The 70051-nt window shown below is 34.8% G+C and overlaps 6 protein-coding genes across 12 annotated transcripts; 4 read left to right on the forward strand and 2 right to left on the reverse strand.

Annotated features, from left to right (window-relative positions):
• Positions 1-5024: 5024 nt before the first annotated feature.
• On the forward strand, positions 5025-15448 carry LOC108196082 (probable ADP-ribosylation factor GTPase-activating protein AGD14). 2 transcript variants are annotated; one of them, XM_017363181.2, is made up of 14 exons: positions 5025-5296; positions 5450-5584; positions 6771-6832; positions 7151-7238; positions 7340-7401; positions 7500-7596; positions 7816-8280; positions 8403-8960; positions 9112-9213; positions 9303-9428; positions 9544-9627; positions 10292-10463; positions 10540-10582; positions 14808-15448. In XM_017363181.2, exons 2-14 carry the CDS (start codon positions 5489-5491, stop codon positions 14944-14946), a joined length of 2094 nt encoding a protein of 697 aa, XP_017218670.1. In that variant the 5' UTR covers positions 5025-5296; positions 5450-5488; the 3' UTR covers positions 14947-15448. The 2 variants fall into 2 exon arrangements, with proteins under 2 accessions (XP_017218670.1, XP_017218669.1); XM_017363180.2 differs by having other exon boundaries at positions 5155-5296; positions 10537-10582.
• An 80-nt stretch (positions 15449-15528) lies between these two features.
• On the reverse strand, positions 15529-20354 carry LOC108194181 (uncharacterized). 2 transcript variants are annotated; one of them, XM_017361097.2, is made up of 13 exons: positions 20210-20354; positions 18206-18499; positions 18051-18124; positions 17778-17937; positions 17661-17685; positions 17488-17577; positions 16861-17032; positions 16706-16779; positions 16540-16609; positions 16386-16457; positions 16163-16296; positions 15982-16055; positions 15529-15892 (listed from the first exon to the last, which is right to left on the reverse strand). In XM_017361097.2, the coding sequence occupies exons 2-13, from the start codon at positions 18393-18395 to the stop codon at positions 15825-15827; spliced, it is 1203 nt and encodes a 400-aa protein (XP_017216586.1). In that variant the 5' UTR covers positions 18396-18499; positions 20210-20354; the 3' UTR covers positions 15529-15824. The 2 variants fall into 2 exon arrangements, with proteins under 2 accessions (XP_017216586.1, XP_017216587.1); XM_017361098.2 differs by having other exon boundaries at positions 18206-18494; positions 20210-20347.
• A 2766-nt stretch (positions 20355-23120) lies between these two features.
• Positions 23121-25998, forward strand: LOC108195324 (nudix hydrolase 8). Of its 2 annotated transcripts, none has more exons than XM_064080931.1 (9): positions 23121-23792; positions 24196-24461; positions 24583-24666; positions 24820-24957; positions 25043-25117; positions 25235-25285; positions 25362-25396; positions 25480-25588; positions 25674-25998. In XM_064080931.1, exons 1-9 carry the CDS (start codon positions 23693-23695, stop codon positions 25845-25847), a joined length of 1032 nt encoding a protein of 343 aa, XP_063937001.1. In that variant the 5' UTR covers positions 23121-23692; the 3' UTR covers positions 25848-25998. The 2 variants fall into 2 exon arrangements, with proteins under 2 accessions (XP_063937001.1, XP_017217774.1); XM_017362285.2 differs by having other exon boundaries at positions 23635-23792; positions 24601-24666.
• Positions 25999-28019: 2021 nt separating this feature from the next.
• LOC108195543 (profilin-2) lies at positions 28020-29154 on the forward strand. The gene is made up of 3 exons (XM_017362515.2): positions 28020-28319; positions 28409-28546; positions 28633-29154. Exons 1-3 carry the CDS (start codon positions 28191-28193, stop codon positions 28765-28767), a joined length of 402 nt encoding a protein of 133 aa, XP_017218004.1. The 5' UTR covers positions 28020-28190; the 3' UTR covers positions 28768-29154.
• A 2792-nt stretch (positions 29155-31946) lies between these two features.
• Positions 31947-33014, reverse strand: LOC135147937 (uncharacterized). The gene is made up of 2 exons (XM_064081995.1): positions 32961-33014; positions 31947-32693 (listed from the first exon to the last, which is right to left on the reverse strand). Exons 1-2 carry the CDS (start codon positions 33012-33014, stop codon positions 31947-31949), a joined length of 801 nt encoding a protein of 266 aa, XP_063938065.1.
• Positions 33015-56336: 23322 nt separating this feature from the next.
• LOC108196401 (arginine--tRNA ligase, chloroplastic/mitochondrial) lies at positions 56337-66204 on the forward strand. Of its 4 annotated transcripts, none has more exons than XM_017363670.1 (18): positions 56337-56450; positions 56835-56896; positions 56987-57123; positions 57281-57356; positions 57723-57824; positions 57956-58171; positions 58662-58742; positions 59706-59789; positions 59942-60046; positions 60655-60833; positions 62106-62190; positions 62303-62489; positions 63223-63292; positions 63698-63767; positions 64119-64208; positions 65220-65288; positions 65404-65502; positions 65916-66204. In XM_017363670.1, the coding sequence occupies exons 2-18, from the start codon at positions 56888-56890 to the stop codon at positions 66024-66026; spliced, it is 1770 nt and encodes a 589-aa protein (XP_017219159.1). In that variant the 5' UTR covers positions 56337-56450; positions 56835-56887; the 3' UTR covers positions 66027-66204. The 4 variants fall into 4 exon arrangements, with proteins under 4 accessions (XP_017219159.1, XP_017219158.1, XP_017219157.1 ...); XM_017363669.2 differs by having other exon boundaries at positions 56342-56450; positions 56831-56896; XM_017363668.2 differs by having other exon boundaries at positions 56420-56605; positions 56831-56896.
• The last annotated feature ends 3847 nt before the right edge of the window (positions 66205-70051 follow it).

A 70051-nucleotide genomic window follows, 5' to 3' on the forward strand; every position in this document is an offset into this window, starting at 1 on the left:
GCTGAAACAAAGTGAAAAACCTCTCTCTTCTTTTCTTTGCTACCATCAGAGATTTCATCATTTTTCACTGATAAAAAACTCTGAACTAGTTAATTTCTTTTGATTTGTTCTTATTTTTTCAATAATACTTCCTATTTAGATCTGTTCCTAGATGTTATATTTACTCGATTTTCAGAATTCTGATTCGGTGATAAATTATGAATCACTAACGAGTCAGGTGACTGCGATTAAGTTTTAGCCAATACCGTACATATATTCATAATCGGTAAAGTAAGGATTGTGTGAATTGACCCACTACAATGGTAGAGTTCAAAATCGTGGTAGAGTTCAAAACCTTTGGTGTTAGTGCTTTTAAATATATTTGTCATATATGTCTTTTGTTATTGGTTATATACTTTGTAATTGAATTTTGTGATTCGTTTATAAACAGATGTATAAGACTTTATATTGCAAATTATGTTTTAGACTTGTTGTATCTTTTGTTTTAATTGTTGCGTTCCTTTCGAGGGAGTGCCATTATTGATGGCTTTTTGATCGCATATTGCAATTTTGTTTGTCGTTAATTAACGATTATGTTGTGTCAAAAAAAATATTAACGATTATGTCATTTTGATGACTTTGTTTCGGTGCCTGGCATAATCTTTTGTGCATGATTCTTTCTTTGTTCCTTTTTTCTCTCCCTCTTTAATTTTTTTACCACGGATCTGTGTCTTTCATCTAGGTTTTCCTTTCAGTCTTTAAAATTTTATTGACTAAATTTTCGGGGCCATCTCTGCATTAGCTTTGGTTAGTCGGTTGACTTTTTTGAATGAAAATTCTCCTTTATTCTTAGTTTCGTGGATTTTGCTCTCTTTTTTGCTGAGTGTTTTTTAAGCTTCAAATTTTTTATCTAGTTTATTATGGGACATTATGACATGTCCTCTGGTCAAAGAATTTCATGTATGAAATAAGCTCTTCCGATACTTTCAGTATTGTATTTGGGTAGAATTCACTAGTGTGAAAGTTTTATGACAAAATAATTTAAAAAGTGTGTATTATATGTTTGGTTTTGATCCGTAAACGGGCGGAAAAATAATATGATTACACATATATCTGATATTTTTTTAAATATTATATAATTTTAAAAAGTTAAATATATTTACGTTTACAAGAATATTTTTTTTTATTTTTATAAATCAATGCATTTTATTATTTAAAAATATTATCATTTTTAAATAACTTGCATTTATAAATTATATCAAAATTATTTTTAACTTATAAAAACTAAATTAAAGTTTACTTTTGATTTAAAAAAAATATTTTACATAATACTGTTATTTTTAATAACTCCTGAAATAAATTGAAAATGAAAATGATAAAAGAATAAGAAAGAGGAAATCAAATATGCGGTGTGGGTGATGAATAAATTATGAAAGAAGCTGGGTACATCTAAAACCAAAAAAAGGGAGTAAATAACAATTTTTATGAAACAAACGCCCACTAAGCAGCTTAGTTATATGATGTTCTTTGCCCCAAAACTTCTTCCCATGTGTCGAAATTTAATTGGTTGCATTCAGTACAGTAATAATAAGATTCCTCTTGCATATACATCAATCATCCGCTCACAATCTTCCACTTGGCTGCCACATAATTTGGTAAAAAAATTTGGGGTCTGTAGCATTACCCGCATGAAATATGACACAAAACACAACTCCAATAGAGTCCTAACAATTCCTTAAAAATTTAGCATGTCAACTTCATTCCTCATATTTAAGGATTGTGGAACCATTCCTCATACTATTTTGAAGAATAAAAAAATTCATTTCTTTCTTTTTTCCCACTCTTTCCCTCCTTTCTCTATCCTTATTACAAGTTGAATATAATGTTATAATCATAATATGGAATATAAATAGGAAATGCTGTTGGAGTTCCCATTTAATAAAATGTAATAATCCCTTAACAAATACATATTTTATTATATATCTAGAGAACCTGTTAAGGCTCTGCTGCAGATGCTCCATTTTGCAATTATGGACTCCATCCAGGAGACTTATCCTCCTCTGAACATCTGCCCTCCAGTTTGTGTCCCAAATCATCCTGAGACCCAGAATCTAATGAATGTGGATCAAGTTCTTGACGTAATGGGTTGTGTGGACTATCCAAACCCAGCTTCGAGTGAAGTCGGAAAAAAGCTATGTCGTTGCTCGAGCATATAGGGGTCGTTTGGGCAAACTTAAAAGAAGTGACTTCTTGTTTAAAGTAAAGAAGTGAAGCAGAAGCTAGCATTCTCAGCTTTTTAAAAGTACTTCTACTTCTTTATACAAACAAGTCAAAAAAGCAGAAGCCAGAAGCAAAAACTGCTTTTGACAAACAAACAGGCACATAATCTTCCAGTACTACCTTCTTTTGCATGCTCTATAATAGTTTAGTATTCTCGGGGCTAATTATGCTCTCTGATAGTTAAGTATTCTCGGGGCTTATTTGAATATTTTGTTTCAGATTATCTTTGCATAGTCATTTTGTTCTGACAGGCTATATAAGCCTTTTTGTAGGGTGTGTTCACCCTATCATAGGTTTCTCCGACATTATAATATGTCCTTTGCTTATTAAAAAATATTTATAATGAATAAAAAATGGATCCTTAATATTTGGGAAATGAGTAGGGACCATACACGAGTAAATTTGTGTGCATATTCCTCAAAATAAACTAGTGACACACATGTGTATATATATGTCATTATTTCACGGTAACCATACTATATAGAGTCACGTAGATAATCATTTCATTCTACTTTAAAATTCTCTAAATTATTTAAAAAATTAATTATAAGTATGCATTAAAGTTAATTCTACTGTAGAATGCTGATCATATATAACATCCACAAACAATTAAACAATTATAATATTAAGTAAAAAAATTGTAAAAAATTTTAGTCATATTATGAACCATTTTGGTCAAATATGGTTATACAACAGAACCAACTGAGATATTATGATTAATTTATTTTGTGGAGAAAAATGATGAAAATTTATTTATTTATTAAATATTTGATGGATAATGCGATTGGTACATGCATTTTGTGCTTATATAGAGTTGTTCTATATCAACTCTATATAAGTTGTTTTTTTTTTACTCATACATATAAACAATTGCTCAAATACAAATAAGGGAAACCACCACAAATGACATCATCCATGTTCAATATGTTATCATACACCCCGTATATGGCATCATCCCGCCACACATGCCATTGTTATATAAAGAATCATTTTATACAGAGGCTCGTAGAGAATCATCTTACACAAAGTCTAGTAAAGAATCATCTAATTCTACCTTACAACCTCATAAATATTTTAAAATAATCATATTTATGAATAAAATTCGATTCTAACACAGAATACTAATCATACATGATATACATAAACAATTTAACACTCGCAGTAACCAATTGGGATATTATAGCTAATTTTCAACCTTTTTTTTTTGAGAAAAATGATAAATATTATTAGTTTTATTTGCTAATTAAATATTTGATAAAACAAAAATATAATGAATTAGAATTAAACAAAAAAGAGGACAAACTCACCGATTGACAGAAAAATCAAATTAGAAACATAGAGATTATGTGGTATCATATGTAGGAAGGTGTATTTTAATCGTCTGTGACGACTTTAGGGAGACATTAGATTAAATTCATCTGAGTGCTGATATTAGTCTGTAATTTTCATCTTCATTTTCATTTTAATTTGTATTTAAATAATTAAATAGATAGATAGATTATAGAGAGAGTTGAGTTCCCCACAGAGTCCAAATATTATTAGAGTTTTGGAGTATACAACTATTACTATTAGATTATATTATGATCATGGTTACTGATTAAAGCATGACAATTTCATTTTTTAGAAAAATTTATTAGTTTTAGTTATAAAACATTCAAAAAATAATTAAAATTAAAAAACATCAAAGTTATTCAATTATAATTTTATCGATTATGAAAAATTATACGTAAAAACATAATTATGTATGATATATAATTTTTAATTAGATTACATCATGTAATTATGCAAAATACTTTAAAAATATATATTTTTGTACGTGCTAATATATATGCATGTGTGTGTTTTTTATTTGTGGTACATCTATATTTATTATTTTAATTATATAAAATTATAAATCTATAATATCTATACTATACTATAATAAGCCAACATGGGTATAATTTGCAGGCCTAAATTTTGTTTATGTTTTTTGGTTTGGTCATGTTTTTTAGTCATTCTTATATTATTATCTTGGTAAAAACAAAAAAATCACACTAGAAATCTATCTCTTAATAGGTACAAGTCTTAAACAATTATAAGACTAAAAATCTATCTCTTATAAGTACAAGTTTTAAATAAACTACAACACTAAAAATCTATCTCATAATAAAAATAAGTCTTAAACCGATCCAAAACACCACAGGCATATAACTTTCGAGCCTTCGGCTTACTTTATTATTTCATTAAAAAAATTATAATGACGATAAAATAAAATTATAAATATATAATTTTGAATATTTTTTTCAATACAAGCACGAATAATTACATAATTTATTCTAACTCTAATCTATTACACGACAAATATCTTTTTCTCATACATATGAAGATATATGAAATATGAAAAATATGATTTAAAATTAATTAAATAATAAATTATCCCATATTAATAACAAAAAATTATTTTTAAATAGATAATAAATTGTAAAAACTAAATTTTTGAGAGAAAATATAATCCGTTGGTTAATATAATTTAATTAAAGTTCAATTCATTAATATTAAAATACTAATAAAATGATGTTACAATTTAAATTATAAAAATTAAATTACGAATTATATAACTGCCCGTGTTTCGCACAAGTTAAGAGCTAATATATATAATTAAAAAAATAATATTTAATTGATATAAAATAATTCCTGATTATTCGATTAATTCCAGGACGGTGTTTCCACCGATTAACTTCGATTACCGATTTTTAAAACATCGACCCAAACATACCTTGTCTCTTGATATTGTAGTGGAGTTAGCAAAGAGGTGGCAGGGAGGCGATGGGCTTAAGAAAATACTACTCCAGTAGATTGAGGACGGACAGTAAATGAATAGTCTAGGACAGTAAATGACTAGTCTTCCCGGACCACCCACAAATATACACTACACATTTTTTCTTTAATATACGCATCATATATATAGACGCCTTTCCTTTGTGAATCTAGCTGTACATAGCCGACGTTTCCAGAAAGAATCACATTTTCTAAATCCCATCATCAACTCCGCCTTGAGGTAACTTTTTCTGTGTAGATTTATTTGTCTTTCTGTTACTTTCTACTTCAATTGTGCTTTAGATCTGATTCATTTGTTTTCAAGTTTCCATTTTTATTTGTTCTCTGTTAGGTTTTTCTTTTGAATTTGATCTGATTCGTGCTCTTTTTCTAGTCAAACTTAGGGTTTTGATTGGGGTTTTTTGAGTTTACAATGTCTAATCGAAAGGAGGATGAGAAAAACGAGAGAATTATTCGGTCGCTTCTCAAGTTGCCAGATAATCGCAGATGTATTAACTGCAAGAGTTTGGTATGAATTCGTATTTTTTCATTCCTTTGCTTTACTGTTTACTCGACTGTTGTTTCATTTGTTTGTTGTCTGTGGTTTTAAATCTCTTCTGGTTGTGTATGTTTACAGTATAGTCTTATCAAGACAGCATTTTTACATTTGATTAAGTTTTTAATGTATGAAAGTCAGTTGTGTTTAGGGCCAGATCTAGGATGTTCTTTTTTCACAAGGCACCAAGCAAATTCTTGGATAACACTATTATATTCTCAAATTTTAAGGGGGCACTTCTATAATTTCGCAAAATTTATGTGAAAAAATGTCAAAACAATTTTAGGCCCTTAATAGACCCCCCCTCCCTCCGTCTGCGGTGGCAATGTGGTTGATCATGCCCGGAGGTGGTAAAAAAGATACTCAATTACATTTTCGTTGTTTTCTTTGTCACAGGCCTTTAAAATTATAATTTTAGATAGATTTTGTTTTGAGAGTACAAAGTTGGTCTTGCTTTTTTAATATACAAGTTTAAGTGTAACTGCAGTCCCTTCTATATACACTTATGGTGTGTGTTTGTGCTGGCTGATTAGTGCAATTTTACGCATATATAGAAACTCAAATTTGAGGAGTGTGTAGATATATTGAGTGATTATTCTTGTAGGTTTAATATCCAGGAAAGTGGCAAGAATTGAAACTTAAATTACTCTGGAGGGAAACCTTGTTTAGTCAAATGATTACATGGTTATCATTTCTTGGCAGAATTCTTCCTGGCACCACCATCAGCCTTTCTAGCAGATTATTGGAGTCTACATTTATTTTGTTTAAATTTATATCTTTTGAAGTTAATTTTGTTTCAAAATTGAGAAAGATTGTGTCCATCCCAAATATTATTTTGGTAGGGAAACTTTCTGTATCACGAATCCAGACAAGTACTTGATTTAGTATTTTACTAAGAAATATAAAAACTCCTTTCACTCTTTTTCAGTCAGAAAATGCTGGAAATAATGGCAAATACAAAAAGTAACTACTGGAAGTGGAAAACTCTTTAAAAATGTGTTTAACCAAAAAGTATCAAGAAAGTAATAACATGGGCCTATTAAATAAATGAGTTTGAATCACAATAGTTAATATATTTTAATATTTCAACTTCGTTTGCTACCAGACTTAGTAACTTGTTATATGAATTGTGATGAATTTTTCTCTTTTTGCTAAGCAGGGACCACAGTATGTGTGTACAAATTTTTGGACATTCATTTGTACCACTTGTAGCGGAATACAGTAAGTTTTCATTTGTTTGCAAAAAATTAAGCCGAATTTACAAGTAAATAACAGAAGAACAGTTTTATGAATTTTTTAGTCTGTAGTGTATACTGAAGACCTATATAGGCCCTGTTTGGCTTACCTTATTTCACAGAAATAAGTCACTTATTTTCTGAAAAAGTATGTAAATGTGTACTTTTTTAATACTTAATACTAAAAAAATTATGTAAAAAGTACTTATTTTCATCCAAAAAAAAGTACTTATTTTCATCCAAAATGATTGGCCACACATGCCCATAGTTTTCTGACATTAATTTTGGACTGGAATGCAAACAGTCGGGAGTTTACTCATCGAGTGAAGTCAGTGTCAATGGCCAAGTTCACTTCACAGGAAGTTAGTGCCCTTCAAGGAGGCGGCAATGCGGTATGTATGGAATCTTTTTATCAGGACCTGCATAATGTATTTTACAGTATTCAATATCCATAAGCAGTTCATCATATCATTTTTCTGTTCAATATTTACAGAGTGCGAAGGAAATATATCTCAAGGAATGGGACCCAGAGCGTAACTCTCTGCCTGATAGCAGGTTACTATAATGTATCTATGACAAACCCCCCACCCCCTTCCCCGGGCACTACCTTTTCATTGAATACTGTAATTAATTTTTTTATCTCTTGCTGTTAGTAACGTTGAGAGACTCCGGACTTTTATCAAACATGTGTATGTGGAAAGAAAATTTACTGGTGAGAGAAGCTTGAACAAGCCTCCAAGAGCCAAGTCGGTATGATAATCTTTTTTCTTTTTCAGTGGTTTTTGAAATGTTTCTGTCTTGTAGCCCGTAGGTAAATTCATCAGCTAACATCGCAAGTACTACATATATCGACCAAAATCAGTAAATTCTTCTGATGTGATGGTGGCATATCTTTTTGTTTTGACATGTTCTGACAAGTGAAGTTGCTACTTCGATATTTATCATTTCTGTTAACTTTAACATATACAGGGGGATGCGGATGACTTCAGTGAAAACAAGAAGATGGATTCATATCAAGGTGGGTCTAGAAGCCCACCATTTAATGACACATATGAACGCCGTTACACTGATAGGCCAAGTCCTGGTGGGCGTAGTGATGATCGGAATTACAGAAGTAGTTACGATGAAAGAAGAAGTCCAGGATCTGATGGTGATTATGGAAGAAGTCCTGCCCGTACAGAGATAGTCAATGACTGGAGGCGAGATGATAGATTTGGAAATGGGAAGAAGTCTGAGGATGGCAGAGTAGGCAATGGAGGTCTTAAAGTTGAGGCTACTTCACCTGATTTCCAAAGAGATCTGGATTCATCTAGTCCCCCCATGGTCCGCCCTGTTAGAGATATTTTGGGAGAAAATGTCTCTCCTCTCAGGGTGATTGAACCTCCCCCAAAGGCTAATGGTGGCAAGTCAGCCGATGCATCCTTGCACACTCAGGTATGAATTTTCCTCTTGAGAACACATGTTGTATTAGTAAATTGAAATATTGTCAAAGATGTGGGCCAAATTGGAGTGGATATGTTTATCACATAATTTACACCTCATCACTCTGTTCACAGAGGACTGCTTCATCTAGTAGCTTGGCATCCTCAACTGGGAATCCGGCTGAAGTTAAAGTGGAAAGTTCGTTAATTGATTTTGATGCAGTTCCTGAACCTCCTGCAAATAGTGTAGCGCCAACAGTAACACTGAATGACAATTGGGCTAATTTTGATTCCTTTGCGGAGGTAAAGGTATCTCAAGCCCCATCACATGCCAATGTGCTGGAATCTGCTCTGTCAGACTTGATGGTCCCAGCACCTCCTGGACAGACTAGTGCTACTGCATCAGCGAATGCAACATCGGGGAACATGTCAGTGTTGTCAACGACTAATGCAACAATGCCTGTGGGATATGTGTCAGCAACTGATATTGGTACTATTGGACCTGTTGCACCGGCAAGTAATTCGTTGGCGGTCCCTTCTGGTGGAATTCCTTCAGCTGCAGCAGGGCAGACTGCTGATTTCTTTCTCGGTGTTGCTGGAGGGCAATGGAATCACCAGCCGTTTCCACATCCTACTCCTGGTAGTCAGCCTCCTGCTCAACCATTTGTACCAGGTGGACCCTTAGGCGTGCAGGTGTGCTTTGTAAATTACAAGTTTCTTCCTCCGTCACTTGTCACTACATGATCACATTATTAACTTGGTTCAATCTTTGTGCGAATTATTTTTTATTAAATAAATTCATAACTCTAAAAGCACAAATGTGTGCTGATGTTTCAACTTACAGGTATCTCGAGTTGATTCAGGACCTCTGGAGGCCATTTCTGGATCTCTGGCACAACCTTCCGTTGTGGAAACCAGAAGTGTTGGAAAAAAGGAACTGCCTGAGGTTGTTACTTTATTTGATTGTATTTTAATTAATGTGAACATCTGGCTCTGACGATATCATACCCTTATCTTACTGTATATTATCTACAGGATTTATTCACTGCGAACTATTCGACCTTTCCGGCTCCAGTGCCTGGCTGGCATACAGGTCCCTCTCAAGGGCTTGGTTCTAATATGCAGTATTTTGGTTTGAACATGCAGTATAACGTTCCTGCGGTGGGTGGTTTAAAATACAATTGTATCGAATAGTTTAAGACACATGGACTTTCTTTTGCATTTTATGTTACTGGAGTGTACTGAAGTGACATTGGTTTCTTTTGCTTTTTTGCAGCCTGTTCCTACATATACTCAGCCATCTATATCTTCAAATCCATTTGATTTCAACAGTGAACCTACCCCAGCTCAGGCATCTCCGGTACTACTATAAGCCAGTGGCATAACATTAATTTTAGTACAAGTATCTATACTATCATTGGCAGAGAAATGTTGTAACCAGCCTATGTTGCCAGCTAGCCTGAAATAGAGTCTCACAGTTTTGTTTTGAGAAGTGTGTGACATTACTGTATGTTGAGTAATTTAAGATATCTTTTATATATGAATAAATAATATCTTTTGCTACGTTCTAATATTTGATTCAATTTGTTATTTATATACTTATTGTTATATTTTTTAAATATGTTGTATGCCAATAAGTTTTTAATATACATTTTTGTTAATAAATAATTCTATATGTTGTTTTTATTAGCATTTTTTTTATTTCATTTTCTTATGTTCTTATTAAACCAAGTTTAGTTGTGTATATATCGTTGTTGTATTATTTTGTTCAGGGAATTATATGTTAGTTCCTTTTTCTTTGTTTTTTTCCAAAAAAAATTTTAACTTTGGCAAATTTATTTTGAACTTTTGTTTTGATTATATTGTTATTATTTAGTCATAAATTTTGGCTCTCTCTAACCTTATATTTAGTTAGCGCCACATAGTATCACATCATGGTTTCATTAGCAAATGTCATTGAAAACCCCTTTTCTGATTTAGAGTATTCTGTTAGATGTATTAAAGATTGCTGTGATGTTATGTAGTTCCCTTCGCTGTTACCGTTGCAAGGTGCTCTACCAAGTGTTGCAGCTCCGACAGGTTTACCACATTCTTCCACCTTTGGCACTACTACACCAGCATGGATGCCGGACCAATACTCTAATCAAACGGGGATGAGTTCTCATGCACAAACCTATGGATCATCAGTCGCTCCAAGTAATAGTTATATTTAAATGATTGGTTTCTAATCTTATGCACAATTATTAATTGTATTTTTCTAAATGCGTAGCAGGTCCATACATGGGGCAACCTGTAACATCAAATTTTCCACCCAGGTAACTCTTCTTCCTGAGTTTGATTCACATCTGTTTCATACCACTTTAGCAGGACTCGATTACCATGTTGCTTGCTTTTGAATCAAATTTTCCCAATATACCCACTGTTTAACATTTCTACCATTTTACCCATCTTTTTGTAATTTAAATACCAACATGAATGAGTGTCATTAGTTGCATGAAGACTAGACAGTCAAATGCTAGTATGTTACGCAACGATGATATATATCACTTGAAGTGCCACTATTTTTGTTTGTTTCTATAGAATTGAAGTCTTTTATATAATTTTTTCTTAATTACAAAAATTATTATACGTGGGGGAGGTGAGGCTAGGGTCATGACATATGACATGTTTGGATTAACTTTAACTTAAAAAAACTTGCTTATAGCTTAAAAATAAAATTTACTAGCTTTGAGTTAAATTTGAACAATTTTTTTTAACCATTATGTGAAACATAAAATAATAGTATAAAATACAAATCAAACACGAGGTTGTCTGTCATGGTGACAAATCAAGGCAAATTGATAGAACAAAAAATTAAGATAATATTAAAATTAAATATAGTGTTAGTGTTAGTGTGTGTGTGTGATGTATGATTTACGTCACTCTGAATGTTCTGTTTAGGTAGTCGTATCTGTATTTGAGTTCGACACGTGGACAATCGAACACGACACTTATCCCGTGCCGGATCCTTTGACTGAAATGTGGGCACTTTGACCAACTTAAAGACCACATTTCAGTTGAATATATAATGCCAACAAAAAAAAACAAAAAGTAAAGAATAAAAATAAAAAACAACATAGAAGAACCCTAATCTGCAAAATTCCTTACAAATTTGTTTTGATCATAACTTGATAGTTACTTTTGTTAAGGTATCTACTTACAATTCTTGTTTATTCATGTATTATGCCAGTGTCCCAAAAATAGGACGTTGTCCTAGTGTCCCCAATTTTAAGTTTTCTCGAGTTCGACACTTGGATATGTGTCGTGTCCAACACTTCATACCGGAGTCAGAGTAACATAGTGTATGATAGGTTTCTGACTCCCATCATTATTACAGTGGACAAAAAAGTAGGATATTATATAATATGTGTGTGTGTGTGTGTCTTTGATGTAATATAGGTTTCTGATGACTATCATGATGTTCAGAACCCATGGATGAAGACTTGTAGAAAATGCTTATTAATGTGTAGGAAAATAAGGAAGTAATGTACTTGTAAATTGTGATTATGTTATAACTACGAGCAACAACTATAATGAAATTGTAATTTTTTATAATTTTAATGAAACAAAAGTTTAATGACTATAATTAACAATGCAACTTGCAAATTTATGAAAATAAATTAATGCAGTTTAAAGTAAATATAGCAGTTTTATTGCGAAAAAAAGACCAGAATGCATAGCAGCGAGAGTTGCTAAAAAATGGCGCTGTTTAACTGCAGAAAAACGTAGCAGTTCGACTGTAGGAAACAGAGGGAATGGTACTCTTACTGGACTGCAGAATTTTTTTAAATCATAAAAATGGGCAGAATTCTTAGAACATGAATCTGGGCTGCTCTCTCTTTAGGGTTACATATGTTTTTTTTCCTCATATTAGTAAATATTGACCATAAACTAGTCGACTAAGCGTTTGACTAGTCTACTGCTTAGTCCTCTATCGCCCGACTTTCTAACATTCACCAAATTAATAGAAATAGTCACTGCCCATTTACTGCTCTAATAACTAGTTGACTCAACAACCATGGTTTATATTTGAGTTTGATGTGAGAAAAAGTAAGTTGAGAAAATGCACCTCAACACTCAAAGGTACTTGATGATATGAACTTAATCTAGCTTCAATTAAAATTTGAGTGTACACAAACACGTCACATTACAACTCAAAGCATATTGAGGCAGCTTAAGCTGCCCCAAACACGCTGATAATCTCCTTAATACTGTAAGAATTTATTTTGAAGATTTTTATTTAATTTGTCAAATTTGTTGAAATTTTTCTTTGTTTTCTTTGCATTTTGAATTATGCTCAATGTTGTGTTATATATCAAAACTTTAAGTATTGGGTTACATAATAAACTTGTAAGTATCAAACATCATATTGAGTATATATGTTACAGTGATACTTATACATGCAAATGCGAGTCAACTTGGTAATATAAAGTTACAGTGATTCATTTACGTTAAACGCTATCTACAAAAAGATGGGTAGAATAGGTAAAATTGTAAAATGGTGGGAAAATTAGCAAAGATACGTTAAAAACTGGGGAGAAGTGGAGTCGTTTAGCCTGTTAATTGTTGGAAACACTTTCTAATATTTTATTGGTAAAACTGTCTTTGTTCTAAAATAGTTACTAGTCAAATGTTCAGTCTCTTAGTCGTCTGACTTCCTCACATTCAACTAGTCTATAGAATTAGTTGCTGCCCATTTACCGCTTGGTCAACTAGTTGAGCGACTAGTCTATATTGGAGTTCGATGTGAGAAACAAAATTAATTGAAAAAAGTTACATTGCGCCTCTAAGGTACTTAATGATTATGAACTCATCTTGCTTTAAGCTCAAAAAAAGTGTCACAAGAGTCACATAACAACTTAAAGGCAGCTTAAAGCTCTCCCGAACATGCTTAAAGCTCTCCCGAACATGCTTTTATAGAACTTGTCAAATTTGTTTAATTTAAAATTTCATGTTTTTTTTGAGTCAAAATAATGTTCAAATTTGCATTATATGTTAAACATAAATATTTTGTTACATAATAAAGTTTCAAGTATGAAAACATCGTATTGAGTTCATATGTTACACTGATACTTATCATACATGCAAATGCAAGTCAAGGGAGTCATATAAAATTACATGGACTCATATATGTTGAAAACTTCATTTACAAAATGATGGGTAGAATGGGGGAAAATCTACATGGATGGATAGATTTGGAAAGATGCATTCACAATGCAAAAACGGAGTCGTTAAGAGCCTGTTAATTGTTGGAAAACTTTTTTACTTTAGTACTCCCTCCATACCTGTTTTCTAGTACTCATTTCCTTGTTTCTTTGTTCCAAAAAGGTTGCCCATTTTAAGTTAATATGGTAAATTACATGTTAAATTTGTTAATTTTTTTGAACATCAATATTTTTTTTTTGGGTAACATATAGCTTATTTATTATTATTGAATCAAAGGCGGGTTTTGATTGGGGGACAAGAAAACACAGGACAGAGGGAGTTTTTGATTGGGCAAACATTGTCTTTGTTATAAGTTATAACATAGTTATTGGTCGACTGCCCAGTCGCCTAGTTGCTTGCCTTCCACACATTCAGCTAGTCGATAGAATTAGTTGTCGCTGCCCATTTACCACTCGATTGAGTACTGGCAACTAGATCGTGATTAGTCCACTGACTCGACAATGGTTTATATTTGAGTTTGATTTGAGAAGGAAAATTAAGTTCAAGAAAAGTGCCTCAAGGCCCAAAGGCACTTAACACGTCAAATGGTTATGAACTAAATCTAGCTTTAAGCTCAAAAATGCAAGTGTATAAAACACGTCGCATGACAACTTAGAGCGCTTAAAGCTTAAAGCTGACCGGAACACACTCATAGTCTACCTCAATACCATAGGAAATATTTTTAAGATGTTTATTTAAGTTGTCAAATTTCTCTAAGTTTAAAATTTCAATTTTTTTGGTTTAAAACATTGGTTAATTTCGCATTATATATTGAAACTTCAAGTTTCGTGTCACATAATACACTTTTAAGGATCGATACATCATCTTGATTTTATATCTTGTAGTGATACTTACAATAAATGCAAATGCAAGTAGAGGGAGTGAATACATGGACTCATCTACTTTGAAAATTCTATTTGCAAAAAGATGGACAGAATTGAAAAAATTATACAATGATGGGTAAATCAGGAAAGATACGTTCAAAGTTGGGCAGTACACAGATGGAGTCGTTTTGCTGCCTGTTAATTGTCGGAAAACTTTTTAAAATTAGTGTTTTATTGGTAAAACTTTGGCTTTGTTTTATGATATTTCTATTCTGTTGCAAGGGAGGACCATAATTTGTCAAATTTCCAATTCACTTAGTTTAAAGTTAAAACATGAACTGTATACTCTGGCTGCTGAATTTGTACTTAATAGCTCATCCAGTGCACAAACACATTGTATCTATTAACTGTACTATAAAGTGTTTCCTTTTTCTATTTGTTCTTGCTTTTTGACAGATTTAGGCTTTTGCAGGCACCAAGGAGCAGCAGGTTTTGGCTTTGGGCCAGCTGCTTTTAGCTCTCCTGCTCCAAATCAGCAGCCTGGAGCATTATATGCGAGCCCTGTTCCCCAGAATACTTTCTCGTCTTCGGGAGGAAACCCGTTTGGATAAATAGAAACAAGGCTGCATTTTCACACCCAATCTTAGGAAAAAGCACCATCTTGTTTACTTGGATAACTGGATGGAAATTTTTGGCTGTTTTCTTGTTACAAAGTGATGTAGCAATTCTGTTGCATCTGTGCCCGGTTTGGTGTCAGTTTTCTCTCTGTAAAACTTGTGTGGTACCAATGAAAAAATGTAAAGCAACAGCAGTTAGGATTAGTAGGGCGCACAGAACCACCACAGGGACCTTGCAACCATGCGGTTCATAGTATATATTATTCTGGTCGGTGATTTGTGGTGATGCCGCCACCCAAAAAGTTGTATAATTTTTAGCTTTCACTGAAAACTTTTTAACTCCAGCATTTTGAGTTTGCAGTTTACTTTCCTTTATTGTGTGGTTGGATGTAAGTTCTATTATTGGACAGATTTGTAAAGCATATATGTACAAATAGTACTTTATGTAAGTTATGCTTTGTTTAAATAAAATTCATAGCAGTTGTGATCTTGGACAGTATAGAGTTAGAAAGCTTTTGGAACTAAGCTTATTATGAGCTTCTTGGTCTTTTCCTTGAATATGATTCTGTTCATCAACATCAACATATAATTAATGTGTAGAATAAGATGTAAGAAAATTTCTGAGAATAGTTGTATAATTATCCGTGCTTGCGATTTCAAGAATATCATATAATCAAGTTAGATGTATTGAATGAATGGTTTTAACATGTGCTATTGTTATATTTACATTGCATGGCAGCTGCAGTAGCTATGCTTGTTGACAGTATAAGCAGAGGAATGCCTCTAGATAATCAAAGTGTTAATGGCAATACTTCTCACTTGTCAGGCATGTAGTTGCTTGTTAGTATCTCTTGATGAGTCTTTAAGAAGTGTTAAACTGCGCCCGGTAGTTCAGCTGCTCTTGTGTGCTTGAAGATAACCGGAGCCACAACCATCCAGACTGCAAAAAGCACCGCGGTTAGTCGTGATAACAATCTTGTTTGAGATGTTAAGAATCCGGAACTGTTGTAGTTTGAATAGATATCTTACTGTAAATGCAGGCTGCCAGCCACTCGTTTACAATCCTAACCCAAGTGCTTGTCCACCCAACATCAATTGTCCATCTGTGTGACAACAGATGCTATGTTACTTGTGTTGTAATCCTGTTTCATAGAGTAATGCTAAAGACAGAAATTGCTTTGCTTGTGTGTATACATAATGTGGAACTTACTTTTGGCTGACATGTTTTGTATTCCAGCTGATCAGTAGCATCGCGAAGTACATAGCTCCAGTTGCAAACACAAAATGAAAGAATCCATAGCCGTATGGAACTTCATCTTCTTCCTCGGGTTCATCCTTCTTGAACTGCAACGCGGTTAACCAAATTAATACTTTTCTATCTTGACATGTTGGGTGAAAGGCTTTAATTAATTTGAAAGGCCAAGTGATCTGACCTGAAAGCATTTTGAATCAATGCCTGTTGAAAATGTTGCTATAACCATTGCAATCACTGCGATCACAAAGCTCTGGAAACACATGGACTTCTTTATTTGCCAATAATCATATTAATATCTCAAACACGATGAACTCAGAGAAATTCTTACTCACAATTATGGATAGCCAATCTCCTTTAGGCCCCGCGTTTGTATCTTTTGTACATCTTCCCTCTGGTGGCTCACTGCAGCAGAATAATGTGTTACAAGTTGAGCTTACAAAATATAAATTAAGAAATTAAAAATGAAAAAACAGCTATAAATGATGATGTGTTACATGCCTTCTAACTGCAGACCAGCAAAGGAACACGACGTACAAGCCCATAAGTCCAGGGGTCAAGAAACCAGCATTCACCTGTTTATGCAATCACGAAACAGTGAGCTGCTAGACTCGGGACAAGCTGGTGCAGATGGGCAAACAAACTGTAAAACTTACTTTGGGATGGAGCGACACACTAGTCATGAGTTGCAGAAGTACTAGGGTCCAGGTGATGAAGAAAATGTTGAGGAGACAAGATGGTTGAGGGGCATACCAGATGAACATCAGTATAATCCCACATATGCATATCACATATGCACTAGTAGCAACTAACATCACATGAATGTGGCTGCAATTTAAAGCTTGTCTCAGTTTCCAAGATATATTTGTAGCTAAAAAACATTAATGAAGCTTTACTTTTATTCGTTGCACTGCATCTGAATCAAATTAGCCGCTTTTGCCTGATGCGTGTGCAGATGACAAGTATTCTATAGTCTCTACTGTTGTGTTTGTGGTCAGGGTCAAGGAGAAGGGAATGGAATCAATGAAATAGAAAAGAAACTATACAAGTAGGAGGGAATATTTAGAAAAATACGAGTGAAAGCAAATTCTCTATGAAATGATTGAGTTCTAGTTAAGGTTGCTAGAAATGGAATGGAGGGAGGAATGGAAACCTTGAACAAATACACATTATATACTCAAAACTAATATAAAATTGAGCGAAATTGTCATACATTATTTTTTTTCAGGTATCTGTTTGTGTAGAAAAGCTAGTTGCATTAGTTTTTACAAGAAGAAGCTCACCATCTCTCAGCTAATTTGTCTGACTGAAAACTGTCATTTAGCCATGTAATGAAGCTGATAATACTGACAAGCTGAATCATTAGAAACACCCTGCATAACAATGTAAAAGATCATACATAACACTCCCAGCAAATTTCCAGTATCTGAAAAAAACGAAGATGATTTGTACTCACCCAGCGCCAAAATGTGCAATATCCCCTGTCAAACAAAAGATTTATCAGATCAACTGGCAAATGGAAAGAAATCGCAACCTAATCATTTTTAACAGCTTGAAGGGAAACAAAACTAACCATAGACTTGAATAACTTCTGAAGGAACAAAGAACGGAAGCACCATTAAGGAGATGAGTAAGACAACCTTAACAGGCCACCTCCCAGAATGCCACGAGTCCTGACGCTCATTTAATTTTTTGGCACCAGCAGTACAAAGAAACATCACGAAATAGAAAATCTAATGTACTGTCAAGATCAAACTCATTCAAAAGCTTAGAACAAATTGATGCTTCTGATTTATTAAATGTATTTAAAAAAGTGAAAAATATGAAAATAAATTGGCAAGGATACAAAGCATCCCAGACTCACTCTTAGAACCCCTTCAGCACCTAAACAATCCTCCCCATCTTGACATTCTTTTAATCCTACAATCACAAATCATAAACAAATTAAAGCTCCAATAGAAAAGCATAAACCTTCCAAATTCAAGAATGCAGTATTCATACTCTTCATTTCTGAAAAAGCACTTCTGCCATAATCGCGTATCCCCCAAGCAAGTAAATTCACAATAAGAAACATCAAGCCATAGACATATCTAGCCATCCAAGGGTTGGAACCACGGCGAAATTGAGCCCACCAAGAATCTCCTATGAGCTTCGCATAACGGTCATTCACACTCTCTGTATCGCCTTCCATTGAGATGTTCTTGTCTAATGTTGACAATGTAGCATCAAATACTGAGTTGCATAGAGCTGGTGGAATAAAAGATGTTTTATCCCACTAGCTCCTTCTCATCTAAGCTGAAACAGTAAAATATTACTGACTTGTACTCAAACATGAATGACAACTAGTTCATCAAATAAACACAACAAATTCAAACATGTAAAGCAAGATAGAAATTTTCAAAGTTTGGATCCTTTGTTGTTAGAAATTTAAGAAATACCTATACCTATAATGAAACTGCTATGAAAACGTAAATCAGTTATGAAAAGTATAATTACATGCACCGCACCACAGTAGTAGTAACTAGTAAGTAATTTAGTGCTGCTAGTGTAACAAACGATCTGTGTATCCAAATTTTGCTTCAATTTCTTTTTCAAAATAAAGCCTTTTCCGGATAAAATTTGATTTTTAATTAGATGATATATATACATATACGAGATTTCGTTATTATTGTGTGAGTAAATTCAATCATATACCCTGTATTAAGATTTGAAAAAAGAGCCCCAAATAAGTTTTGGGTTCAGTGACAGAAAAAATACTTGTAGTACTGGAATTGTTTAATTAATTAATGTGGACATTAATTACCATTTAATTAAGTCACTCATTTGTCAACTAACGACTTCTATAAAAAATGTGAGCATTAGTCTAGAGTGAAATCAGGTTTGAACAGATCCTCTAATATACTGCTCCTCATCTATCGCTAGTCGTCGCTGATCACGAGTTCTCACTGAACTGGTCAGTGGCAAACATTTTAAACTCAATTTTTTTCTTGGGCAGCAGGAGGTTAGACTTTTAGAGTGCTAGTTCACATTATTTACTTAAAAATTTATTATATCACTAGATCTACTTTTTAATAAAAAAAAATAAATCATATAATAAACCACATTTGATAGAGATACAGTAACTTTCAAATTCTAAAACTACATTATGAGAATCGATGTTTAATCCACATTTCAAAGTTTAGAGTTCTTGTTTAAAATAATTACCAGATAATAATTATATTAAATAGATTTATATTTATTAATTTTGTTGTATAAAATATAGTTTTATAAATTATTTTTAAAATTTTCATTTTATAAATAATAAATTAAAATTTAATTTCAGAAAAAATGAAAAATATAATAATTTATAAAACTATATAAGAATCTTAAAAATTGTGATTAAGTCTTTTATTCCAAAAATAAACACTTAACTGAGTCTGGGAGTATTAGTTTAGCTTAAATCTAAATCAAAATTAACTCAACAAGGTCATCGAGAGGTTGCCAAAATGCCCATTGGACATTCTTGGGTGTTCACCGAGACATGTGAATTAAGATCATCCAAATTGGCTTTTGGGAATAATCACAACACATGAAATTGTTTAAATTATATATAAATTATTTTTGTACATTATTTATAATTTTTGATGTTCGAAGCAGTTTGTGAAAATAAAATGATCATCTTTCATAATTTCAAATAAAGAAACAAATATAATTCATTTCTGAGGAAGTCCCTACTCACATGTTTATTATATATTTTTTGGATGGTGGTGTTTTCTTTTACTTTACTCGTTGGCATATGTTACTTTTTCTAAATCAATGTTGTTGAAAGAAAACATCCAATATGTTATATATCTAATGAATGTAATATATGTATAGATGGATCTTTTGTCTAAACAAGGAGACATGAGAGAAGTTTTAATGCAAGCAGGGTTGAGACTTGAGAGTTAGGCACATAAGCATCATAACTAGTAATAAGCGATAAGCACTTCTTTTAAGTTACGTCAAACGGAGAAAAGATGCACATACCTTATGGGTGGGCGGAGAAGGAAGAAGAAACAGCAGTCTGTCTGGTATGGTGGTGAATAAGACAGAAGATACACGAATTTTTATTTTTTTTTTAATTTGCCAGAAGGAGACACGATTAATAGCAAACAAAAAGATGATCCACCAGCTTAATCACTTTCTTCCTCTTTATGTGGACTATAATTCTGTTACTTTCCTCTTTATATATACCGCTACTGCTGCAAGGCCCTAGAATGTAGTGCAATGTAGGAGTATTTATGGATTAATGGAACACCCCAGATGGTGGTGGTGGATCTGGAATATTTTGAGTTTGATTTTAGCTTTTTGTGTTGTAATACTAGTAATATACCCGCCGCGCCGGACTAATGGGAACCACCTTTAAGTATTTTAATGTATTGTAGGTTACTGCTAAGACTTAAGAGTACTCGTTTTGGCTTGCTTCTTTTTAAAGGTATAAAGGTGGTCGTAGCTTGCAAGCTTTAATAATCAAACCAGCATCTCTATTCTCCGCCTGCCTGCTTACTTCAATCATTGTTTACTCTTTTTCTTTTGGTTTTAACACTTACCGCTTAGTTTAGTATTCGCATCCATATCAACTCAACTCCATTTGGAGCTATCTTTATCAACCGCCTCAACATATATATTTACTGTCTACTATACGAGAACACGTCGTTTAATCTCGAGTAAGGTGTAAATGAGCCAAACAGTTCGTGAGCTGCTCGACCTCGACTCGTAAAATATTTGAATTCGACTCGAAAATAATCGAGCCGAGCTCGAGCTATTCGAATAGTTTACCGAGCTGAGTTCAAGCTTCTTATTACTCGATTCGTGAGCCTAGCGAGCCTAATCGAGCCTGTATTGTTATATTTATTTTTATATTATTTCTATATTATTATATAAAATATTTAATTCTTTTTTATCTTTTTTATATATTTAATCGGATTGAACTCAAGCTAAACCATCATGTTTCGAGTTTTTGTTAATATTTTGTGAAATCATTCGAGTTTCAAGCTTAAAATTAATGGCTCGTTTGTACTCGAGTTCGATCTCAAACCCCGAACTTTTTAATCGAGCTAAGTCCTGATAGTGTTCAACTCAATTCGACTCGATTACACCCCTCTCGAAATTTATTTCTTAGCAAACTTTTTTATTTTGTCCTCTTGAGTCCCGCTTCGTGCATATCTATCGAAGCAATCTATGATATAAAAGGAATATGTTACGTAACTTTCCAGCATTCTGCTCCTTGTTTCCGCAAGCAATCTGTGATGTACTCCCTCCGTCCCACAATACATGCCCCTTTGACTTTTTTCACGTAATTTGAGGTGCAAATAAAACATATGTCTATATATTATTTTTCAAATTTTCTTTTTCTGAATAAAAATATGGATGTTATACTTTTATTCAGAAAAAAAAAATTGAAAAATAATGTATAGAAGTATGTTTTATTTGCATATCAAATTACGTGCAAAAAGTCAAAAGGACATGTATTGTGGGACGGAGGGAGTATAAAAGGACTATATATATTATTACCTCTCCAGACCTCCTACTACGAGCCTTTATAATTCTCTCCTCATCTTCCCTCACGTAGCAAACAAATTATTCCGATTGCCTGCTCCACTCCCTCCCACACTAAAACAATTCTAGGAGAGCACACGATTAAGACGACCAAATTTATTCTATTTAAGAATATAGTTTTAAAATCTTTTCGTCCCTGCAATCCGGAAAATCTTGCTTCGCCAAGAAATACGTACCCGACACTATTGAAAACACTCAACACGCACGGCTGCTCCACGCCAACTTCATTTGGTTCCTCGTGTCCGATCAAATTCTGCGACGTTTTGTGTCAGACTGTCAGTTTCAACGTGTTTATGTTAGTATGTACTAATTATCATATGTTGCAACTAGAGCCGGTCAAACGGGCTGTTCCAGCAACCGCAGGCCGTGCTAGTTCCACACGGGCACTACTAAGCAGGCGGGTCGTGCTGTGCCGGGCTCGTGACTAAAGCAATGAATACCGTAACGAAGAATCACTTTGACAAATATTTATTTCGGGAAAATATTCGAACTTTTTTGCCTCCAAATTAATAATTTAATCTACAAGTAATGAATTTTTTAAAGAAAAAATACGGTATTAAAACTTTTATACTTCCTCTATTCCTTTATGTTATTCGCTTTGACTTTGTGCACCTAATTTAAGGTGTACAAAAATCATACGTCTACGTATTATTTTTCAAATTGTTTTTCTCTGAATAAAGGTTTAACATCTATAGTTTTATTCAGAAAAAGAAAATTTGAAAAATAATGTGTAGAAATATGTTTTTCTTGCACCTTAAAATACGTACAAAAAGTCAAAGCGACTAATTAAAAAAACGGATGGAGTATCAAATAACACGCGTGTAATTGTCTTTAAAAGTCAGATATATATATAAAGCTCATCAAACACTAGTCGGTGCTTAATCCAAATCCACCAGGAACACTATGCGACAAGTTGAAGGGAAAGAGAATTGTTTCAAGCTAGAATGAGAATGATTTGAATCCGAACAGAATAACAATTGCATGAACCCTAATTCATGGTTGATTGGCTAGTGAACATCTCATTCATGCTTTACATATAAAATGTTGATAAAAAAAACTATATAAATATTTAGACTGTGGAACAGAATATTAAGCACTTGCATCAAAAAATGTCCATGTATCTCAGACTGTTGATCAGAATATCAAGCACTTGCATCAAACTGTGCTAATACAAATGAAATGCACATTCCTCCTGTTGGAATATGGAATAGGAGCACAACTGAGGGGATCCTTGTACTTGTATCATAGGCTGCTCTAAAATGGAATATAAACAATTTGTATACTTGAGGAAAAATACGGGGGGCGTTTGAATTGTGAGTGGGAATGAGAACGAGAGGTATGGGGAGGGATTTCCCAAGGAAAGTGTAAGGAATGATTTAGCCTTCAAGTGAGATTGGTATTCCCGTTCTATGTGATAAAATTGCTAATCCAAACACCAACACATGATTTTGAGGTTCCGATTATCGATAACTGGGCTCATTAACCACGAACCAAATGCCTCGTATACTCTATTTGTTCTACTTCTGTTCCCAAATCATTCTATTACATACATAACAGGCTAACAGCTACAACTTAAGTAGACTTGTTAGTTTAATAAACCAGATCGAAAGTATGTTCCACTCAAACATAAGATTTCAGAGGTTGAAGTGAGTTTGGAATTGACCACTTCTCTGTAAAGTATAGAGCACTCCATCAGGCTAATTATCTGAGCAGATATGTAGGTTTAGATATTGTTACTTGAGTAATAGACAACCACAACTTGTCTTGCAGAACCTTATTCCATTAATATTCCCATATTCTTCTTCTGACCTATGGCGATAAGGTTCAGTCCTTTGCTTGCTATATATACCAAGTATTCAAAGCTCTGGTCTATCATAATTGGCCAACAGAACAGTGACACTGGCTGCAAAGATGGTTGTCTCACACTGTTCAAGCAGTTACTATCGGCATATAGTTCAAAGTCCTTACATTTCATGGTCTATGGAGGGCGATTACCGGGGCTTATCAAGCAGTGAGTAGTTATTTTATTCACTAAAGTATATTAAATGCTCCGTCCAACTCAGACTGTCAGGTCATTCTGTAGCGCTTTGTGTGGTCGTAGTATTTCACATATATTATATGCTCCGTCCAACTTAGACTGTCAGGTCATTCTGTAACTATTTCTGTAGTGCTTTCTATGGACATAGCATTTCTCCACTTAAATTCATCGCGTTAACTATGCTCTCGGCCTTCTTACAAATTAAGAGGAAATAAAATATAGAAAGAAACTACCGTAACACCTCATTCCACAACATGTCAGCACAGCTACTCTGTTTATGTTTGAACTGCACTAATAATTTCTGCTACTTGAACTTATTAATCCTTATTTGTGAAATGAACATGTAGCGAAGTTGATAATTTGTAGTTTCTTCCAGAAATATCAGTCCAGCCATTTGCTACCAAGTTACTGAATGCTACCGTCACCAACTTCCCATGTCTATTACAAGGTGGCCAACATAAGCATAAAAAAGGAGTTCAAGTTTTATCTCAAAATATCAGCCCACCAAGCTTTGCTGTCGAATATCTTGATGGAAGGGAAGATGAGTACAATGGGGTCATAATCGATCCAGAAAGCTTACCATCTAGTGCCAACGCTTTTGCATCCGCGCTAAAGGCTTCTCTTTCTAACTGGAAGTTAAAGGTCTGATATGTAAAGAACATAGGCCCAATACATTAAGAAATTACATACAAAATTCTTAATAAAACCATGATATTTGTTGCGTAAGCTTGTAAACATCTGATATTTATTTAGCGCTGTCTAATTTCTGAGTATAATGCAGGGTAAGAAGGGTATATGGATGAAAATATTGCAAGAACAAGTTGATCTTGTACCTATAGCTATCCAGGTATGGAATTTTTCTAATTATCATTTAATTGGACTAGATAAAGAATTGCCAACTGAAAGACATGTAGTTATAACAGTTTCATTCAGTTTGCCTCGTAGTCCCTAAAGCGAATGGAGAAACTAAGGAACAAACACTCGGTTGTTGATTTTGCAGGAAGGATTCCACTTCCATCATGCCGAACCTGGTTATGTTATGCTAACGTATTGGATTCCTACGGGGCCATGCCTGCTTCCTGCTAGCCCTTCGCATCAAATAGGCATTGCAGCATTTGTAATTAACGAAAAACAAGAGGTGCATATGATGTTATTTGTTTTAAGCATAGAAGCAAGATGTGTATTCTCTGAATTTCACAGTTATCAATTATTTATGCATGTAGATTCTTGTGGTGAAAGAGAAATGCCCTTGTACTTGCTCCGGAGTGTGGAAATTACCGACTGGTTATATCAACAAGGTGATTGCTCTCAGTTTCTTGATCTTCCTTGGTTAAAAATTCAAGATTGTTGTTACCCATATGTTTAAATCATAAAATTGGGCTATTGAACAGTGCCTTTTATTGTTGGCCATGCAGTCTGAAGAAATATATGATGGAGCCACAAGAGAAGTGAAAGAAGAAACTGGTGTAATCATACGTCCAATTTTCTCTATAACTTTCGTCTAATACCACGAAGCTGATCACTACTTTTTTCCATCTGCAGATTGACACAGCATTCTTGGAAATGGTTGCTTTCAGGTCACCTTAAGTAACTTGCTTCGTTAAAAGAATATAATGTTTTTTTCTGTCATACATTCTGATATCATGTTTGCAACGGGCAGGCATGCTCAGCTCGTGGCATTTGAGAAATCAGATTTGATGTTTGTATGTATGCTTAAGCCATTGTCCACTGAAATCACAATTGATGAAAAAGAGATTGAAGATGCTAAGGTGACTGATTCTTCCTTTCATATATAACCTGCCAATGCCATGTCTTTAAATCAAGGAATGTAGTAACTTTTGGTGTTTGGTTTAGTGGATTCAAGTAGAGGAACTGATAGCACAACCATATTACCAACAAGACGAATTGCTAAAGACAGTAACCGCGATATGCATGGCTGCTCATCAGAATCGTTGCTACGGCTTCACTGCACATCAGTTGACCTCTATATTTGATGGCCAGCCATCAAATTTATATTACAGAACCTGACAACAATGACCTTGTTCTTCGTTTCTTGAATTAAGGTGTTTGGACCACCTGGAATGCAGAACATATGTTTACATTTTCAGTTTTCTGTTCATGTATTCCTCATTGACTGAATGTGCTTCTTATATTTACAATCATGCAGTTTTTCTTTTCATGTATTTCTGATTGTGCTTCTTATATTTACAATCATGCAGCACAGATTTGACTAAAATGTATGGGGTTATCTAGTCTGTATTCTTTAGGGGGAGTGCAAGATGTGCCTGGTTGCAAGAGTGCATGTGTGGCCCTATCTGTTTTTCTAAATCTAAAATCATCCATCGATTTCCATGTAATCTTGTTGTTAGGTACTTATTTCTAATGTGAAAATGATAGCATTGACATAAACTTCTGAGTTCTGTGCTTTGAAAAACTACTCTACTGCTACGCAATGAAATGCAAGTTGTCTAATATTACCCAAGTATAATTAGGAAAATGCTAGATGCACAAAATTGGGTAAAAAACATTCGCATAATGAGTATGTGTTAACTTTTGATAGAAATGGCCCCCCTTATATGCATTAATAGCACCAATTAAAACTTTCCACCTCAGTTGCCACCTCATTTTGTGCAAAATTCTGTACCCAATTCTGTGCATGTAGCACTGCTCATATAATTATACTTAGGTGTGCTCAAAAAAGAACCGGTCCTTAAAATAGAACGTTACAATCACTAAGGTTCTACTGCGTAACTCTAAATTTTAAATAGATTTTCAAGATCTAAATCTAAATACATATTTTTTGGATCGTTGTATGTGTTCAAAAATAATTTTAAAATATAATAAAAAAAAATTCATATGCACTCCTGCTGTAGGAGCCTAATTAATACTAGAAATAAGGCTAAGAGTTCTAAGGATTCATAGGCTAAGGGTTTTAAGAGGAACATGGGGTCGCGCTCAACAGAGTACCCATCCTTAAAATAGAACTTTAGAACCACAAAGGTCCTGCTGCAGAACCGTAAATTTTAAAAAGATTTTCATGATCTAAATCTAAATACATGTTTTTGACATCGCTGTGTGTTCAAAAATAATTTTAAAATAAATACATAACACGACATTTTTTGTATGTGCAGTTCTGCTGCAGAATCCCAATTAATATTAGAAATAAGGCTAAGGGTTCTACGGATTCTTAGGTTAAGGCCTTGCTCGTGAGATTTTTTAGAAGCAAGTGAATGTAAGTGAAAGCAAATGTGCTTTCACTTGCATCCCACTTTTGGAGTTAAAGTTTTGGAGTGAAAATATGTTATAATTGCATCCATTTTCACTTGTTTTCATCCCATTAAAAAACTCGAGAGCACAAATAGGAGTGAAAGTTATATAACTTTACTTCCTCTTCACTTGCTTTCCTCCCTGTTTATAACTCGGGAGCAGGGTGTAAGGGTTGTAAGAGGAACATGACTCTAGGGTCGTGCTCAAGACAAAACACATCTTTAAAATATAACCTTATAACCACTAAGGTTCTACTGCAGAATCCTAAATTTTGAATAAATTTTCAGTATCTAAATTTAAATACATGAATCGCTGTGTGTGTTCGAGAATAATTTTAAGATATATTACATGAACACGACATTTTTTGCATGTGCTGTAGAACCCTAATTACTACTAAGAGTTCTAAGGGTTATTAGGCTAAGGGTTGTAAGAGGAACATGACCCTATATGTATACATATATAATTCATAAATATATATATATATATATATATATATATATATATATATATATATATATATATATATATATATATATATATGTACACAGATATCTTAGATAATTTCGTTATAAATTACATTAATCGAGCTGAATTTATTGTTCATTTTAAACTGAAAACCAAAATATAAACGTAGTTGTTTTTTATTGACCCGCATTTCAAGTAAAACAAAATCCTAGGAACTGATAATAAACACTTGGAATAAAAATAATATAACAACTGGATATACTGAAAAAGAGAGAAGCGTGAGAAAAAAAAATAAGCGGTGAGAAAATTTAAGATCCTTGAGAAAAGGCGAATATGAATGGCAGTTAATGTTTGATCCTTAACCAGAGATAGACCGAAGAAGAGGAAGAAGAATCCTTCCTCCACCATTCTCTCACTGCACGTTAATTATCTATCTCTATATATCTCTATATTTGGGCATTCAATTTTATTTTTCACTTCATAACCAAAACAATATATTACGTACTATCCACATTACAACATCACATACTTGGTATATACATCCTGGTTTATCCCATACTTTAGTTATCATCCGCATTGAACATATACGAAGTACAAGTTTTCAACAATTATTTGTTATCTTATTTAAAGAGAGGAAAAATGTCGTGGCAGACTTATGTGGATGAGCATTTGATGTGCGATATCGATGGTACGGGCCACCATCTCACTGCTGCTGCCATTGTTGGCCATGATGGTAGCGTTTGGGCTCAAAGTTCTTCCTTTCCCCAGGTCTCTCTCTTCAACACACATGTGTTATACAATTTTTCAATTGCATGTAGGCTTGTTGATTATACTTATTTTTGTGAGAATTTATACAGGTTAAGCCAGATGAGATGAAGGGGATCATGACTGATTTTGATGAACCCGGCCACCTTGCACCTACAGGCTTACTTCTCGGGGGCAACAAGTACATGGTCATTCAAGGTGAACCTAACGCTGTCATCCGCGGAAAGAAGGTGACCACTAACACACATTCGCCCTGCTGGCCTATACATAAATATAGAGTTTAAGGTTTGTCTTTACTATATACAAATGTTTGTAGGGATCTGGAGGGGTAACCATCAGGAAGACAGCTCAAGCTCTACTATTTGGTGTCTATGAAGAACCAGTCACTCCGGGACAGTGCAACTTGGTTGTTGAGAGGTTGGGAGATTATCTATCTGAGCAGGGGCTCTAAGCATTTGACAACTCCCAATCATGCCCACCAAATTGGAATATTCCTATTTCTTTATCCTTTTAAAAAAATTACTTTTGTTTACTAAACTACCACCCTCTTTCTTTGAAATTTATAAATTTTAAAAGTAAGGTGGTTGTAGTACTGCGCACGACAAACTACTGAGATCATAAATTGATTGTCTGGTATTTTGAACTTTTAGGGTCCATTATGTTGCCACATGTTTAGTGGAATTGTATGTATCCCTTTGCGCATTTTTTGTAGTCTTGAGAGTTGCTTGAGTTTGTCAAGGACTTATATGACTTTATATAGCTCCCTGCAATGTAGAACTTAAATAACCAAAACATGCATGTTAAATGAGTTTTCAATAAAAAAACTCCAAACACTTTTTGATAAAAGATACGTTGTCATAAAATATAAGCCAGCAAATATTTCAAACATTTCGTCAATGTACACAAGCCTGGAATAGTTTAATTATAATTATCATGCAATATTACCCTCACCAAAGGATGATGACATATACTGTTAGGTCCTATAAACTCACTATATAATATGATATAGTGATCACAATCTGTAACACAGTAAGACAATATGAGAGATTGAAAGCAGTAAACTCTTATATTCACAAAGCTTTTATGGTTACAAAAACTCTCTCAGTGATTTATAATGTATCACTAAGAGCTGCTAGGGTTCTTAACAATGTACTCGATAACTCAACTCCTATAGAGTAACCCTAATCTGTGTTTATATAGACACAGTTACAAAATCAATCTCTGATTTGATATCCTATAAATCAGCTATGAATTCTATCAATCAAAGATTGCTACAGTTTTCTGTTTAGTTTCCATAGTCAGCAAATCACTCCTCCGCTTCTATCCTTCCTTGAAGTATATCCGCTTCTGAGCTCTTTCCACGTGTAAACTCTGACGAGTCTTGACTATGTAAACTCTGATCAGACTTTATCAAACTCTGTCAGACTTTATCAAACTCTGTCAGACTTTACTAAACTCTGATCAGCTTCCAGATTAAACTCTGATGATTCCTGTTCTAAAACAAACTTTAAGAACATTAGTAATCATCAATTATATCTAACAATCTCCCCCAACTTGTGCATAAATATGTTATGTGCAAGTTAACAGATAATTGATGATGTCAAAACAGTTAAGTCAAATGCAACAGAGTTTAACTATATAACAGAAAACTTTTAAAACTTACAGAAACTTTACTCCCTAACTTCATAGACACCATGAGTAGTCTTTAAGTATCCTCTGAGGAGTTCTTTTTCTGCTTCTTCAAGAGCTACTACCATCTGTCTCTTTACATCTCTTAGTTCTGGATTTGAAACTCCAGTTTGATAAATTGCAGCTCTGAGATCATAGATCTTGTTCTTCTTTGTTAAGTCCTTATTCAGCATAATGTGGCCTTTGTCAGATTCTTCATTGAAACTCAGAGCACTGACTCCAGCTATTTTCTCTATTTTGGCTGAATTTTTCTTCATCTCAACCAGCTGTCCTTGACTGTTGAAGTATTTTGGAATAAAAGGTCCAGCATTTTTGTTTCCTGTAATACCCATCTTTCTTTTGATTTGATCTTTAAGCAGGTTGGAGATGTGTTGACATGACTTGTTTTTCACTTGAAATATGTGTGATACATATCTCAATTCCTCCCAGTGTTTAGCATAGAGATCTGCTTCAAGTACTCTAAACACTGTTCCATCAGACATGAAGTAGATAAGAATATTATCTCCTCTGTCATTCTTCACCAACTGGACTGAATCTAATTTGTCCATTCTTTCTTGTAAAGCTCCAGTCTTGGGAGCACATAGAGATGAGGGGTCATCTGGTCTTGATCCTATACTCTGATCAAATTTTTCATATTTGGATCCCAGCCCTCCTTTATCTCTTCCTGCTTTACGATGAGAGATTGGTTGAATTGGTCCCTTTTCAAAGCTTATCTCAGTCATCAGACTAGGCTTTGCAAATCCAGCTAATGGAGTAGTTGTTGGTTTGAACACAGCTTGAGCTTTGTCAGAGGTTGTGTCTTTCTTTGCATCCTTATTAACTTGAGCTATGTCAGAGGTTAATCTTTCTTTTTGAGGTTCTGCAACATGAGCTTTGTCAGAGATTGCAGCTTCTGATTTCTTTTCCTTTACAACTTGATCCTTGTCAGAGGTTGTAGACTTCTTCTTATCCCAGGCTTTCTCCAGATGTTCATCTACTTTGCTTTTGCCCTTGGATGTATATTCATCTTCAGAGTATACCTTTTTGACTGGTAAACTCTGATCAGCAACAGTAGCTTCCTTGATCAATATTCCGTTTTCTTTTGGCTTGGTAGTTGACTTTGCAGGCTTTTGGATCTTTCCAGAGTTTATGGCTTCAATATGTTCCTTTTTCAGCTCAGCTTCCTCTGCAGCAATCAACTCCAAATCCAATTTGGCTTCTGGATTTTCTTGTTCAAAGACCAATCTAGCAAGTTCTTCATCAGTCAATGGTCTATCTGATCCAGCCACTGGTCTTTGCTTTGACCCAGATGTAACATTATGTGTTGGCACTGGAACAGACATTTGCTTAGATTTTGAACTGTCAGAGTTTGAAACTCTTCCACCAGTTCCTGCTTGAAATCTCTTGTGCTTTGTGAAGTCATCCACATCATCATCATCATCCTTCTTCTTTCTCTTCAGAGTTTGAGTAGTAGACTTGCATTTGACTTTAGCTACTCTCTCCCCCTTTTTGACATCATCCTCATCAGGAATCAGAATTGATGTGATCAGAGAAAGTGAAGATTGAATGGCTTCAAGCTGCTTGGTCATCTTTTCTTGAGTTGATTCAATCATGGTCATCCTTTTGTCCAGAGATTCATGGGCATTCACCAGCTTCTGAACATTATCTTTCAGAGGTAGCAGAGTCCTTTTCTTCTCCATGTCATTTGTCTCCTTGATATTAGCCACCTCTGTTCTTAGACCATCTATTGATTTAGATGTCTGGGCATGAGCAGGATGAAATGTCTTCAGATAGAGAATTGTGCCTTTGAGGCTTGACATAACATCAGAGTTTGAAATTTTATTCTCTGCCATAGATAAGAATTCTTCAGCTTTAGTTGGCTCCAGAGAATACTGGTGGCTCAGCCAGAGTTTATCCCATACTTCATGTGGTGGATCAACCTGAAGATCCCTGGGAAGTGGCTCAGTCTGTATTCAGAGTTTGCAGCCTGTCATGATATTGGCTGGTCGACTCCCACTTCTGTTGTAGATGTGACTGAGGAACTTCATTATCATTTTCATCATTGTCATCATCTGAACTTTCATCATCCTCATCATTATCAGATGGAGGATCAGCAACTTTCTCAACATTATCTGGAGCAGATTGTTCTGGAGTTTTAGACTTTGATTTGCTAGGCTCTTCACCAGCCTTAGCAAGAGACTGCAGAGCTTCCAAAGCTACTTTGTCAGATTCATCAACTACATCAGACTTGTAGTTTTCTGGAGCTGTATCATGAACAATGGCATCCTCAGGAATTTTCATTGGAGAATGAGGAATTGGAGTGGAGGGGCCATGATCAGATAATGGAGTTTGAGGATCAGACATTTTGGCTCCAGCTTCAGATGTAATTGGTTCATCACACTTTATTTCTTCATCTACTTCAGAGGATGTAGTAGATGCTGTAGCACCATCAGAGATTGGAACAGCCTGAAGAGGAAGTACCATCAGAGCTTGAGAAGGTTCTGGTAGTGTGGTAGAAGGTGCTTGCTCTTCCTCAAGAGTGAAGTCTGTTATCTCTGTGATGGGTACCTTTGCCCTTGCAGGCTTGTGAGCCCTTCTTTTGAACCTGGCTGGCTTTGGTTGAGGACTGGTTTGAACAGGTTCAGAGGTTGTTGCAGGAGTAGGTTCCAAATCATCATATTCATATGCTGCAACAAGCCTCCTTCTTTTCTGCTTGGGAGGAGAAGCAGCTTCAGTGTTTACTGGAATCTCAGAGTTTGCTTGGGGCTCAGAGTTTACTTGAGCCTCAGAGTTTAAATGAGCCTCAGAGTTTACTGGCTCATCAGCGTTTGTCGGCACATCAGAGTTTGCTTTCAGAACATGTGCAGCAACAGAGGTTCTTGTTCTTTTGGCAGTAGAGGGGGCTGCATCAGACTTTGCAGCCCTCTTGGACTTGGATGCAGATGTTCTGGGTTGTTTGGGGATTGTAGGAGAGACTGGTGGTTGAGGCTGTTGTGGTTGTGGTTGTTGTTGAACTGGGGGCATGTCCATCCTAACTCTGACTTGAGCTGGAATTAGAAGAGGTCTCTGAATTGGATACTTCTCATCCTTGGAGATGAGGTCCTTAAACACTCTTTTATGAAGCCTGAATGGCTTGATCTCATCATCAACATCAAAATCTACCTCACCAACAGTAGCATTAAACAATAATTGACAGAATCTTGAGAAATATATGACTTGTTTATTCTCATGCATTCTTTCACCAATATTTCTAAGAACTAATCTACCAAAATCAAAATTAGTAGAGTAGATCAGAGAATACCCAATCTGCAGCATCTCCATTGGTATGGCATCCCAATTTGTAGACTTCTTTTGAAAAGCCCTGGTGATGCAGTCGAAGAAGAAACTCCATTCCCTTCTGAGCCCTGGGCGCTTCAGTTGCCCCAATTTTTCAAGTGATTCACTGTAGCCCAAGTCAGTCATCATTGTTCTCAGATTTGCATCTCCATTAGTGATATAAGCAGTGTCAAGCTCTGGCAGGTTGAATGCTGTTCTGACTGTGGCTGGAGTGACAAAATATTCCTCCCCTTCATATGAAAACACAATCGATGGTGATCCTTCTTCACCACCATTGTCATATTTGCCCGTCCTCCAAAAATTTATGATTTGGCTGCCTGAAAGTCTGGCAGGAGCAGTAAGGGCGGTAGCAATGGCACTCTGTGCCAGAAATTGCTGCATGGGATGATAATCCCTTGGAGCGTCGGCAGTGTTTAGAATGGCAGCATGGTTATTGGGAACAAATTCCACACCTGCAAAGATGAATGCTGTAGTGGCCATTAGAACAGAGTTTATGAAAGAAGGTGTTTGAGGAAGTGTGTGAGAGAAGATTTGAAATTCCAGAGAGACGAGAGTAAGAATTTGTGAAGAGAGTGTGTGTAAGGATTAAGTGTATAAGTGAATGATAAGCAATAAAATCTGATGTGTTAAACCCTTCAGATTTTGTGTAGCTGTACACGCATGGCTCTTTGTTCACTTGGACACCTGTCAGATTTTAACTGGTAGATGAATGTTAGTGGGATGGAGAAAAGAGAGTGATAATCATGAGCGCAGTAAAACATGTGCAGTTATAAATGCTGATTACACGTTCTCCTATTAAAATGTTTTTCATGAAAACCCACTAACAATACATTCGTTTGGAATACTCCCTTCATATTCTCTGAATATTTGAACTCCTGAATTGTAGAAGAGTTTAGAAAATCAAGATCAAATCTCTCGAATTTTAAACTCTGAGATTTACATCAAAGAAAATTAATTCTTAATACCTCAGAATAAAGACATAATTTTCAGAATATTCATCAATAAGTCAGAGTTTGTTATAAAATCTATAGCTCAATAATGTGCTTGTGAAATAATGTGTGTGATGTAACATATTAAATCAGAGACTAGAGAATTTCACAATTTCGTAATTATAAGGTAGACACGAGTAATTTATTTAAACTCTCAAGACATAGACAAAAGACACACTCTGATGGAGAAATATATAAAATAAACTAACCCCCTTTTTTTTATTATTTTTTTTTAATATTTTTTTTTTGTTTTTTTGTTTTTTTTTTCAAGGACGCTTTTCAGTGTAAATGAATCACGACCTTTAAATATTATTATGCAACAGTATTTCTCCAGTAATCAGAAATTGTGACTGGTCACCATAGATTATAAAATCTTGGCAATTACTTAATACCAGTAAGTGTTTGGGTCTTCCCAGCCACTGTCATATAGACATCTAAGATCTCAAAGGAGTGCTATGCTTTTTGCAGGGGTATGTAAATAGCATCAGAGTTTATAATCACTGTCTAATTTACTGAGAGAAAATGGAAATTAGTCAGTCTCACTTATAATTAAGATATGTGAAGTAATAGAGTCTCAATGAGATCAATATGCATATAGTGCAAAATATTAGCACAAAATTGAGATCAAGATTAAGGAACTTAACTGAGATTCATGATTACTAATTTAGATCATGCTTCATAATATCTTCACAGGTTATTTATCTCAGAGAAATAAGAATGAGATCATTAATCAAGATTCAGAGTTTACAAATATCAGAGAATATCGTCAGAGAATGACGTCAGAGAATGTCACTCAGAGTATAGCAAACAGAGTATATCATCAGAGAATGTCATCAGAGTTTAACAATCAGAGTACATATACATATGGTAAATTGACAATTTAAAGTTGAAAGATCTGACCATTATGTTTACTCAGTTCCTGATATCATTCCTAGCTCATTCACCAGCCTAGTAAAGGTTGCTTCACTTAGTGGTTTGGTGAATATGTCTGCTAGCTGCTGATCAGTAGGAACAAAGTGAAGTTCAATGGATCCTTCCTCCACATGCTCCCTTATAAAATGATATCTTATACTGATGTGCTTTGTCAGAGAATGTTGAACTGGGTTTCCTGTCATAGCAATAGCACTTTGGTTATCACAATAAATAGGAATCTTAGAAAAGGATAACCCATAGTCCAATAATTGATTCTTCATCCAAAGAATTTGAGCACAGCAGCTGCCTGCAGCTATATACTCTGACTCTGCTGTTGATGTTGATATTGACTTTTGCTTCTTGCTGTACCAAGAAACAAGTCTTCCACCTAGAAATTGACAGCTCCCACTGGTGCTTTTCCTGTCAATTTTGCAACCTGCAAAATCTGCATCAGAGTACCCAATTAGACTAAAATCTGATTCTCTAGGATACCATAATCCCAATGATGTGGTTCCCTTGAGATATCTGAATATCCTCTTTACTGCAATCAGATGAGGCTCTCTTGGATCTGCCTGAAATCTTGCACATAGACATGTGGCATACATAATGTCTGGTCTACTAGCAGTCAGATAAAGCAAAGATCCAATCATTCCTCTATAGTTTGTGATATCCACTGATGCACCAGTATCTTTGTCTAGTTTGGTTGCTGTTGCCATAGGAGTAGTTGCAGCTGAACTGTCTTGCATACCAAATTTCTTCAAAAGATTTCTGGTGTACTTGGCTTGATTTATAAAAATCCCATCTCCAGTCTGTTTAACTTGTAAACCCAGAAAATAACTGAGTTCTCCCATCATGCTCATTTGGTACCTTGACTGCATGAGCTTGGCAAATCTTTGACAGAGTTTAGCATTAGTGGAGCCAAAAATAATGTCATCAACATAGATTTGAACTAAAAGCAGATCATTACCATGATTCAAATAAAACAGTGTTTTATCTATGGTACCTCTAGTAAATCCATTATCAAGAAGAAATTGAGCCAGAGTTTCATACCATGCCCTTGGAGCCTGCTTTAGTCCATAAAGTGCCTTGTCCAATCTATAGACATAGTCTGGATGCTTTGGATCCACAAAGCCTGGAGGTTGTTCAACATATACCTCCTCATCCAGTTTCCCATTTAGAAAAGCACTTTTGACATCCATCTGAAATACCTTGAATTTCTTGTGAGCAGCATAGGCCAGAAAGATTCTAATTGCCTCCAATCTTGCAACTGGAGCAAATGTCTCATCATAATCAATACCTTCCTGTTGTGAATACCCTTTTGCCACAAGCCTTGCTTTATTCCTTGTAATGACACCCTCACTGTCAGTCTTGTTTCTGAACACCCATTTTGTACCAACTATGGATCTATCTTTAGGTCTTGGTACTAGGGTCCATACTTTGTTTCTCTCAAACTCATTTAGCTCTTCTTGCATTGCTTGAATCCAGTCAGCATCTTGAAGAGCTTCCTCCACTTTCTTAGGTTCAGTTTGTGACAGAAAGCAATGATGTAAACACTCATTTGCTGTAGCTGTCCTTGTTTGCACACCTGCTTCTGGATTGCCAATTATTAAATCAGGTGTGTGAGATTTTGTCCACTTCCTAGCATGTGGAAGTTGACCATTTTCATCATTGGATCCTCCCCCTTGATCCATGCTCTCTTGATTCTATTGATTATTCTCTGTAGCTCCCCCTAAATTTGTGCTATCAGAGTTTGAATCAGTATTCTCTGATGAGTTTGAGTCAGCATTCTCTGATGAGTCTTGGGTAGAGCCTGAAACATTCTGATGCTCCCCCTCAGCAATTGCTTCATCATTATGAACTTGTAAAGTTTCACCAGAGTTTGCTGTATTTTGGTCACAGTCAGAGTTTGACTGTTCATCAGAGTTTGTTGAATCAGAGAATATTTCTTCATTTTCAAAATGCAGTTCTTCATGATCATCCATATCTGCTAAGCCCATTATTCTTTTGTCATCAAATGACACATGTATGGATTCCATGATCACTTTGGTTCTTAGATTATAGACTCTGAAGGCTTTTGTTATCAGAGGATATCCTACAAAAATGCCTTCATCAGCTTTTAAATCAAACTTGGTAAGCTGTTCTGGATGAGTCTTTAATACAAAGCATTTGCACCCAAATATATGAAAGTACTTCAGATTTGGCTTCTTTTTCTTCACCATCTCATATGGGGTCTTGCCATGCTTATTAATCAAGGTTGCATTTTGAGTGAAACAAGCTGTTTGAACAGCTTCTGCCCAGAAATAGGTAGGCAATTTAGCCTCATCAAGCATAGTTCTGGCAGCTTCTATAAGAGTCCTGTTTTTCCTTTCAACTACACCATTTTGCTGTGGTGTACCAGGTGCAGAAAATTGTTGCACTACACCTCTTTCTTTGCAGAACTCTTCCATTGTTGAATTTCTGAACTCAGTTCCATTATCACTTCTAATGATCTTCACTTTGTCTTCAGATCCATGATCCAGTTGCTTCACATGATCCATCAGATGCACGGCTGTTTCATCTTTAGAGTGAAGAAAATATACCTAAGTGTATCTGGTATACTCATCAACAATGACAAGAGCATATTTCTTCCTTGCAATGGATGGTACATTTACTGGTCCAAATAGATCAACATGTAGAAGATGATATGGTTTCTTTATTGAGAATTCAGTCTTACTCTTGAAAGATGTCTTTCTCTGCTTGGCTTTTTGACATGAATCACATAATCCATCAGATGTAAGTAGTGATTCAGGGAGTCCTCTCACAAGCTTTTTCTTTATAAGCTCATTTATGGAGTTGAAATTCAGGTGTGAGAGCTTCTTGTGCCATTTCCAACTTTCTTCTGCAGAGATTCTTGTAGACAAGCAGATTGCTTTTCCTTCAGAGTTTGTAGGCAAGTGGATTTCATAAATATTCCCATGTCTGTGAGCAATCACTGCCACTTTGCCTGTTGACTTGCTTACTATCTCACTGTGTTCTTCATAGAAATCAACATGATATCCTCTGTCACAGATTTGACTGACAGAGAGTAAATTGTGTTTTAGCCCTTGAACAAGAGCTACATTTGATATGATGACATTTCCAAGATTGATATTGCCATATCCCAGAGTCCTTCCTATGTTGCCATCTCCATAAGAAACACTTGGGCCAGCCTTCTCCACAAACTCTGACAGCAGGGCCTTATTTCCAGTCATGTGTCCTGAACATCCACTGTCCAAGACTAGAATATTCTTCCTGTTGCCCTGCAATCACAAAGACCACTAATTGTTAGTTTTAAGGACCCAGACTTGCTTGGATCCCTTGGCCTTATTAAGTTTGTTAGCTTTTGCAGCGGAATTATTATTATTATCAGAGTTTGAGCTAACAGACTTTGCAACAGAGTTTGTACTAGAAACAGAGTTTGTACTTGCAGAGTTTTTATTAACCTTTAAAGAAGGTTTCAATTGATAATAATCATAATACAAACTATGATATTCTTTGCAAGTATAAATAGAATGCCATAAACTACCACAATGAAAACATGGATCTTGTGGTTTATATCTAATACTACTTTTTCTAACTCCAGACTTTGTAGGTAAAGAGTTAATGTCCTTGTTCTTCCTGCAAAAATTAGCAAGATGATTAGTATTACCACAGTTATGGCATGTCTTCCTAGGTGCATTTGGAATAGGCATGTAGTTATTACTCTTGTCTATACCAATCTTGCCATTTCTATTTTTCCTAGGCTCCTTGTTTTTGTCATCAGACTTTACCTCTTTAAGCTTATGTTTAAGCTGTTTCTGAGTCATCAGTCCTATGTTAACCTGTTTGGGCTTATCAAATTTTAAATTGTTGTTAATCTCTGATTTTGGTCTATTCTTTTTAGACTTAGAGGATTCAGCAACAAATTTAACAGGTTTAACCTTAGGTTTTTGAGTTTTAACAAACTCTGTTTTTGATGACTCAGCTTCAGCATTATCAGTGTAACCTAGTCCCTTCTTCCAGTTTCCACTACCTAAGATATCCTGAGTGGTTTTGCCTGAATTAGTCCATGTCTTAATGATCTCCCTTTCCTTAGCAAGTTCTGATTGAAGAGATGCATACCTCTTTAATAATTCATCTTTGACAATGACAGCATCATCTCTTTCTTTCTGAACTTCCAACATCTGAACTAATTCTTTTTCTAGAAAATCATTCCTTTTCTTTACACTCAGAGTTTCAGATTTTAATCTTTCATTTTCTAAAGTCTGATCTCTAAAGCTGATATGCAAAGTTTTAAGAAACAATCTTAACTCAGTTATATCTTCAGTATCAAAGGCAAGAGTAGAATGAGGTACCTTAGCAGGAGATTCAGAGTTGTTGTCAGTGTTTGCCATCAGAGCATAATTGACTTCTTCTTTTGAATCAGATGTATCTGTCCAGTTTCCTTTCTTGGTGATAAAGGCTTTTTCTTTTTCCTTCTTGGCTTTCTTGCATTCAGATGCAAAGTGTCCCTTTTCACCACAGTTGAAACAGGTATACTTGTCAGCTTTTCCAGCTTTCCCTTCCTTGCCCTCATTCTTCTTGAAGTTCTTCTTATCATAAACTCTGTCAGAGTTTCTGTCTTGCCTTGAAAAACTTTTGCCTTTGTTGAACTTTTTGTAGGCCAACTTCTTGAAGCTTTTCACCATCAATGCTGCTAACTGCATCATCTCATCATCACTTTCTTCAGAGTCTGAGGGAACATCAGAGTTTGAATCATCAGAGTTTGATGACTCAATGTCAGACTTTGTGACATGAGCTTTTCCTTTGCTCTTAGCAGCTTCCTCTTGAACTTTCAGAGCAACAGACTTTGATTTTCCTCCATGACGTTTGCTCCTCTGCTCCATCTCAAGTTCATGAGTCTTCAGTCTTCCATAAACATCATCAAGAGACATTTCTCCAAGATCAAGATTGTCTCTTATTGTGGTGACTTTTAAATCCCATTTTTCAGGAAGATCCAGAAGGAATTTGAGGTTTGAGTCTTCAAGATCATATTCCTTGTTCACCAGAGATAAGTCATTCAACAGTTTGACAAATCTGTCATACAGATCTGTCAAGGACTCACCAGATTTTGAGTCAAAGTGCTCATACTCCTGTGTAAGGATTGTTTTTCTGTTTTTCTTAATGGCCTGAGTTCCTTGACATCTGGTTTCCAGAGCATCCCAGATTTGTTTAGCAGTTTTGCACCCAATCACCCTATTAGACATTGCATTATTAAGGGCACTGTGCAGAAGGTGTTTCACCTTAGAGTCTTTACCAATTGACAAGATGTCCTCAGGGGTGTAATCTTTCTTTTCTTTTGGAACCATCTTCTGAGGTTCATCTGCAATCCCAACAGAGAGCTTGGTGGGCATATGTGGTCCATCAAAGATCCTGTCAAGGTATTCTGGATCAACAGAGTCTAAGAATATTATCATTCTTTCTTTCCAGACTGGATATTCAGATGCCTTAAGGATTGGAACTCTAAAGGATGAAGCTTGTGATTTTTCAGACATGATTGTGATTAAGATCTCACTGTAGTAATCTTAACAGAGCTGGCTCTGATACCACTTGTTAGGTCCTATAAACTCACTATATAATATGATATAGTGATCACAATCTGTAACACAGTAAGACAATATGAGAGATTGAAAGCAGTAAACTCTTATATTCACAAAGCTTTTATGGTTACAAAAACTCTCTCAGTGATTTATAATGTATCACTAAGAGCTGCTAGGGTTCTTAACAATGTACTTGATAACTCAACTCCTATAGAGTAACCCTAATCTGTGTTTATATAGACACAGTTACAAAATCAATCTCTGATTTGATATCCTATAAATCAGCTATGAATTCTATCAATCAAAGATTGCTACAGTTTTCTGTTTAGTTTCCATAGTCAGCAAATCACTCCTCCGCTTCTATCCTTCCTTGAAGTATATCCGCTTCTGAGCTCTTTCCACGTGTAAACTCTGACGAGTCTTGACTATGTAAACTCTGATCAGACTTTATCAAACTCTGTCAGACTTTATCAAACTCTGTCAGACTTTACTAAACTCTGATCAGCTTCCAGATTAAACTCTGATGATTCCTGTTCTAAAACAAACTTTAAGAACATTAGTAATCATCAATTATATCTAACATATACCTCTATAAAGAGTGAGCAATGAACATATATTGATTATAACCTTCAAGCGCATGCAAATCGAGATAAACATATGACAAATGAAATGATTAGACTTACACAAATATATAGCTTTCATATAGGAAAATACAAATGATTAAATATATTCATGATCCTCCTTATATGATTGGGATCTTGCTACTTTTATTATCAAAGAGCCTAATCCTACCTCAGAGCTGACATTCTTTTTTAGAGATGCATTACATCTTGATGGACTTCAACATATGTTTTTTTAGACTTTCGATATAAAACAAAAACTACTCCCAAAATTGAGTCCAAAATTGTATTTTGGCAATATTCAGAATTAGACAAATATCATCAACAACTAACTGAAAACACGCATTGAAACTTCATTGTGTGCTGAATTTGAAGTTGATGGTTTTGCATGGACATTACTTGCAGCAGTTCTATTTCTCCTGTGGTATTACATAAAAATGGTATCAAATTTATGTACATAACAACATAACGTGAAATAATAAATGTACAAATTTTTGATTAACTATCATTGTGGGAAGGCTTAACATACCTGGCAGTCATATACATTCACTTGTCATAGCCTACAAGTGACAAAAAAAGAATTAATATCATGTATATATTAAGTTGTAGAAAGATGATTAAAGATCTCATCCAAAATAAAATAGATATATGTTTCAATAAAAATTGATAAATGTTAGGAATCAATAATTTTTGATGATAACATAAACATTTTTGTAACATGTCTTACTTAGAATCTTTATCAAATTTCAGTTGTAATTGTTATATTTCTTGTCTTTGGGAATTGTCAACGGATGGGTAGAATAGGATGGCTAATTGTAAATATCCAATGCCATGTAATTTTATCTAAGTGAAGGATATTCAACTGATGAGATGTAACTATTCAACTGATGAAGACTGGATGATGTTTCAACTGATGAAAATCAAGCATTCAACTGAAGACAAAGTATTCAACTGATGATGTTGAGGAATTCAACTGATGAGACTGGAACAGCATTCAACTGATAAAGTTTGTAATTCATTCAACTGATGAGCCGGGCATTCAACTGATAAAGTCAAGAGCAGTTGAAAGCAACCAGAACTTTCAACTGATGAAGCAAAGAGCAGTTGAAAGTGACTAGAGCTTAAGTCTGACAAATCACATGGATCGAATTACACTAAAATAGACATGGAAGCCTAATTAGGAAAATAAAGAAGAAGCAGAAACATACTTATCTCATGCAGTGCAATCTGGATCAAATCAAGATGATGGTCAAAGATGAAGACATCTCAGAAAGCATGCATAAGACAAAGTTGTGCAGCATTGTTTTTAGATTAGAGTGCATTTTGTAATCTAGCTAAAAGCTTTGTAAAACTTGGAGTATATAACCAAGTTAGAAGCATCAGTTGAACTTGTTCAAATTACTTGAGAAAAAAATCTGAGAGATAGAACTTGTTTGAGTGATGAACCAGCAGCTGTGCGAATTGTAAACAATCCACAGATTCTTCTATATAAAATCTCACGGGTGGATCATTCAATCCACCCGTATTTTTAATACTTGGTGTTTTTCTGTTTACTGTGTTCTTAGTGTATTATTCTTGAATCTTTTAAATTTGTAAAAGATTGTATTCAACCCCCCCCCCTTCTACAATCTTTCTCATAGTTGGTGTAAAATAACAATTGGTATCAGAGCCAGGTTCCCAACAAACAGGGAAAAAGATCAACACTGCTAGAGAAAGATGGGAAAGAAGGATGCTGGAGTGAAGATTCCTGTTCTTGACAAAGACAACTATTTTCACTGGAAAGTGAGAATGCATCTGCATCTGTTGTCCATTGATGAAAGCTATGTGAACTGCATTGAAAAAGGACCTCATGTCCCCATGAAGGTCTGCACAAGTATGGGAGCTGATGGTGAAGACATGGTAGGTAAGATGATTCCAAAACCTATCCATGAATATTCTCAAGAAGATACTGAAGAAGTGCACAAGGACAAGAAAACCATGAATCTTCTGTTCAATGGTTTGGATCAAGAAATAATTGATAGTGTTATCAGCTGCACAAGTGCCAAAGAAGTTTGGGACACCATCAGGACCATCTGTGAAGGGAATGAGCAAGTGAGAGAGAACAAAATGCAGCTTCTGATTCAACAATATGAGTCATTCCATTTCAAGGCTGGTGAAAGTTTGAGTGATACATTTAACAGATTTCAAAAACTGTTAAATGGTCTAAAGCTCTTTGGAAGAGTATATCAAGTTAAGGATTCAAACTTGAAATTCTTAAGAGCTCTTCCCAAAGAATGGAAACCCATGACAGTCTCTCTCAGAAATACACAAGAATTTAAAGACTACACTCTAGAGAGACTGTATGGAACCTTAAAAACTTATGAACTTGAAATGGAACAAGATGAAGAGATTGAGAAAAGCCAAAAGAAAGGGCATTCATCTGTGGCTCTAGTTGCATCTCTGGAGGATACCGTCAAGGACAAGGAAAAGTCTCAAGTTGAAGAAACTGAGAAGTTGGTCAAAGAGGAGAGCTCAGAGTCAAGCAAAGGAAAAAGAAAAGAGAAAGAAGTAGCTGATTCTGGTGAAGAAAGTGATGGGATTGATGAGCATCTAGCCTTCCTGTCAAGAAGATTCTCCAAACTAAAATTCAAAAAGAATTTTAACTCTGCAAAATCATTTAAAGGCAATCCCAAGTCTGATAGAAGCATGGTGGACAGATCAAAATTCAAGTGCTTCAACTGTGGGAATGCAGGTCACTTTGCAAATGAGTGCAGAAAGCCTAAAGTTGAGAAGAAGTCATGTGAAAACATTGACTACAAAAAGAAATATTATGAACTTCTCAAACAAAAGGAAAGAGCATTCATCACAAAGGATGATTGGGCAGCTGGAGATGATTCTGATGAAGAGGAGGAGTTTGTCAATCTAGCTCTAATGGCCAACTCCACAGATCAAGAAGAAAACACTGGAAGCAGTAGTCAGGTATTCACTACAAACCTAGTTGAGTTAACTAAAGATGAATGCAATGCTACCATTAATGAAATGTCTACAGAATTGTATCATTTGCATGTTTCTTTAAAATCTCTTACTAAGGAAAATAGTAGAATTAAGGAAGCTAACACCTTTCTTAGTGATAGAAACAGTGCCTTAGAAGCTCAATTTATTGAGTTTGAGAAGCTGAAAATTGAGTGTCAGACAGCCAAGGATGATCTCTTGGTTGTTCTGAAGAGAGAAGAGATCATAAGAAAGCAACTTGATAAGGAACAAGAGATTATTGCCAAATGGAAATCTGGTAGGGATGCTTCCACCAATATCATTAACATGCAAGGTAGAGAGACCTTTGTAGAGAATGAATGGAAGAGGAATAAGAAAGTGCTTGAGATATCTGAGAACAGTTCAGGTGATGAGAATACTGATGATGATCATCAGTTGAAAAGCAAAGTCTCAACTGATGAGAGTCATCAGTTGAACAAAAACTCATCAGTTGACAAGAGTGTTCTCAAGAAGCTTAACAAGAAATATGGTCCTGTTAAAAAGAATTTTGTTAAAGGTGAGAATAGTTCTTCTGAGACCAGTGATAGTGTTCATAACACTCTTAATTCCAGTAACAAGAACAAGAAGAAGTTGGATACTAGTGAGCATAAATCTGAGGAGACTAAAAAGAAGAAAGGAAATAGAAATGGCAAAATAGGAGTTAACAAGCACACCAATTACACTCCCAATGCTAGTGCTCTTAGGAAAACCTACAGTAAGTGTGGTAGTGTAAATCATTTATCTGCTAAAACTGTGGTTGCTCCTAATTTATCCTTGCCTATTCCTATGACATCTGTTTCTCACATGAATTTATCTGCTATGAATATGATGCCTGGTTTATTGCCTCACAATCCTTATTCTCAGCCTAACATGCCATATATGTTCAATCCTTATTTCAATGCCTTTAACATGCCTCAATTTCATTCAAATTTGCATGGAATGAACAATGTATGCATGCCTCAAAGGCCTGTGTTTGAAAACAGAGTTGATATTCCAATTTCTCAACCAAAACCAAAGATTGAATCAATTCAATCCAAGGTAAAGGTTGAGAAAGTGGAAAAGACTACTAAGACTAACAAATCTGGACCCAAAGCAATTTGGGTACCAAAATCAACTTGATCTGTTTATGAAATGTGTGCAGGGAAATCACAAGAAGAATTTGTGGTACTTGGATAGTGGATGCTCCAGGCACATGACTGGTGATTCCTCCCTGCTCACAAAGTTTGTGGAGAAAGCTGGCCCTAGCATTACCTTTGGTGATGACAGCAAAGGATATACTATGGGATATGGCTTGATTGCAAAAGAGAATGTCATCATTGATGAAGTTGCATTGGTGTCTGGTCTTAAGCACAACTTGCTTAGCATCAGTCAGCTCTGTGACAAAGGTTACAAAGTTAATTTCACTCCTGCAGCCTGTGTTGTCACCAAAGGAGATGACAACAATGTGGTTCTGATTGGACAAAGGAAAGGAAATGTGTATGTAGCTGACTTCAATTCTGTAAAGTCTGAATCTATCACTTGCCTTCTCAGCCAAGCAAGCTCAGATGACAGTTGGCTATGGCATAAGAGACTGTCTCATCTAAATTTCAAAACCCTGAATGAGTTAGTAAAGAAGGACTTGGTAAGAGGTCTACCAAAGCTGGAATTTTCCAAAGATGGACTTTGTGGAGCTTGTCAGCTAGGAAAGCAAAAGAGAAGCTCTTTCAAAAGCAAAACTCTTTCATCAATTGTGAAGCCCCTTCAGCTCTTACATATGGATTTATTTGGACCAGTCAACATAATGTCCATTTCAAAGAAGAAATATTGCTTAGTGATTGTTGATGATTTTTCAAAATTTACTTGGACTTTCTTCCTGCATTCTAAGGATGAAGCTGGGAAAATCATCATCAATCATATCAAGGCATTAAACAACAATCCAGATGTCAAAGTTGGAAGGATAAGAAGTGACAATGGAACAGAATTCAAGAACTCTGTGATGAAAGAATTTTGTGAAGAAGAGGGAATTATTCATGAGTTCTCTGCACCAAGAACTCCACAACAAAATGGTGTTGTTGAAAGGAAGAATAGAACTCTTATTGAAGCTGCAAGAACCATGATTAATGAAGCTCAACTTCCAACCTATTTTTGGGCTGAAGCTGTGAACACTGCTTGTTTCACTCAAAACATTTCACTAATTACCAAACCTCATAATCTAACTCCCTTTCAACTCTTCAAAGGAAAGAAGCCAACAATTAGCTTTCTTCATGTATTTGGATGCAAGTGTTATGTTCTAAGAAATCAAGGTGAAAATCTTGGAAAATTTGAGGCCAAGGCAGATGAAGCTATTTTTGTTGGATACTCTGATGGAAAATCATTTAGAGTGTATAATCTGAGAACCAACATTGTTATGGAATCAATCCATGTAGTTTTTGATGATAAGAAGATTCAAGGATTCTCAGATGAAGGATTTCATGATAATCTCAGATTTGAAAATGAAGGTGAAGGTGATCTGTATGACAGTGATGATGATGATGTTATTCAAAATGTTGGAATTAATCCTGGAATTAATATTCCAACTGATGACTCTCTGGTGCAAGGAACAACTGCAATTGGAAATTCAACTGAAGCATCAGTTGAAACTACATTGGAGGGATCAGTTGAAACACCTCAAGGATCATCAGTTGAAAGAATGTCTCAAAGTTTCAATCAGTCTAGAAATAATGAGATGACAAATTTAGGGGGAGCTTTCCAACATGGAAACCTGAACTTCAATAATAAAGCCACATCATCAAGACAATCACTTCCACCACAAAGAAAGTGGACAAGGGATCATCCTTTTGAGCTAATTATTGGAGATGCAAATGCATCTGTACAAACAAGAAGAGCAACTCAAGATGAGTGTTTGTACAGTGCATTCCTTTCACAGGATGAACCTAAAGTCATAAAAGATGCTCTCAAAGATGCTGATTGGGTTATTGCTATGCAAGAAGAATTAAATCAATTTGAGAGAAACAATGTATGGAAGCTGGTACCCAAACCTAAAAACAGAACAATTGTAGGAACAAGGTGGGTATTCAGAAACAAGGTGGATGAGAATGGAGTTGTCACCAGAAACAAGGCAAGGCTTGTTGCTAAAGGATACTCTCAATCTGAAGGAATTGACTTTGATGAGACCTTTGCACCAGTTGCAAGACTAGAAGCAATAAGAATCTTCCTGGCCTATGCTGCTCATGCAAACTTTAAAGTTTATCAAATGGATGTCAAGAGTGCTTTTCTAAATGGTGAACTGGAAGAGGAGGTATATGTCAGTCAGCCTCCTGGTTTTGAAGATCCAGAATTTCCAGAGTATGTTTACTTTTTATTAAAAGCACTCTATGGACTAAAGCAAGCACCAAGGGCATGGTATGATACTCTGTCTCAATTCTTGTTAGATAATCATTTTTCCAGAGGAACTGTGGATAAAACACTATTTTACAGAAATGTAAATGGTGCCTTTATTCTGGTTCAAATTTATGTAGATGATATAATTTTTGGTTCTACAGATGAGAAACTTTGCAAGAAGTTTGCTAATCTAATGAAAAGTCAGTATGAAATGAGCATGATGGGAGAGCTCACCTACTTTCTTGGTTTACAAGTTAAACAAGTAAAGGAAGGTATATTCATAAATCAAACTAAGTACATCTATGATCTACTTAAAAAGTTTGATTTATTGGATTGCAAAGAAGCTAAGACTCCCATGCCAACAGCCACCAAATTAGAGTCAAGTCCTAATGAGAAATCTGTGGACATCTCCAATTATAGAGGCATGGTTGGTTCTCTTTTATATTTGACAGCTAGTAGACCAGATATTATGTTTTCTACATGCCTCTGTGCTAGATTTCAATCTGATCCTAAAGAATCACATCTTATTGCTATAAAAAGAATATTCAGATATCTTAAGGGAACACCAAATCTTGGTATTTGGTACCCTAAAGACTCTGGATTTGATCTAATTGGATATTCAGATGCTGATTTTGCAGGATGCAAAATTGATAGAAAAAGTACAACAGGCACCTGTCAATTTCTTGGTGACAGATTGATTTCTTGGTTTAGCAAAAAGCAAAATTCTGTATCAACCTCTACAGCTGAGGCTGAGTACATTGCAGCTGGAAGCTGTTGTGCACAATTATTGTGGATGAGAAATCAATTACTTGATTATGGATTAAACCTCTCAAAAATCCCAATATTTTGTGACAACACCAGTGCTATTGCTATAACTGAAAATCCAGTACAACACTCAAGAACCAAGCACATTGACATTAAATACCACTTCATAAGAGAACATGTGATGGCTGGTACTGTTGAAATGCATTTTGTTCCAAGTGAAGAACAGATTGCAGATATTTTCACAAAGCCTCTTGATGAATCCACATTCACAAGGTTGGTAAGTAAATTAGGTATGTTAAATTTCACCTAATTTAGAGTGAATTTTTCTGTAATTTGGCAGCCAGAATTTGATTAATTTTGATTTATCAAAATTGAATTAGTTATAATTCTGGATAAAGTCTATAATATTTCAACTGATGAACTAGTGAAATTGTTTCAACTGATAGTTGAAACAATATCCTCTTGTTTTATTTTTCATTCAACTGATGACACCAGTTGAAGACACTTTCAACTGATCTTCATCAGTTGAATAGGAAGTTTAAAGAGGCGCTTATTCCATCCGTTGAAAGCATTATCAGATCTCAGCCGTTGAAATTTCTTTTGTCTCTCTCCTACTTTATACACACGATCGTGTGTGTAATTTTTGTAGAGTTCAATAAGAGTAATTTCTTCTCAACGGTAATTTCTCAGCCAATCACAGCAATTTTCTGAGAAAGTATTTAAGTGTTTTAATTTATTTTCATTTCTTTTCATCTCACTCTTTCGAATTCTCAAAGCTCTCTTCTCTCTCTGTGCAAAAGCAAGTTCTAATTTCTCTTCAAGCTTTCTCTGTAACTGCAATGGCACCAATGAAGAAGTATACTGCACCAAGTGGGTTCATTTATGAGAAGAACAACTTCGCATCATTTGTGGATACCAAGGCAGTAGAGGAGAAGGAGTATCACAAGATGATGGAGTTCATCAAGTCAAGCCAGCTCTCTTATGCTATGCTTGAAGCTCCTACCATCTACCATGAAATAGTGGAGGAAATGTGGACCTCTGCGGAGTTTAATAGTGAGCATGAAACTCTAACCTTCTTTGTCAATAATGAAATTCATTCTGTCAATGCTGATGTTATGAAAGCATGCTTTAAGATTCCTGAAGATACTGTTTTATCTTTGCCTAGTGATAATCAGTTAGTTAATTTACTTTATGCCATGAATTATGTTTTGCCAACTGATGCATTAGGTAAAATAGAAAGAAGGGGTCTTAGGAGAGAATGGAGTTATTTATGTGATGCCTTTATTAAGGCATTTTCTGGTAAAATTAGCAATTTCAATGCACTTACTTCCCAGATTTTACAAATGCTTTACATGTATCTGACTAATGAATATTTCAACTTTGGTGGTTTGATGATCCAAGAAATTGGGGAGAAACTAGGTGATAAAACTGGTAGACCTAGGAATATTTATTATGTCAGATTTCTCATGATGCTAGCTAATCATCTCAACAAAAAGCTAGTTATTACTAACAAGGAAGCCAAGCTTCCCAGTTTTGTGCAGGAAAAGAGAGTCTTTAAAGACCTCTTTAGGATGAATTTATACCCCTCCTTGGAGGTGGTGTACCTGCCAATAATGGAGGCTGGAAAGCAAAAAGAGGTACATGGCTTTCCTACTACTCTTTCTCAACCCTCACCTTCTTTGCTTTCTGCCATCAGGGCTGTTGAAGAGGCCCATCAACAGTCCACACAAGTGGCAAAACCTTCTAAAAACAAGTCTTCTAAACCAACCTCAGATGCCTCCCAAAAGACATCTGTTGTAAAATCCAAGAAACACAAACCTGAGGGGAGTGTGATTGGAGGTTGTGAGGGGGAGGGAAAGGGTGAACATAAAAGAAGCCCTAAGAATAAGGATGGAAAGGTGTGTGCTGACCAGCCTGGCCACTCTGCAGTCTCCCAAAAGACTGTAGATGTTAATATGGAATTAAACACATCCCTAGCAGCATCCTCCCAAAAGGATGTTGCTATTGAAAATAGTCCTCAACCAGGGACACAGTTAAAAAGGGGGAGGGACACCACTTCTTCACCAATAAAGGCTTATGGGAGAAAGAAGATGAGAAGTGACAAACTTAAGCACTCTGCACACACACAGGCATCCATTCTGGATTTTATGCCTTTAACTTCTCAAAGTCAGAATGATGTGACTCCAATAAATGTGGAGTCACAGCCCCCTTCTTCATCTCAACAAATCACCCATATTTGTGATCTTACCATCTCTACTACTCAAACACAATCCCCAACCTCTTCTGTGGATGTGGAATTAATTCACACCACCCTTGTAAATTCTCCATCTTTGGATTTCATGGAGAAGCCCCCATCTGAGATTGATCATCATCATTTTGATGATTTGTTGGATCTTTCTCTTCCACTTCCTTCTTCTGTGACAGTGTGTTCTGTGGAGTTTCCTTTAAAATCAATCACCACAGACTCAACTATCACAGCTTCTAAACCTATTTCTTCATTTTCTTCAACTGATCTCCCTCATCAGTTGAACAGTGTTTGTCCTTCAACTGATCTGCTTAACAGCTCTCATCAGTTGAATGCCTCCTCTACTCATGTTTCAACTGATGTCCCTCATCAGTTGACAACTGCTGCTACTTCAATTAATTTACCTCTTTCTACAGCAGTTGATCACATGGTAGCACAAACACTTCTAGGATTGAGTGGAGTGAGCTATGGAGTGGAGAGGCAGCCTAGTGAGCTGGCAAAAGGAGAGGGTGTGGAGAGTCTGGCATTTTCTTCTAGCTAGGAAAAAGGAGAGGATAAGAGTGACCCTTTAGTAAGGGTAAGTGAGGGAGAGGTAAGTGGTGTGGTGAGCCAAGGGGAGCCCTTGATGCAAGAAAAGAGAGAAATTGAGAGAAATGCAGGTGTCAATGAAGGGTTTAGTGAACAAGAGTTTCAAGCTGAATACAGATCCATATTGGATGGTGTTTCACTAGACCCTGAGACTTTTACTCATGGGATGTCTTCCATTCAAGATTTTGCCAGATTGGATAATCAAGCAGCTGAGAGGCACCTCAATCTGATTCACACTACATCTTCTATGCTTAGAGCAAAGGAGGCATTTACAGCTCTGCCTGCCAATGCTGGAGATGATTTTCATTATGATGATAGTGATGAAGACCTCAATGATGCTCTTGAGGAATCCCTTGTTGAACAACCTACAACTTCTCTACCTTCATGGCTCTCCATGCAGTCTGCCAATGCAATTGTTGTTAGCATGGAGCTGGAAAGGCAAGCTTCAACAATTCTTCAACCACAATCTGGAAGCTCATCCTCCTCTCCAGCCATCTCTGCCACCATTGCCAGTCAAGCACTAGACAATCTCAAGCTTCACAAGTATCAATCTCTCCATTTTCAGCATGAGATAGAGCATCTCAATTCTCTTATTGCCTCTGTTAAGACTGATCTGACCAAGCAAATTGATGAAAAGCTTCCAGCTCAGGTCAAATCAGCTCTCTCTGAATCTGAGCAAAAACAACTACAATTGGAAAAGCAAGTGGAAGCTCTGGAAGGAAATGTCTATATCTTAAACTCTAGAATGGATGAGATGTTGCAGCATCAAAGAATTCAGACTGGACTTCTTCAACATCTTCTTCTTGCCTCTGGTGTTTCACTTCCCAGTCCATCCCCTACACTTGCTGCTAACAAAAAGGGGGAGAAAGAATTACCAACTCCTGCAGAATTGATCAGTCAAATTCCTCCTCCTTTCCACACTGAAAGGGAAAAGCAAAAGATTGAAAGGATGAAAGAATTAGACTCTATTGCAAAGAGAGTGGCTCAGTTGGGCAAGAAACCTTCTACAGCCACCACAGCTCAAATCTCCTTTCCAACCACAACTACAATTCTCAGGGTGATTACACCTGAGATTGTTATTCCTTCAAAGACAGAAAAGGGTGAGCCATCATTTTTGAATGAGTTCAAGGCCATTCTATCTCCAGTCAATTGTGGTTACTCCAAGCCTGGAAAAGATTCAAGCTCAATCTACTTTCCACTAGCCAGGCCTGACAAAAATGAATACAAGCTCTTGGGCCAAGAGATCAAAAGTTACAAAGACTGTACAGATGTGGCTTTAAAAGCTCATTTTGCCATCATCTACAGAGAAGGCCAGAAGCTGTTTATTGGAACTGGCCATCCTTACTACTCATTTGCAAAAACTGAAGAGGTGGCCAGAGAATGTGAAAAAGAGGAGTTTGAATCTCAACTCTCTTTGAATCAAATAGAGGTTGATGAAAGGTATGCTATTGAGCTGGAAGAGGAGTTGGCAGCTGAGCTTTTAAATGAGGAAAGATTGCCTCTTGAATCTTCTCCAAAGAAAAAGAGAGTCAAATCTAAAACCAAGATGCCTGAGGCAGCCAAGAGAAGAGAAGAAGTGCCAGAAAAGCCTATCTCAAAGCCTTCCTATCCAATCAAGGACACCACAGTGGTACATCCAGATGTCAACTTCCATGATGAGCCAATAATGCCAAAGGAGGAGCCAATTGACTTGGAAGATATCCCAATTCCAGCTTTTCTTGTTCAAGAATCTTTCAAGCCTAAGAAGAAAGTCAAATCTGTGGCTAAGAGGATGGCTAACCCTCCTAAACCTCCAAAAGAACCTGAAAATCCTGATGACTATCTCATCATTGCTAACATTGAAGAAATTTCTGAGTTGGAGCTGGAGCTGGATGATCTTCAAGAAGTAAGAGGAATATAGGCAACTTCAAAATTAACTGAAAGATTGGTATTCTCTTACAAAAACAAGGGTGATGTCATCTGGCCTCTTCACAGAGTTCTGAATTCTGAGGGATTCAGTTCTCTAACAAAAATATATGGATCTATGAAGAGGACTGGAGGATTTACACCACCTGCAAAGCAAATGGTACTAAAGAGAATCCTTGAGATCAGGAAGGAATGGAACTCAGATGCTAGTCTACAAAGAAGGCTGAAAATTCCCTACACTGGAAAGAAAATTCATCATGAACCTACTCCAGTCATGGAATTTAGGGACAATCAAGGTGTTAGGAGATTTTTCAGACCTAAAGATCAACTCAAGGTTGCTAGCTTGAATACTCTGAAGACTCTCCAATCCAAGCTCAACAGACAAGATAGTGATGAAGAATGGTTCTACAGGATCTTTCAGAAACAGATCAATATTCTTGAAGAAAAACTTAAGTCCAGAAGAAGAAGATCTTCTAGGAACAAGTAACTGCTCAGTCTAGAGGAGCATAATCATCTGTAAACTTTTCTAACTCTTGTATTTAAATTCTGCATTTTATTTTATTAATGTTTTGTTATCATCAAGTGTAGAATTTATGTCTGCATCTTCTCCAGTCATAAATTGGGGGAGATTGTTAGGAATCAATAATTTTTGATGATAACATAAACATTTTTGTAACATGTCTTACTTAGAATCTTTATCAAATTTCAGTTGTAATTGTTATATTTCTTGTCTTTGGGAATTGTCAACGGATGGGTAGAATAGGATGGCTAATTGTAAATATCCAATGCCATGTAATTTTATCTAAGTGAAGGATATTCAACTGATGAGATGTAACTATTCAACTGATGAAGACTGGATGATGTTTCAACTGATGAAAATCAAGCATTCAACTGAAGACAAAGTATTCAACTGATGATGTTGAGGAATTCAACTGATGAGACTGGAACAGCATTCAACTGATAAAGTTTGTAATTCATTCAACTGATGAGCCGGGCATTCAACTGATAAAGTCAAGAGCAGTTGAAAGCAACCAGAACTTTCAACTGATGAAGCAAAGAGCAGTTGAAAGTGACTAGAGCTTAAGTCTGACAAATCACATGGATCGAATTACACTAAAATAGACATGGAAGCCTAATTAGGAAAATAAAGAAGAAGCAGAAACATACTTATCTCATGCAGTGCAATCTGGATCAAATCAAGATGATGGTCAAAGATGAAGACATCTCAGAAAGCATGCATAAGACAAAGTTGTGCAGCATTGTTTTTAGATTAGAGTGCATTTTGTAATCTAGCTAAAAGCTTTGTAAAACTTGGAGTATATAACCAAGTTAGAAGCATCAGTTGAACTTGTTCAAATTACTTGAGAAAAAAATCTGAGAGATAGAACTTGTTTGAGTGATGAACCAGCAGCTGTGCGAATTGTAAACAATCCACAGATTCTTCTATATAAAATCTCACGGGTGGATCATTCAATCCACCCGTATTTTTAATACTTGGTGTTTTTCTGTTTACTGTGTTCTTAGTGTATTATTCTTGAATCTTTTAAATTTGTAAAAGATTGTATTCAACCCCCCCCCCCCCTTCTACAATCTTTCTCATAGTTGGTGTAAAATAACAATAAATAAAAGAGAGGACGGGAGGCGAACGGAGCTAATAATCAGTGAGAGGGACGAAAATCAGAAAATTGGATAAATGACGATTAAGACCCTACTTATGGGTGTTGATTCTCAAAACTGAGTTTTAAATAGTTTTGTATTGATCCCAATATATTTGGATACTATTTTCTAGTTTTGATGATGCAACAGTTTAACATATCTATTTGTTTGCTTTTCCTCCATGTCTGAAACATATAATCGTTTTTTTAAAATGTTAAATAAATTTTATTCAAAAAAATATAATCCATTAATGGAAATCATGAGCATTGACCATGGAAATTATTATTTAGAAAATAATATTCTTATTATTTTGATATGTTATATTTTGACATTTAACACATATTTTCAAGTATTAATATAATAAAATTTGATTTTAAGTATCTGATCAAAATATTTAAAGATGTGTGATAAAATTATGTTATTTATAGGAAAAAAAAGATAAAAGAGAACTATAATGCTCTAGCAGTTCCAATTATAAAAAATCTTTAGCTAAAAAATGAGTTCATATCAAGGGTCGCGCTCTATAAAGAACCGATACTTAAAATAGAACCATAGAACCACTAAAGTTCTGCTGCAGAACCCTATTTTTTACATAGATTTTCAGGATCTAAATCTAAATACATGTTTTTTTTTTGCATCGTTGTCTGTGTTCAAAATTAATTTCAAAATATAATACATAAATAAGACATTTTTTCACGTGCTATATAACCCTAACTAATACTAGAAATAAACTAATGGTTCTAAAGGTTCAATGGCTAATGGTTCTATGTGGAACATGACCCTTCGTACCAAAACTAAAAATATAGACAAACTCTTTGTATATAATTTTAATCAAACACTTATGTATGACTATATTTGTCACATCACTATAGATTTGTAACAAATGTCACGTTACTAGTTATCATATTTAGATAATACATTAAATTTATAATAATTAAAATAATAATAATTTGATGTATTAAATATATATCTAAAAAATATAGTCAATCTGCAATCATTATAACCAACCTAAAAGTCCTATTGGAGATGCTTCGAGTTAGGCCGGAGTATAATACTTTGAAATTGATCCAATCAAGTGTTTCAAACCATCCAACCCGAATATTTTGGTTTTGGTAATTAGAAAATCGAAAATCTCCGGTTTTGTTTCGGTTTTTGCCTTCAAATCGACTGAAATATCTGAACTGAACTGTTAGCACATATGTTATATAATTAAGTATTTTATAAATTTAATTTAGGTATTTAATGTTCAAGTGTTAATGTTATAGATATTTCTTACACTAAATCAATCCACTAAATATCGGTTCGGTTTAAATTTTATAAAATTTTAAAATCGAAAAATTCGATTTAATCCCAATCCGAACCGTTCCGAGTACTTCAACAAAAACTATAGAAAGGGTATGTAGATTTACGTGGCAAAAGAGCATTGGTAGAAGAAAGAGGCGCTCTATCCCGTCCCAAAACCCTAGTCCGCCTTGCTACAGCATCAGCACTACTGGAGCCCAAAGGTAAAAGTAAATTACACGCGCTCGCGCGCGCACACATATATATCGTATAATGAGCAGCACCGCATTGAGTTGTGTTTTTATGCCGCCGGTATCACATCCATTTGTGTCTCGTTATATATCTCCCTTCTCCTCTTTCCCTTGTTTCTCTAAAACCCGTAAGCCCTAATCTCTCTCTCTCTCTCCCTCTCCCTCTCCCTCTCTCTGTGTGTATATATGTATAACCTCATTTTTTTGCTTGGTGTTTACTTCTTACATCCTCGGCATATGTATTTGTGTTGGTGAATAATTTTTTTAATTAGATACTCTATAATTGTTATTTAGAATTTGATTATTGTTATTGATGTTTGATTGTTATTAATTTTAATTATCTGTAAAACTAGACAGATATATTTAGAAGAAGGGGTCCTTCTCTAATCAAGGCTAATACGATTTCGAACATGGCAACAGTGAGTTTTATTTAACTCAATTATACACTTGGTTTTTAGTTTATATGTTGTTTCTTGTTTAGACTGGGTTTAATGTGTTTTATGGGTCAGGAGGAAGAATATCGGGGTAGTCCTAAACAACAACTAGAAAAGTTATTCAAAGCATCGATTAGAGTCACAGTTCCTGACCTGCCTGATGTTGAACCACTGATTGCTGCTTGTAATCCCAGATTCGGTGATTACCAATGGTAACACATTTTCTTTTCAGTTGACACAGTTGACACACTTGTAGACGGTGATATTCAGTTAATGTTATATGCTGACTTCATTAGACATTCTATTAATTAATTATTAGTTTTTATTTTCTTCTTAACTTACTGGGGCATCATCATTCTTTTTATACAGCAACAATGCTATGAGCTTATGGACAACAATAAAGGGGAAGGGTACTGAATTTAAAGGCCCTCAGCCTGTTGGACAGGTCTCATTTCATTTTCTCTACAAACTTAACTTCTGGTCTCAGCTAATAATTTCATCGATATACTCCCTCCATTTCAATTTACATTTAAGAAATTTTTTTAATTTAATTTAGTTGTCCACTTCAACTTTTAGTGCAAAATCATATTTCCAAAGTCAATTCTACTTCACATATCTCTTATTTATATTTCCTATATCAACCTCATTCCACATATTATGATCACTGAATGCAATTAATTTATAAACATTCATTTTTCTTAAAACTGTGATTTTTTGAAAGTGGACATCTAATTTGAAACAGAGGGAGTATTTTTTATTTATCCATATGATTTTACAATCATTTAATTAATATTCACAACCTAAATTTTAGGCTCTTAAAAACAATCTTCCAACATCAGAAATGGTTGAGTCATTAAGCATAGCAGGGCCTGGCTTTGTGAATGTTGTATTGTCGAAGCAGTGGATAGCCAAGGTATAGAACTGTTTTTTCGATGCGACCTCTTCAATTTTAATTATTACTTATTAATGCAATATTGTGATGTCAGCATGATTAACATTGTTCAAGTTGATTTCTAATGCACTGTTATATAATTGTTGTGACAGAGCATCCATAAGATGCTAACAGATGGCGTCGAAACATGGGCGCCTAAGCTTTCAGTTAAAAGAGCTATTGTCGACTTCTCTTCACCCAACATAGCAAAAGAAATGCATGTTGGTCACCTAAGATCTACCATAATAGGAGATACACTAGCCCGTATGCTTGAGTTTTCAAATGTTGAAGTCCTAAGAAGAAATCATGTTGGGGACTGGGGTACACAGGTACATTTCCTATAGAGCATAGATAGTGAATTATCACTTATAAATTGTTTTAGTATTATTAGAATTTGTAGCCATACTGTTTTGATAACGAGTGACTGAAGTAACTATATATGGTTATAGATAAATCTGTGTTGTATAACCAACTATAACTAGAGTTTTTTTCAATTTCTTAACAACATATATTGTCTAATATTGCATACTGAAGTAACTGAACTATTAAAACAACTTTCTCATCTTCATCAGCATCCAACTTTCTGATTATTTTACCTTTAAATGTTTTAATATTTGGTTGATAGTTATCTATTAGCTTAAAATGCATCAGACATCCTCAACACCCTTACATTTGCAATGTTTATTTTGGTTATTCATTGCATACAAACTTTATATGGTTCTCCCAAATATTGAAATAGCATATTTTGTAACAGTACCTTAAGTTCGGTTTCTATCACGTATCTTATAAAAGACTGTTATCTTTTGTTATGATTTGCAGTTTGGTATGTTAATTGAATTCCTATTCGAAAAGTTTCCGGACTGGGAAAATGCTAATGATCAGGCCATTGGTGATCTTGAGGTGAGCTATCTTAGGGGTTTGTTTCGGGCTTCTAGTAGCTAAAATTATACAAATGTTTAATTACTCAAGTCCCTGTAGGATGCATCAAGACTAATTGACCAAGGATTCATTTTGGTTGTTAAGCACAGTATAATGTTTTTGAAATCCATTTTGTAATAGCACTAGCTATGTAAGTTTATTGTTTTTCAATCTACTAATAGGACTTTCAATTGGTTGTCATTTCTACATCTGTATGAAGTTGTTTGGCTGTATGTTTTTATGTCACTTTTCATAGTAGTGTGATTATATGATAAAGTAATGAACGAGAAGGCAAAGTTTCAAGAACAATATCATGTTTTCAGTAATTGAAATACAAGATCTCGTCAAACTTTATTTTATTACACACTATTTTGTATAATATGTGTGTGTGTGTGTTTTGTTGTTTCCTACATTTGTTTAAAGTCAGTTTCACCTAGTGGAAATTAAGAAAAGTATTAGCAAGCTACTAAGTGGTCTGATTCATGTGCAAAAACAAAGAAGAAAAGTAGTAAGCAGAAGCAGAAAAAGTTCAGTAAGTGGACCAAGGTGTTTGATGACTATCATAGACTTCTGATGGATATTGGATTGGGTTAAGGTGGTTTAAACTGCAAACATCAGTGGTGAGATTCCATATACTATTCTGGAGCCATGCAAGTTCAATGATGTAGGCTAACTTTATTGAGTCTGAGGTCAATTGTTATTTTTAAAATTTCCTTTGCTAATTTTTTTTATTGTTACACAAGCTTAATTTGATGGTTCTGCGTATAAACTTGGGTTGCTGTTTCATTGCATAATGTTTGATAATGGTGTATAAACCTTTGTTATTTTTTTTAAACGTGATGCAAGATTCTGTGAGTTTGTATTACAGTATTACTGAACATTTGTCTTGTGAAAGTGTCGTGAAAAGTCTGTATTAATGGACCGATTTGAATATTGCTTTGTAAGGTATTCTACAAGGCTTCAAAACAGAGATTTGACAGTGATTCTGCTTTCAAAGAGAGAGCACAGCAGGCAGTAGTCAGTCTCCAGGTAAGTGATTCATAGCTATATGCATCTGTTCACTTGGTATTATAATGTATCCCTCATTTTTTTAGAACATGGTCTTACGATGTATCACTTGGTATTCTACCTGCAAAGTAAATTCATTGCTTTTTATCATCTTGTATGTTCCCTAAATAAAGGGAGGTGATGAGAAATACCGCAAGGCATGGAAACAGATATGTGAAATTAGCCGGAAGGGTTTTGAGAAAGTTTATAAAAGACTTGGAGTTCATTTAGAGGAGAAGGTATACGCCCTTGATCTTATCTTCTTGCATAATTCATATATTTTGGCACATTTCACTCAAATCTAGTCAAAATATTACATTGTGCAAAACCTTACTTTGCACAACCTTATTATGGATGTTATTTTCTGATTTTCAACACATGAAAAATTAAAATAATGAATTCATTATTAATTAAGTGTCTTGCTCTCCTCAATTTTCTGATCAAACTTGGTGGAACTAAATGTATATGCTATTTGCAAGTTGCTATTGGTATGGGCTAGTGGCTTCAAGATATTATTTGAAGCATGCAATTCATAGTTAGTTATAAGGATTATGAAACTGTTAAACTTTGAAGGGATTACTAAGATTTGGTGCACAACTGACGTTCACATTAAAACATTATGGTATATAAATGTGTAATTGTAACTTAACCAACATGAACTATGATATATATGCATTATTGGAAGTCAAAGCTGAACTGCATGGTTCTAATTTATCTTTTTATTATCTGCATTACTTATTGTAAAAGCTGAGAATGAAGCCCTTGCTTTTGAGACCTAAATGTCTTAACATTCATTATTTAGTTGTATAACCAGTTGTATATTGATTTGTGTTTGCTTTCCTTACAGGGCGAAAGTTTTTATAATCCTTTTATTCCTATGGTTTTGGGGTTGCTAAATGAGAAGGGACTTGTTGAAGAAAGTGAAGGGGCGCGTGTGATCTTCATTGAAGGGAAAAAGATACCACTTATTGTTGTTAAGAGAGATGGTGGATTCAATTATGCTTCAACTGATTTAACAGCTTTATGGTTAGTGTAGTAAGATTACAGCTTTCAAGTATGAGTTGATAATTTGTATGCAAGTAGAATATGCAATTTCTGTTAGCAAAGTGTGGTAAGATTTTCAATTATGCTCTATTGCTGGGGTTTTTTTATATATAAATTGCCTAATCAATAATTATATGAATGAATCTATTCACTGTGTTGTTTTGATAAATAGATTCTGTTCAGAGGTGTAACATTCAGTTTCATATTCTCCCTCCGTTCCAGTATTTTAGTCCTCATTTCCTTGTTTCTGTCCCAAAAAGTGTGTCCACATTAAGTTAATATGGTAAATTACATGTTAAATCTCTTTTTTTTTTTTTAAATAATACAAATATTTGGTAACATATAGCTTATTTATTATGATTGAATAAAATGTGGATTTTGATAGTCCGGAGGGAGTATAACCCAACTGATTATTAGACAAGACTGTATGTAACACATCTCATGTGAATTGTCATCCTAGGTGTTCTAATCAACCAATGTCATTAACATCAAGCAGAAATTTACATGTGATGAACTCTTGAATCTAAAATTTAGATATGGCAGTGATTTTTGACATAACTTAGGCTTCCGTACGAAGGTCGTTAATCATTTTCTTTCAGTATTAAGCTTTTGAAGCCTTGCAAGACTTGGGGGAATATCATCTCACAGTCAAGTCTATAAGTATAGTGGAGATTTAGAATGCACACTAGTCATATGTTCTAGGAAAGATTGAATTGTTCCAGTTGGTATATAAATTTTAATAAAAGCTTAGTTTTGAACTTTTAAGGTTATAAAGAAAGATCGGTAGGAACTTTGAAAATTGGGATGAGTGAATTTATCAGAGTAAGTAACTAGGTCACAATTGGCATTCTAGTTTGTGGAATTGGCCCTTGGTTCTGAAGAAGCTTTATTTTGTCTTTTGCTTAGATAGAGATTGCTGTGAAGACTTGCAATATGCAAATTGCAGCAAATATTTGGCAAACTAAATGAATTGGGAGACTTTAGTGCGGATATCCAATGACTGCAAGCATGTCCCATATAGTTATATCTTATTATCCTTATCATCTTGTGGATTGAACATTACTCTTTTTCATATATAAATTTACATTTTATTAAAGATTTTGCACATTCTACCAAGTGCTCTGTATTGTTTAGGTTATCTTTTTTGAATTCAGAGGACAAGTCTTCAAATGCCCCTCTTACAGTGTTAATAGGTAATTTAGAACTAATTAAGTGTATTGTGGCCTGACTTCAAACACAACCTAATACATGAAGGTACCGTCTTAATGAAGAAAAAGCCGAGTGGATCATATATGTTACAGATGTTGGGCAGCAAGAGCACTTTGATATGGTATTCACAGTAAGTATCAAAAATCACCTATACTGATTGTAATTTACACTTATAATTTTATTATAATAACTGTATTACGGTTGTAAGCAATTACATACTCTCAACACTGTTTTTATTACAGGCAGCTAAGCGTGCAGGTTGGCTTCCCACTGAAGACAGTAAGTACCCTAAAACGAATCATGTAGGCTTTGGTCTTGTTCTTGGAGAAGATGGAAAGCGATTTCGAACTCGAAGTACTGAGGTGGTCAAATTAGTTGATCTACTTGATGAAGCCAAGATTCGCTGTAGGGATGCTCTTATTGAACGAGGTATGATAATGTTGTTTAACACATAATGGTCTTTTCATCTACAGGCTGAGAGGCGTGTGAGCATGTGCTTTAAGCACATAATGCGACACGTAAGTTCACTTAGATAATCATGGTAGATTGTTGAAAAATAATCACAAAAATAATAATGGAATCAAACTCTGGATGATTAAAAGTAAAACCAGATAGAGAAGGCTTACTTAAAGAAACTGATCCGTTAGTGGTGGATTGTTGATTGTTGATAATCTTGATGAAGACCTACTCATGTCAAGGAACAAGTATGCTCTAATGTGTACTGAAGTTCCATATCTTTTGTTATGAACAATGTATCTCCACTATTGTTGTCCATTAGTGATGATAATCCTGATGAAGAAGATAATTAGGTCATATTAAAGAATTAGGTTGCGCTAATCTTAGTTAAACAGGAGGGACTTAGTTCCATCTTTTTTGTTTACACACAGATTGCATCTTCACTATTGTTGATTATTTCTACTTTAATGTGACTTGATTTCCTTGAACTTTTGCTTTTTGGTGGTTATTAATTTTATTATGTTTCAGCATTGTCATGTGTTTATATATATATTTATATTTATATCAATATCGTGTGATTTGCTTGATAAAGTGTGCGCTTTTAGCTTATGTTTCCAGATGCCTTGGTTTTTCGGTGCCTGTCTTGTGTTCAATAACTGTGGTTCGATCTGTCTTGTTTGTGTTTTAAATTATGTATATGAATTAGGTAGGGGAACAGATTGGACCAAGGAGGAACTTGAGCAAACTGCTGAAGCTGTTGGATATGGTGCCGTTAAGTAAGCTACTTATTATGATACATGCTTCTCCTCCAGTTCTTTTTCTTTCTAATTTTAGTGTAAAGATGACAAAGGTAGGACAGGGATCAGGTATTTAATAACAACTACAGTAGGTACTTAAGAGCTGGACATGGTTTGTCTTTATTAAGTATTAACTGTTATATATTCCTACTTGAAAACAAGAATACAAGATCTTGTTTTTATATTGCCAATACACTGGGGTTGCCAGGATCTAAAGTATAGTTCTTTGTGAAGCCAGCTTTTTATTTAAATTTTAAATGTTACGAATATGATAGTTTGGATTTGAATGTGTAAGCTGCTGTCTGGATATGAGGTAGATTGTATTTTTGAATGACAAGCCACTGAATATACGTTTTACGTTTTAGTAACTGCTATTTGTAACAGGTATGCTGATCTGAAGAACAACAGATTGACAAACTACACATTCAACTTCGATCAGATGCTTAATGATAAGGTGTGTTGTCGAATACCTGCTTCTACAATAGTACAATGTGCATTATAGGATATTAATTATCCTGGAAATTTTAGAGTTTTGCTTCCTTGAGTTAATTATCGACAATCAAGGGGTGTCCCGGCTGTGGCAAAGATGCTCCTAGTGCGACAAGCGGTTCAGAGTTAAATTTTTTATCTCTGCCTCTCCCTTCCTCAAAAAAAAAATCACGAGAAGGGCAAACCTCTAATAAGATTAGTTAACAAGTGACATAATGCATGAAAATGTTGCATTTGGTGTGACACATTATTAATTGCCAAATGTTTAATTTTTTAACTGATTCCCTTTCTGTCGCAATTTTTTCACTCTGAGCAGGGAAATACTGCTGTGTATTTGCTTTATGCACACGCTCGAATTTGTTCGATCATCAGGAAATCTGGTAAAGACATGGAGGAATTAAAGAAGGTAAAGATCATTTGGAACTTCATTTTAATGCATCTATTGTAACATGGAGGAGTTTTGTTTGTGTAAGCTGGTCTTTTGATCATTTTGTATACTTGGATGAGAAAAAGCATGGCATCCTGGTTGCAATAATATCTGGACCAGATATGTTATACTAATACCCTGCAATTGTGACCTACGATATGATAGTGTCAGAGCTTAACTTGGCCCATATAACACAAAATGTTTTGAAATCCTAATAAAGAGATTTGATGAAGAAGACTTGGAGCCACTGGTTCCAAGGCCAACAAAATTAATACTGTTGAGCACTACTGCCTTAATCCTTCGGCAAACATAGTACATATCTATAGAAGGTTAAAGTTGTTAACTAATGTGCACGCCCACACTTCTGTTACAGACAGGAGCTGAATCTTTTAATGAATTGTTAGGCTTTCGCACATATAATTTGCATTGCATTTAGCTATCTAGATAGATGGTAAATCTTTTTTAACTAATGTGCACGCCCACTTTTGATCCCGACACAAGCTGAAGGGAGATATCTATTCAGGAATTGTTGGGCTTTTCTGCATATAATTAGCATTGCATTTAGCTAGATGGAGCTTTGTAAGTAAATTTTAGTTTCTTTTGACCCATAATGGGTAATTGGCTTTGTGATAGAAGTAAAAGGAATATCCCCCTTTTTATAGTGAGGCGTAAATACTCAGATGTATATGGTTTCTATACATTTATACTCCTGAAATATAATGAAGTAAATAAGTTATTAATTCCTTGAGTAAGGCGTAAATACTCAGATGTATATATGTTTTCTATGCATCTATACTCTCGAAATGTAATGAAGTAAAGAAGTTATTAATTCCTCGAGTGAGAGTGTTTTTCATTCGTGACCTAGATTGCATTATATATTAATAAACTTCTTATCTGGTGGCCCTTTTAAATAAAATATAATATTTAAATGTCAATTCCTGTATAATAAGTCATCACTTGCATAGTAAAGAGTATGTATGTTTGAGGCAGGTCGGAAAAATTGAGTTGATTGAAGATGCTGAGCGTGTGCTAGGACTCCATTTACTACAGTTTGCTGAGGTGAGGCTACACCAGAAACAGGGATGAAAATCTTTTTGGAATTAGTAGCGTCTTTCAATAAATTACGTGTGATGCTTGTAGGCTGTAGCTATTATATTAACTTCCGTTTTTTCAGATTGTTGAAGAGGCTTGCATCAAGCTCCTGCCGAATGTGTTGTGCGAATACTTATATGGCTTATCTGAGGATTTTACAGGATTCTATTCCACTTGTCAGGTATTTGATTAAGCTTTCGGACACCTAAACCCTAAAAGATGTTTTACAGTTCAATTAAAGAATATATCATATACTTTAGATTGAAATTATAATTTAGATCGAAATTTGTTGTATGAAAGCTTTAATAAAATTTATGTAAGCAATTCTTTCATCTAAAACTGCTTGCAATTTGGGATAGGTAATATAATATGCTGTAAAATTATTTTGAAGTTCTCAAGGCAACTTTTGTCCTCTTAGAGCATATCGAATGGGTTGGGCTAAATTGATTGGTTAAAATGTAGTTAACCAAAAAAATGTACTAAACCGTAAGGGAAAAGAGAATCTACCTGACAATGCACTTGGTTTGAACTAGGGAATATGTTTCTAGTACGCGATCACTAATTTTCATTTCTGGTCAAACTCTTACATTTTAGGTTGTTGGTTCGGCCGAGGAAACTAGCAGGCTTTTGCTGTGTGAAGCTACAGCAGTTGTCATGAGAAAATGCTTCCATTTATTAGGGATTACACCTGTATACAAAATTTGATATATTGATTTGTCCAACTCTGGGCCTTTTTGTGAAAGGACTTTGTTGTAATTTTAAAATAGCTTAGTAGTAGTTGACTGGAAAGCATGATACATGTATTCTTATGCCATTTTCTTTGCTAGGCATGTCAACTATTTCAAACGGTGATTTTATGAAACTAAAAGCCCCATGAACTAAATGCATGTGTTATAGAAAGCTATTAACTAATTGGATATTCTGGCTGTATGTATATTGCCATGTAGAAGTGTGCCTCAGGCTTTTGAATTAAACTGTATGAAAATGATTAGGTTTGTTTTGAAAATTGGGACTTGGAAGCGAAAATTGTATTTAGAAATTACTGGGTCCAACTTCTTTGAAAAAGAAGTACTTATGAATTGCCAAACATGCACGTTGTCAAGGTTAGATTGCAAAACTATTGGATCCTTGATGCGTTCCGTTGGTGATTTTGATATTTTTTTTTTGGATTTTATATGCGTCGGACTAAATCTGATAAACAATGGTCCTGTTTGGAAGTAGAGGTTTGAGGTAAAATTAGAAGTTTGAGGTGGTTTAGAGGTTTGACCACTAGAATCAGCTAGTTAGCGGATTGAAATAGAGGTTTGGACCCAAAAATCTAATTTTGAAAAAGCTACTTTGAGGAGATTTTTGGGTTAGAGGTTTTGGTTTGTGTCAGAAAAAGCTAATCAATTAGCTATTTACCAAACAGTTTTACGAGAAATAGCTAATTCAATCCGCTAGTCAAAACATCTATTTCAATCCACTAGTCAAAATATATAATTCAATACGTTAACAGTTAACCGCTAATAGCTAATTGTCAAACAGGGCCAATATGTATCGGTTTGTTTGATCATAAAAGTTGCTATTATTATTGAACACCCGAATTTTTCAATTCTTTTTTCTTGTTAATCAAATTATTAATTTTTTAATGGGTTAATAATCGAGTTAGTCACTAAAGTGGACTCGATATATCAAGTTGGTCACCGAACTCAAAACCGTCTCAAATTGGTCACTTAAGTCAGTTATATGTATCTTTAAATATGAATTCAAGGAGTAAAAGTATTATTTACATAGATTTACACATTATTCTTGAATGTTATCACAACTAAGTACAAAGTTATGACTTCAACTATTTATGATAATATATTTAGATTTTATCAAATTTATTTGTTATTTATTTTTTATTATATAGTTAATTCCTTTGTTTTAATTAAAAATAAATAATAAATAAACTTCAAAAAATCAAAACATACTATTATAAATACTAGAAGTCATAACATTGTACTTAGTTGTGGTAACATTCAAGAATAATGCGTAAACCTCTGTAAATAATATTTTTACTCTTTCAACTCATATTTAAAGATACGTGTAACCGACTTTAGTGACCAGACGGTTTTGAGTTCAGTGACCAACTTAATCATGTTATTTTAATATCCAACAATGTTGGACAAATATGACTACAGTATTGTTTGGTCGGGTGACAAAAAAGGCGCTATTCGAAATAACACGTAACAGGTATATTCGAATTTATAATATCATTTCAAAATATTTAAGTACTCGAATGAATGTATTCTGATATTTGATGAATTTGGATTTAGCTAAATTATATTCAAACACTCGAAGTTTCGGATAGAAAATTTTGTGACGGTTCAGGTAAACTTGAAAAAGTGCTTCTTACTTAAAGTAAAGAATTGGATTAGAAATGAGAAGTAAAATAAGACTTATAAGTTATTAAACTGTTTGGGAAAGAAATAGAAGTCCTCAAACAGAAGTTAGCGTTCTCATTTTTTTTATAAATGCTTCTAACTTTTTATACAAACGAGTGAAGAAAAGTGGATGCCCGCTTGGCGGCTTCTTATCGAAAGAAATCACAAGTGTTGATAGCCAAACATGCGTTTTGTCTTTGATGTGCGAGGAAAATGCAAATGTAAAAGTATGGAGAAAAAGTATGACAAGGTGAATAAACTTTGTAGAACAATTTTTTTTGACAGAATTTTGTAGAACATTTAACATGAAGCAAAAGTAATAATAGAAGTGATGCGAGCATGACTCGCATACCTGCATCATTGATGCTCTAATATGTGCTATCCACTTGATAAACATTTCAGTACTCGGGATCCGGGATTCCTAATATAAAAACAAATAAACATGAATATGATAATATTCAGTAAAGTATAAGATCATGTTATACATTTAGATGTATTACTTATGAGTTTTCGTCTTCTGAAAATAATTTATTACATCTTTAATATTAATATGATTGATAAGCACTAGTTTTTATGTGACCGAAGTAAGACCATCACTAAAAAAACATATCATCAATCCGGCATCACATTTTTTAATTTTATTGTTATCTTAACTACGGTGATTTTCAACGGAAAAAATAAAACACTAGATTTGACTTGTTACCTACTTGAATTGGGTTTCTCTTTTAGTTTGGGCTCAAGTAACTTGATGAGCTCCATAACTTATTCGGTGGATCCTCATATCTTTTCAAGGAAATTCTATTAGCAGATGTAAACAACATCCCAGTTCAAATTTTGGTTTGTCCATGTCTACATGTTCAAAGCAAGATATGACAGTTTATCCTCATTTGTACTATATTGGAGGCAACCCTCTTCTCATCTTAACCCGCATGATTGTTTGAAGTCGTGGAGTACTCAATATTTTGTGTATTATCAGTTTGTTGTTCATTTTCTGCAGGGACTTTACTTTTTCCCGTCCTTATCATTACCCTCACCCTTATCCTTACCTGTACCCGCAGCCTTACCCTTGCCGTTATCGGTGTTCTCACCCTTATTTATTAGTGTTCTTATCCTTACCAATGTACTTACTCTTGCCAGTATTCTTACCCATATTATTGGTCTCAACCTTATTATCATTCTTAGCATTTTTTTATATTTTTTTGCGTTTGTTCCTATTGATAACATACTTCATCACATATGCTATCTACATTACAACCATCTGAAGAGAAAAATGAATCCCCATTACTCTCACTAGCACTATGATAATAATCAGCATCACTTTCATCATCAACTCATCATCTACTTGTTACCTATGGGCATTGTCATTCATAATTTCATCTTTGTGATTGTCAACAAACTCAAATTCATGTTGTGAAGTAAAATAGTCTTGGCTCATGTTCATCTCAGGTGAGATAAAAATTGTTGATTGAGTGACAACATAAACATGTATTTCTGGCCAGCATATAGTACAAAATATGGAAACCTAGTTGGTCACACTCTTTCAACCTGTCAATAATCTCTAGGTACCTATTATAAAAAAAAATTATCAATTGAAAAAAAAATTATTGTAAACAAATTATCAGCTGAAAAAAAAAAACTAGATTAGAGCATGTGAAGGACAAAAAAAAAACAGGAATGAATTTTAAACATAACTAAAGTATTCAGTTCAAATCAATTAGAGTTTCACAAACATAATCGACTATATGACTTAAAAATCCAACGCACTGCAAATACAAATCCTACAAAAATAATTTGAAAACACACCAACTATAAATCATGCATATATAAATGTAAGGTCGCGCTCAAAAGAGAACCAATACTTAAAATAGAACCATAGAACCACTAAGGTTCTGCTGCGGAATCCTATATATTTCATAGATTTTCAGGATCTAAATCTAAATACATGTTTTTTTACATTGTTATGTGTGTTCAAAAATAATTTCAAAATATAATACATAAATAAGTCATTTTTTCATGTACAGTTCTGCTGCAGAACCCTAACTAATACTAGAAATAAAGTAATGGTTTCAAGAGTTCTCTACCTAATGGTTCTCTCTAGAACATGACCATATAAATATAACCCTTGTTCATGTTCAGAACCTTAAATACAGTTGTTATAACTTATCAAGGTATTCATGATACTTTTGTTACAACAAATCCATCATTGTCTTCACGATGACGTAATTTCCACTCAGTCATCGTCGAACAATTGATTCTTGCAAATTTCAATTTCAGAAAATTCATATAGTTCAGTACTGTATCTCCGTGATCGCTATAAGTGTG

Source organism: Daucus carota, chromosome 7 (assembly GCF_001625215.2).
Source record: "Daucus carota subsp. sativus chromosome 7, DH1 v3.0, whole genome shotgun sequence".
NCBI lineage: Eukaryota > Viridiplantae > Streptophyta > Magnoliopsida > Apiales > Apiaceae > Daucus > Daucus carota.

Bases quoted from the DNA above. Each gene is read 5' to 3' on its own strand.
- LOC135147937 (XM_064081995.1), bottom strand. From the start codon at position 33,014: ATGGACATGCCCCCAGTTCAACAACAACCACAACCACAACAGCCTCAA. The intron at 32,694-32,960 runs GTCTCTCCTACA...CCTCCCAAGCAG, and splicing joins CACAACAGCCTCAACCACCA to AAAAGAAGGAGGCTTGTTGC.
- LOC108195543 (XM_017362515.2), top strand. From the start codon at position 28,191: ATGTCGTGGCAGACTTATGTGGATGAGCATTTGATGTGCGATATCGAT. The intron at 28,320-28,408 runs GTCTCTCTCTTC...GAATTTATACAG, and splicing joins AAAGTTCTTCCTTTCCCCAG to GTTAAGCCAGATGAGATGAA. The intron at 28,547-28,632 runs GTGACCACTAAC...AAATGTTTGTAG, and splicing joins CTGTCATCCGCGGAAAGAAG to GGATCTGGAGGGGTAACCAT.
- LOC108194181 (XM_017361097.2), bottom strand. From the start codon at position 18,395: ATGGAAGGCGATACAGAGAGTGTGAATGACCGTTATGCGAAGCTCATA. The intron at 17,686-17,777 runs GTTAGTTTTGTT...TTTGTTTGACAG, and splicing joins AGAAGTTATTCAAGTCTATG to GGGATATTGCACATTTTGGC. The intron at 16,458-16,539 runs GTGAGTAAGAAT...ATGTGTTTCCAG, and splicing joins GAGATTGGCTATCCATAATT to AGCTTTGTGATCGCAGTGAT.
- LOC108196401 (XM_017363667.2), top strand. From the start codon at position 56,500: ATGAGCAGCACCGCATTGAGTTGTGTTTTTATGCCGCCGGTATCACAT. The intron at 56,897-56,986 runs GTGAGTTTTATT...TTTATGGGTCAG, and splicing joins CGATTTCGAACATGGCAACA to GAGGAAGAATATCGGGGTAG. The intron at 57,825-57,955 runs GTATAGAACTGT...TTGTTGTGACAG, and splicing joins CGAAGCAGTGGATAGCCAAG to AGCATCCATAAGATGCTAAC.
- LOC108195324 (XM_064080931.1), top strand. From the start codon at position 23,693: ATGGTTGTCTCACACTGTTCAAGCAGTTACTATCGGCATATAGTTCAA. The intron at 25,397-25,479 runs GTCACCTTAAGT...TGCAACGGGCAG, and splicing joins TTGGAAATGGTTGCTTTCAG to GCATGCTCAGCTCGTGGCAT. The intron at 25,589-25,673 runs GTGACTGATTCT...TGTTTGGTTTAG, and splicing joins AAGAGATTGAAGATGCTAAG to TGGATTCAAGTAGAGGAACT.
- LOC108196082 (XM_017363180.2), top strand. From the start codon at position 5,489: ATGTCTAATCGAAAGGAGGATGAGAAAAACGAGAGAATTATTCGGTCG. The intron at 7,239-7,339 runs GTATGTATGGAA...CAATATTTACAG, and splicing joins TTCAAGGAGGCGGCAATGCG to AGTGCGAAGGAAATATATCT. The intron at 7,402-7,499 runs GTTACTATAATG...TCTTGCTGTTAG, and splicing joins AACTCTCTGCCTGATAGCAG to TAACGTTGAGAGACTCCGGA.